Source organism: Pseudophryne corroboree, chromosome 4 (genome assembly GCF_028390025.1).
Source record: "Pseudophryne corroboree isolate aPseCor3 chromosome 4, aPseCor3.hap2, whole genome shotgun sequence".
Lineage (NCBI taxonomy): Eukaryota > Metazoa > Chordata > Amphibia > Anura > Myobatrachidae > Pseudophryne > Pseudophryne corroboree.
Window position 1 is genome coordinate 389077007 of NC_086447.1, and position 72089 is coordinate 389149095.

The following is a 72089-nucleotide window of genomic DNA, read 5'->3' on the forward strand; positions in this document are numbered from 1 at the left end:
GATTTTAATTAGAATAATGAGAGTGTTAGGGAGGAGCTAGCAGACATTTTGTGTGAGGCAAGGGTTTCATCTGCCTCTTTCTCTCCGGATTTTTCCCTGAGAAGGTCGTGCTGCTCCTGTGAGTAACAACTTGTTTCTTATATTAGCAGTTCTTTGCTTTAATTTTCTATATTTCTTTATTTCTTCCTTTCTATCCTCTGTCTCTCCTTATTCCTTGCTATCTTTCCATTCCACCTTTTCATTTCTCTACTTGAGCTATATTGCCCAGGGGTTTGTTTAAACTGATACAATGGCTGCTTGCCCACTCAAACAGGCAGCCCCCCTGCCTGCTACCTTGGGAACGCGACAGCTTCAGCGGAGCCTCCCACTCGACGCCGCCATCCGTCCTACTGCCTGGCGGTAGTCTTGTCTCCCCATGTGCAGTCACGAGGGGCTGCTGTGGAGGGTGCGCTCGCAGGTGTTGCCCCCGGCGGTCTCGTGGCAGCTGCCACCAGGGGACCTGCGACGTGCTCTGGAGGTCAGCGGCGGGGTCCCATCTCTTATCGCTAGTGTTCCCTCTGCCTCCGGATCATCCCCTGCGGGGGTGCGCAACTGGGACCAGGATGTTTTATCCCTTGGAGGTACTGCTGTGCCAGCCTCCAGGTGTTTGGTCCCCACTGTTATGACCCACAGGAGATCCACAAGGGGACAGATGATGTTATCCCCTGGAGGTAATGATGTGCCAGCCTCCAGGGGATTAGTCCCCACTAATGTTAACCCTGGGGGGTCTTCACTGGGTCATAGGGCATGAGCGGTGGCTGTGGCGCGTACACCCTTTTTGTCACGCGGCGCCCGGGCTTGGATGCGGCGTGGCAGGAGGTGTGTTGCAGCTGATCCAGGACAGGGGGTGACCACTGCTTCTCATGCAGCTCAGTCTCCTGCAGCAGGCGCTCTGGCATCAGCGGCCACTCCGGGTCAGCCTGATGGGGGCACTCCATTTCCAGTTCTTCGGTTGTTAGCCCACCTGGTCTTGCGCTGCTTATGTCTTAATGGCGACAGTGGGATAGGTTTCGCGTATTGGCTGCGGCGCTTAAAGGTGATGTTTGCCCTTCTCATTGTTGGCAGGTTATATGGCAGGGATAACTGCTTTGGCAAGCCAGTCAGTGGTCCCAGCCACACTGGTGAAATATCGGGCAGCTTCAGTAGGTGGGAGGCATTTATTGCACGCAGGCGTAACAAAGGTAAGCCTTCTTTTCATTTACTGTTGGACTTTATCTGGCGTCTGTATGTTGCTAGGAAGTCGCGCACTGTTGTCAGGCAGATGCTTGCAGGAATCTCCTTTTTTCTGCGTTTGCATGGTAGACATGATTTCACTAAAAAGTTTTTTAGTGAGTCATTTTCTGCGGGGCTGGGCGCATGATGCTCCAGTCTCAGGGGATCGCAGGTGTCCTATATCGGTTACAATGATGGGTAGTTTATTGGACATATTACTGTCCATTTGCGGATCTCACCGTGAGGTGTTGCTTTTCTGTCTCGCGCTTGCGATGGCTTTTTAAAGAGCCTTTCAGATCGGCGAGTTGGTGGCGCTCTCCAGGTCAGCAGTCTCACCGTTCCTGAAGTCCCAAGTGCTGCTGGTGGACACATTCATATGCAAACTAAGGCGGTCTAAGACAGATCAGCTGGGGCACGGGCATTGGGTTGCCTTACCTGCCTGACATAACACCAGCATCTGTCCTGTAACATTGGCCCATGCGTACTGTGGCTCGAGGCCTCATGGTGGCGGAGCGCGGTCATGCACCTCGATGGGTCCCTGTTGACAGTTTATCAATTCCAGTGGGTATTAAGGAAGTGCCTCCTTTCGTTGGGATTGTCAACATCTATGTATGGCATGCATTCCTTTCGCATTGGGACTGCGACAACAGCTGCGTCATTGGGTTTCTCAGAGGATGAGATAAAATTGCTTGGTCGCTGGAAATCCAATGCCTATAAAGGTTATGTCAGATAATGTTTTTTTTTGTCCTGTTTCAGGCTGGCCTTTTCCTTTGGTTTGGCTAATGTAAATTTTTATGCATTCGTATTTTTCTTGTTTTGAGTTTTGTTCCTTTTTCAGATTCCTTGCGGTGCAACGGGAGGGTGGGCCGGCGAGTCGGGGTGGAGGTGCTTGCGCTTAAGCCGCATGGAATTTTTGGTGTCATCTGTGAGGGTAGCCTTGGCTCCGTCTTGTTTCCCCGTCTTCTTGTTTTTCCTCGACCTGTAGCCCTTTTTGCCCACTTGTCACCGTTTGGATTTTGCCCTGCTTTTTTCCTGAGAACTCAGGGGGTGCTATTGGCTCATGCCTTCCGTGGCAGGTTTTCCAGGTTTTCACTTCAGGACAGGTCATTCCCCTTCCCTCCCCTCCCCTGGCCCGCCCTTCTCATACGTTGTCGGTTAGTTTGGTTGTGCTTGAGTTACATTATTAACCTATTGTATTCGTTTATGTTCAGGAGTGTCACTCGACATGCGCCCTATATGGATCTTGGGCAAATCATTTGTTTATTGGGTGGCTAGGTCACCTCTGTCCAGGGACTCAGCTTATGTTACCATTTTACAATGGGTTAGATGGTTAGGTCGTAGGGGGATGAGATGGGAGAAACGTCTTCCTGCCTTGACCTTGCACGTTAAATTCCATGGCCCCCCGGGAGTGTTGGTCATTCACCTAGGGGGTAACGACATAGGATCCCTGCCCTCGCTTGGCGCATGATTTGGAACAGGTCATGACGTGGTGGCCTTGGTGTCGGATTGTTTGGTCCTCAATCATTCCGCACCAGATTTGGCATAGTCCTCTGCCTGGTGTCGTATTGGGAAAGGTTATTGCTTTTGTTGGCAGGAGAGTTTTGGATCTTGGTGGCGTAGTGGTCTCCCACCAGCATATTCGTTTTAGGGACGCCCATTTATTTAGACCAGATGGCGTACTTGTTTATTTTTGGAAAGCATTTTTAGAGTACTCGATAGCTTGGTTTGAGTTGGTTAGCACTTAATCAGGTTGTTTTGCAGTAGTGGGTTTTAGAGTATGGTGGCGGCACCGGCACCTGCTGGGCCGGTGTGTGGCGGAAAAGAATGGCAGTTACAGTGGCTATTGCGCTGCTGTTTGGAGGTGTGTTCTTTGCCAAATACATTGTATACTCTGGCCCTCCTTACTGGGGGTCATTGGGCTTGGTTGTCTGGCCGGCCCTATTATGGTGTATTGGGGAGAGAGTTGGAGACTCAGCATTTATTGGCGTTGACCGATTTTAATGGCATTTCAGTGGCCATTATTTCTAGATAAGTTGTTAGTTCATATTTAGTTGGTAAGGTTATCATGCAGTGACATCATGCAATCCGGCATCGGCCGATAGAAAGTTTATGAAGAGCAAGTGCAAATAAGCATAAGCGATCGTAAACTTCAAGGCTGTAGGATTGTATGAGCCTTGCACAGCATGGTTAGGTTATTAAACAGTTAATAGGTTTGGGGGGCAGGATTTAAATTAGAATAATGGGAGTGTTAGGGAGGAGCTAGTGGACATTTTATGTGAGGCAGGAGTTTCATCTGCCTCTTTCTCTCTGGATTTTTCCACCCTCCCTCCCCGAGTCACCTTTTTTCCCCACCCGTTTCTTCTTTTTCTTTGCCGGTTGGGGTTTGTCAACCTATATAGGTGGCGGGAAAGAACGGCAGTTACAGTGGCTATTGCGCTGCTGTTTGGAGGTGCGCTCTCTGCTCAATACATTGTATACTCTGGCCCTCCTTACCGAGGGCCAGTCATTGGGCTTGGCTGTCTGGCCGGTCCTATTATGGTGTATTGGGGAGAGAGTTGGAGACTCAGCATTTATTGGCATAGCCAAAGAGATAAATAAAGTCATGCCGTGGACATGCGTAGCGGCAATAAGTCGGAATGTCACTGATGAGCTGGCCGTTCTTTCTTATTGCCACCATACTTAGTTTTAGTATTATAAATTTGACAGGTTGACCGATTTTAATGGCATTTCAGTGGTCTGTGTCGTTATTTCTTGATAAGTTAATTTAGTTCATATTTGGTTGGTTAGGTTTCGTGAAATGATGTAATGCAGTCCGGTATCGGTCGATATAAAGTTTATGGCTATGCTAATTTGGAGCTCAGTGCTATTTAGTTATAAGTAGTGTTCCTTCATTTCAGAACTGGTCCTGTGCATTTTGACCACCTTTGACTATTCATGACGAATCATCTGCCTGACGAATTTGATTTTGATAATGCTCTGTTCAGCTCTGACAATCCTAGCAGTGATTTATACTGATTTATCCCCTGTGCAATAGTTTACTAGTCCTGACTTGTGGATCAACCCTTTCGTAACCTGACATCGGCATGTCCCACCTCAAGGCACAGAACTTAGAACTGTGAGCTCACCGGCACTGAAGTCCAAACCTCCTTGTGCAAATCATGTTAGCATTGAGCAGGAGAAACCTGTAATGGCATATTATGAAAAAGATTTTGACTGGAGTGATCCAAGTTTTTTCCTCTCAGCTTCCCAGAAATTAGATAGTGCCCTCAATTCGTAATATACCAAATATGCTGTATGTTCCCTGATTTCATAATATGACACAAAATAGTGCCCCCAATTCAGACTATGCTTTAGAGTTGTGATTCTAATTCAAAATATGACACACATCTGAGGCCCCAATTCCTAACATTTCACATATTTGTGCTTCAATTCATAATATGCCACAAAGTAGTGCCCAAATTGATAATACATTATGTCTCAGAGCAGTGCCACAAATGGGTTGAGTATGTGTGACCGGCGGTCACCATACCGATGCTGGGATCCCGGCTTAGAGATGCCAGACAGGGAGGGCAAGCACAATGAAGTCCCTTGGGGGCTCGCTGCGCTCGCCACGCTGAGGGCGAGTCACAGGTTCTATTCCCACTCTATGGGTGTCGTGGACACCCACAAGTGGGAATAGTCTCTGTTAGTCGGCATGCCGACTATCATGATTGTTAAGGGGTGGGATCCCGGCATCGGTATTGTGACCGGTTACACAACTACATCCCCTCTGCAACAACTTGGTGTGAGGCACACACATGTATTTATATTTGTTTTGAATATTTCATGAATTGGGGACACTGCTATTAAGCATATTTTGAACTGGGATACACTGATGCGTGGCATATGATGTGTGGCATAGACGTATAACAAATTACGAGTTCAGGGCACTTTTCTCAGTCATATTATGATTTGTGGGGGCATGACGATAATCCCGATAGTTGGCATGCCGACTAACAGGGGCTGTTCCCACTCGTGGGTGTCCACGACATCCATAAAGTGGGAATAGAACTTGTGGAGAGCTTAGCAAGCCCGCAAGGGGCTTCGTTGTGCCTGCCCACCCTGCCGGGTATCGCAAAACAGGGATCCTGGCGTCGGTATAGTGACCGGCAGTCTCCTGACCACTAGTCACATATACCCAACCCTTGCAGAGTGCAGTGAGAGGCTGTGGAGTCATACGGGCTTCTGACCACAGAGGCAAGATTCTGGAATGGTGTGGGGAAATGGAGGTCAATGCTGGAAGAAGGCCAAGCCCAACCTTCTAGTCTTTGCCTTGATTATAGGAGGTTGTCTTGCATACATCTTCTGCAGTCCACACTCAAATGGCTCTCTTCTTGAGCACACAAGACACGCAGGGGGCTTTCCGCAATGTGCACCCTGATAGAACAATAGTGCTAGATTGTAACTAGAGGCGGGCTGCATCTGACCCGTGGGTTGTAATTTGGACACCCCTGATTTGGATAATCCCCAAAATCAGACAATATTGGCACAGTACACTGGCCATCGATTCAGCTGATTATTTGTCTACTCGGAACCTCATTGACAGGATGGAAAATCAAGAGGCTAAACAGGACGAGGTTCTGTATGGTCTTTTGAGTCACCTGCAAACTTTTCCAAACACCTTGTGGATTAATCCACTTCAGCTGTTCCAGCACAGGTACCAACAGTTATTGCAGCCCCATCACAACTTTTGATTCCTACTCTACCTAATATAATATAATATGCTGACCCTAAGTCTTAAAAGTATTTTCTTAATGTTTGTGTGACACGGTTTGAACTGTAACCTGGGATTTTTTCTTCAGACAAGCAGTGGTGTGTCTATAATGGGTGCGTTGCACATTGACCCCTGGATCCAATGCAGCCATGTTCTTCAATACTTACCTCTCAGTGGTCCTATGATGGTAGTGGCAGCGCTACACAAATCGGCGGGAAAATCATGTGGCAGACATTTTCTCTTCCATTTGTGCATGTGCAGTAGAAAAATCTGCAGGCCAGTGAGTAGGGGGCTCGGATGGAGACTGCACATAGCAACCCTCCTCTCTTAATATGTCCCTGCTGATTAGACAATGGTAGCTCATATGGGTGTGGATCATAGGATCGGCAGTAACCAGGTCGACAGTCATTAGGTCGACCACTATTGGTCCACAGTGACAAGGTTGACACCTGGAATAGATCGACACAGTCATTAGGTCGACATGGAATAGGTCGACATGGAAAAAGGTCGACGTGAGTTTTTTAATATATTTTTGGTGTCGTCTTCTATGTAAAGTTACCAGGAACCCCAATTAGTGCACCGTGCTTCCTTGCATGGCTCACTTCACTTGCCATGCTTCGGGCAAGGTTGTTATTACTAATTGAACTCCACGTGGATTGTAAAGTATGAAAAGGTTCAAAAAATGAAAACAAATTGTGAAAAACTCATGCTGACCTTTTCATGTGTCGACCTTGCCATGTCAACCTAGTGACCATGTCGACCTAATGACCATGTCAACCTAATGCATGTTGACAAATAGTGGTCGACCTAATGAGTGTCGATCTATGTGCTGTCGACCTAAAGACCGGATACCGCTCACATAGGGACATATTTATTAACATTTTTGTTTACTAAAATAATATTTTCACACGTTACCTAGAGGGAGTGGAATGACAGAAGCACAGCGACAAGTATGGGTTCAATCCATGATTCCATGCACAGAGGTCAACAATGTCATAAAAGAGTTTACTACTGTCATGTATAATACAAGTGAACACAAAGAAGCTTCATACACCAGGCAGACAAGAGACTGCTTAGACACCAGGAAAATCTTGACATTTCTATTGGATTGAAGCTCATTCACCACTGATGAACCTTTGCGCAGTTTGACATCAGGAGTCGTTGCTCATGGTAATGTCAACGTTGACAAAGCAAAAGAAGATGGCAATCTAATTCTCCAGTCCATGCATGGTCAGAACATTTGGAACTATTGATTCAACCGAAACTTACAGGCTGTTACAATGGGATCGAAGAATATTACAGCAGGTCAAGATGTCGTCAATATTGACTCACAATTGCAATTCCAAAGACTTGCTTTTATTTCTGAACAACAGGACATAGATAAGAGGGGTATATTCAAGTATGAACTTTGTAGCTATCCAGCATCTTTGTCTGCCGATTCAGTCTTCCCAAGAAAAGCAAATAAATCGGCTCTGGTCAATGCCATGTGGGTCAAGGTGGAAAAATGTCAGATAGCTGTAGCAGAAACACCACTTTCTGATCCACTCTATGTACTCGATGGAGGTGCTTTACTTCATAGATTATCATGGTCGGTTGGTATGCAGTTCTCAGACATCTGTAATAGCTATACAAACTACGTTCTTACAAGGTATGGTAAATCGGTTGTGATTGTGTTTGATGGATATTTGGATGGTCCTTCCATTAAGGACGCCACTCACATTAGAAGTGAAGGTAAAAGCTCCCCTAACGTTTTATTTTCTATGGACATGAAACTGACAATGAAGAAGGATATTTTTCTCTCAAACAAAATGAATAAGCAGCGTTTTTTGATGATGCTTAGTGAAAGCTTTGAAAGTGTTGGATGTCAGACAATACCTGCATGTGGAGATGCAGACCTTCTGATCACCCAAAGAGCAGTTGGTGCGTCTGAACAAAGAGATGTTGTTGTCATTGCAGACGAAACTGATGTCCTGATACTCCTGTGTTTCTATGTCAAAATGGAGAATAAAAAAGTAATATTCAAACCAGAACCAAAGCGTGGTGCAACCAACATCCGACAATGGAACATTCAAACTACAAAGTCGTCATTGGGATTAAATGTCAGCAACGGCTTGCTTTTTATTCACTCCATTTTGGGGTGTGACACCACGTCACAGTTGTTTGGGATTGGCAAGGGCAAAGGTCTAACGAAGATCATGAAAAATACATCACTTATGGAGTATGCCGAAGTATTCAACAATGCAAAAAGTCTGAAAGAAGACATAATTACTGTCGGGGAAAATGATATTGGTGCCATGTATGGAGGAAAGACATCTGATACCTTGGATGAACTACATCCAAGATCTATACAGATGTTTCAGTACAAAAGTGGCTAACAATAATATGGTTTAAGCTGTTCAAGTACAGTCACTTCCACCAACTTCAACTTCTGCTAAATTCCATAACTTACGGGTCTACTACCAAGTTCAGGATTGGAAAGGTAATACATCTCTTCTACCTGAGGATTGGGGTTGGCAATTACAGGGTGGTCAACTCCTACCAGTACTCACTGACCTTCAACCAGCACCACCAGTTCTGCTCGATATCATAAGATGTAAATGCAAGACAGATTGTAGTACTTCAAGGTGCTCATGCAGAAAACATGGTTTGGAATGTTCATCTGCTTGCAGTGGATGTCACAGTATACTCTGCAGTAACTCCAATATAGAGACGTATACAACGATGGTGTTTCTGATGGAGAGTGATATATGTTGGAAATTACAGTGTTTCAATTGTGTTAGTAGTTTTTTCAAAGAGTGTACAGTAATGTAAACAATTTTGTACAAGTTTAACAAAGTTTTTTCAAACACTTATACCGTATCATTATAATGTTCATAACTTGACTACCTTTATTATTAACATTTTGTAATAGATGGAACATGATAGAAACAAAATGAAATTAAGTCTTTATAAGATTCCTGGTTCAAAAAACTTTCTAATTGGTATATATTTGAAGTTAATCAGAGCAATAAATGCATTTTAAGGATTTTGAGAGTAAATCCAAGATTGCGGCCAATATGGCGTCTTTCCCATACTTAGATTTTTCTACTTTTGATATGTTGTTGGGGACATTGGGGGTCATTCCGAGTTGATCGTAGCTGTGCCAAATTTAGCACAGCTACGATCAGGAACTCAGACATGCGGGGGGACTCGGCTAGTCCAACCCGCATGTCAGTGCCCCCCCCGCCCCCCGCAGAAATGCAAAAGCATCGCTCAGCGGTAATGCTTTTGCATTTGAGGAGTAACTCCCGGCCAGCGCAGCTCCTGCGTCTGGCTGGGAGAACCTCTTCGCTGCTCGGGTCGCAGTGGCTGCGTGTGATGTCACGCAGCCGCCGCGGCCTGCCCCCCTAACGGTCCGGCCACACGTGCGTTGGCCGGACCGCGCCCCCTAAACGGCGGCTTAACGCCACCGTCCAGCCCCCTCCTGCCCAGCGACCGCTTCTGCCTGTCAATCAGGCAGAGGCGATCGCTAGGCAACAACGGCCTTTGGCCATCTGACATGCACCGGTGCACTGCGGCGCCGGTGCATACATAGTTCCGACCCGATCACTGCGCTGTGATAAACTGCAGCGAGCGATCGGGTTGGAATGACCCCCATTATCCCAAGTCTAAAAAACCTTACTTTATTTCTTTTACAATTAGTTGGATGTTTTCAACTAAAATGACTAGACTACCAGGTAAGTGTTATAGTGATGGGATGCAATAGATACTTTTTCTTTTACCTGTAGGTTAGGTTTCCTTGTTCTTTACCACTAGTTAGAAGCAGAAGTCTATTCATAGAAACCTACTGCTACTTTCTAAGCTTTCCCTAAACTCAAATTGCAATCTTTGACACTAAAGTATACAACAGTGAATAATAAATGTATTTTATTATACAGGATGATTCAAAAGTTGCAGTACACCCTTTTGTTTCAAAAACTGTGCAGGAAATGGAAAAACTGAATACTCCAGTAAGGTATGGATAAGGTGGGCTATCTTTTAGGGTATGTACCGAACATGGGCACCATCTTGAAATCGTCCATCTTGAATCTAAATCAGTTTTTTCAAATGGAAAGGGGGTCGTGTAACATGTCAGACAACATCAGAATTTGCTGAAATGTTTATTGCTGCAAACAGATTTGAAATAGCAGTTATGGATCAAAACTTACAACTCTTTTTTGTTGCAGGTAACTGAAGATGGCTTTGCCAAAAGAGGAGAGAATTGAGGTCATTGTGATGTCTGGAAAACTTTCCGTGTCATAGCTGCAGATTTTAACAACTGGCACCTAGAAAGACCTCCAATTTCACGTAGCTGGATCTTGAATGGATGCCATCGATGGGCATGAAGGATTCGTAAGATCGATGACTGGCTGATTTCACATTCTGCTGACAAACATTGTGTGCTGCGTTGTGGGCTCTTCATGAAGGATGCCAAAACCATTGTTGAGGTTGTCTCGTCAGTAACACTTTTTGGACGACCACTCCGTGACTTGTCAGCCACAGTCCTAGTTTCTCAGAATTTGGAAATTAGGCACATGACAGTGTTATGTCCTGTCCGGTGATGTTTGGCAGTGTTTGGGGTGGCAGTTGGTGTGGCTTTCCTATTTGAATTTTGGACTGTGCTGCAGCCACACCTCTGTAATTGCCACTTGCAAGGAAGTCCAGGAACAGAGCATTTTGTACCTAATGGAATGGGTCATGTTGGCGGGTATGTGTGCTGCTTTGTAACTGTGAAGTGACGTGAAGTGCTTTGTTGCTATACCTCTCCTGATGATCCTGTCAGGATTTCTCACTGCTTAGTAGTGCCTATGAAGAGCAGGCAAGTCTCCTGAATTTTCAGGTCCCCCCTGTCCAGCTGTCCACTTAGTGAGTAAAGTGGGCGGTCCGGGCAGTCGATGAATTGCATCATCATAGCCACGCCCCCTGCAGTATAATGCCGGTAATATCGGCATTACAGTGCGGGACATGGCTTAAATGACGGGATGCGATAACCACACCCCCATTCCGCCTCCGCCCTGGCCCCTCTGCTCATCATAGCTCTGCCCCAGCCCCCTGCTAAGCCGACCTGGTGCTCTCTCATGGAGAGAGCAGCCAGGATGTCACTAAGTTGGCAGTACTATGATGTGCCCAGTGCTGCCCAGTGCTTTGCATTACTATGGTGTGCCCAGTACTATAGTGTGCCTGCCCATTGCTGCATGGTACTATGGTGTTCCCAGCGCTATACAAGTATTATGGTGTGGCCAGTGCTGCACACTACTATGGTGTGCCCAGGGCTCAGTTGGAACTGTTATTTACATAGTGCCTTCACATATCATTTAGCAGTGTGTTACAAGGAATATCACATCAGTACCTGTTTCAGTGGTACTTACAGTATATGGGGGGACATTTACTAAGCAGTGATAGGAGCGGAGAAGTGAGCCAGTGGAGAAATTGCCCCATCAACCAATCAACAGCTCTGTATCATTTTATATTATGCAAATTATAGATGTTTTTTCAGTGCTGATTGGTTGCCATGGGCAACTTCTCCACTGGCTCACTTCTTCGCTCTTATCACTGCTTAGTAAATGTCCCCCATAGTCTCTAGTTTACAGATGCACATATACACTCTATGTAAATTTAGTCAGAAGCCAATTACTACCAGTATGTCTTGTAATACAAGAGCACCCAGTGGAAACACAAACATGGGGAGAGTATGCAAAATCCACACATAAAGCATATTTCTCATACGTCCTAGAGGATGCTGGGGACGACATCGAGACCATGGGGTATAGACGGGAACCGCAGGAGACATGGGCACTCTTAAGACTTTTCATTGGGTGTGAACTGGCTCCTCCCTCTATGCCCCTCCTCTAGACCTCAGTTTTAGAAATGTGCCCAGGCAGACCGGATGCACTCTGAGGAGCTCTACTGAGTTTCTCTGAAAAGACTTATGTTAGGTTTTTTATTTTCAGGGAGAACTGCTGGCAACAGTCTCCCTGCTTCGTGGGACAGAGGGGGCAGAAGTAGGAACCAACTTCCTAAAGAGTTTCATGGCTCTGCTTCTGGCTGACAGGACACCATTAGCTCCTGAAGGGAACTGAACGCTAGCTGTGCCTAGATGCTCACTCCCACAGCACGCCGTCACTCCCCTCACAGAGCCAGAAGCCAGAAGACAGGTGAGTGTTAGAAGACAGATCTTCAATCAAGAAAGTGATGGCTAAAGGTACCGTGTGGCTGGCGGGAGCGCAGCGCACCATGTTGCCCACACATACACAGGCACTGCAGGGTGCGGGGAAGGGGGGGGTGCCCTGGGCAGCATGAAACCTATGGAAACTGGCATAAATAAGGTGCATAAGTTGATGAGGCACAGTCCTACCCCCACCAGTATAAAAAATTACCTCATAAAGGCTGAGGAGAAACACACCACTGAAGAGTGGAGCTTCCTCCTCAGTCAGCCAGCACACTGCTCAGCGCCATTTTCTCTCTCTTCTCAGGCTGCAGAGACAACGCTGGTCCTCCTCCACTACTGAACAAGTATCAGGGTGCAAAACAAGGGGGACCACAGTGAATTTGGTGCTATGTAATTGTGTGATTAGCATTATAAAAGCGCTGCATGTCAGTGGGCATTTTGTGTTCACAGACATTGTGTTACTGGTGCTGGGTTGAGAACTGGCAAATCCCATCTGTGTCCCTCTGACAGATTTTACTGTGGGTCTGTACCCTATAAGTCCCGGAGTGTCTGTCGTGTGGTTAAGCACGTGTGTGACATGTCTGTGGCAGGGAACTCTGTGGAGACATGTTAGGGACACAGAGGTGTAATATGACACCAAGAGCCTGACTGGGTGAAAGGTTACATGATAGTGTGAATCATATCAGTAAGAGGTTGGACTTAATCTCATACAGAAAATGAAAATAATCTATTGAAGATGTGATTTTTAATAGTTCTGTCTTTCATCCACAGGGACCTTTCTGGGTCACATACAAATTTGCACAAGTAGTACAAACTGATACCGACACGGACTCTGATTCCTGTGTCGACACTAGTGATTCCAGGGGAATAGGTCCTAAGTTAGCAAAAAAGCATTCAAAACATGTTTTAGCTATAAAGGAGGTGTTAGAAGTTACGAAGCCCCCTCTTTTACCACAAGGAGAGGGTTTACTTTAGTAAAGAAGTGATGTAATATTCCCTCCACCTCAGGAACAGTCTCTTGGAGGGAGTCTGATTTAACCTGAAAAGAAATTTCAGATTCCCAAAAGGAATTCAGGGAGCTTACCTTTTTCCAAAAAAGGTGGTAGTCACCCCGCATTTTAGACAGGGCCCTGTCATAAAAGAGAAAAGGTGTTTCTCCTTGCGCCTGGAATGGCTTCACTTAAGGAGCCGACAGACCGCAAGTGAGTGAGGTGATCTATTGATGTGGCCAATGGGACACTACTCAGGCCTACCATTGTCTGTGAGTGGGTGAGTAGTGCTATTGAAAAGTGGTCAGAAAACTTGTCATTAGACATTGACACAATAGATGGAGATGAGATACTCCTAACATTAGGTCATATGCGTACGTACTAGAAACCATGCAATATATTGGTTTCTTGGGATCAAGAACCGCTACCATGGTAGTATCGGCTCGGAGGGCGTTGTGGATTCGCCAGTGGAATGCTGATGCAGATTCCAAAAGAAATATGGAGGCTCTCCCGTATAAAGGTGAGGCCTTGTTTGGTGATGGGCTGGATGCGTTAGTCTCGGCGGCTACCGCAGGTAAGTCGCCATTCTTGCCTTATGCTCCTACACCGGCAAAAAAGACACATCACTCTCACATGCAGTCCTTTCAGCCCAACAAATACAAAAAGGCCAAAGGTTCCCCCTTCTTTGCAGGTAGGGGAAGGGGAAAAGGAAAGAAATCCACAGCGTCTCCCGAATTGCAGGTGCAGAAGTCCACCCCTGCTTTTGCCAAATCTGCAAGCATAACGCTGGGGCTCCCTTGCGGGAGTCCGCTCGGGTGGAAGCACGTCTGACACTTTTCAGCCAAATCTGGATTCAATCTGGCCTGGACCAATGGGTCTTGCAAATAGTGTCCCATGGGTACAAACTAGAGTTTCAAGACGTCCCCCCATGCCGATTTTTCAAATCGACCTTGCCAGCTCTCTTCCGGGAAGAGAGGCCGTAACAACGGCAATTCAAAAATTATGTCAGGATCAGGTCATTGTCCTGGTACCCTTGGCACAGCAAGGAGAAGGTTTTTATTCAAGCCTCTTCATAGTTCCGAAGCCTGACGGCTCGGTCAGACCCATTTTAAACCTGAAAAATCTGAATCTCTATCTGAAAAGGTTCAAGTTCAAGATGGAATCCCTGAGGGTAGTGATTTCCAATCTGGAGGAGGGGGACTTCATGGTGTCAGTAGACATAAAGGATGCTTACTTGCATGTTCCCATTTATCCTCCTCACCAAGCTTATCTGAGATTCGCAGTACAGGATTGCCATTACCAGTTCCAGACGTTGCCATGTAGACTCTCCACGGCACCGAGGGTATTCACCAAGGTGATGGCGAAGATGATGGTCCTCCTTCATTAAAGAGGAGTCAATATAATTCCTTATCTGGACGATCTCCTGATAAAAGCGAGATCCAGGGAACAGTTGGTGCAGAACATCGCACTCTCCCTGTCAATACTCCAACAACACGGTTGGATCATGAATTTTCCAAAGTCACAGTTGGAACCGACGACAAGATTGTCCTTTTTAGGGATGATTCTGGACACAGAAGTACGGAGAGTATTTCTTCCAGTGGAAAAGGCTCTGGAAATCCAGAAAATGGTCAAACAAATATTGAAACCAACAAGCCTGTCGATCCATCAATGCATTCGGTTGTTGGGGAAGATGGTAGCGGCCTACGAGGCCATACAGTTTGGACGATTTCATGCCAGAGTATTCCAGTGGGCCTGTTGGACAAGTGGTCCGGATCCCACCTACACATGCACCGGAATTATCCTGTCCTCCAAAGCCAGGATTTCGCTCCTGTGGTGGCTACACAGTTCTCACCTACTAGAGGGAAGCAGGTTTGGGATTCACGACTGGGTCCTAATAACCACGAATGCAAGTCTCCGAGCCTGGGGAGCTGTCACACAGGGGGAAAGTTTCCAAGGAAAATGATCAAGTCAGGAAGCCTGCCTTCACATCAACGTTCTGGAATTAAGAGCCATTTACAACGACCTTCTACAAGCGGTACATCTTCTTCAAGATCATCCCGTACAGATCCAGGCGGGCAATGTAACAGCAGTCCAGCAGTCGCGTACATAAACAGGCAGGGCGGAACGAAAAGCAGAGCGGCAATGGCAGAGGCGACAAAGATCCTCCGCTGGGCAGAAAAATATCTACAAGCTCTGTCGGCAATATTCATTCCGGGAGTAGACAACTGGGAAGCAGACTTCCTCAGCAGACACGATCTCCATCCAGGAGAGTGGGGCCTCCACCAAGAAGTCTTCGCAGAGGTGACAAGTCTTTGGGGAGTTCCTCAAGTAGACATGATAGCGTCTTGACTCAACAAGAAGCTTCAGAGATACTGTTCCAGGTCTAGAGACCCTCAAGCAGTAGCAGTGGATGCGCTAGTGACCCAGTGGGTTTTCCCGTCAGTGTATGTCTTCCCTTCACTTCAGCTGATCCCAAAGGTACTCAGGATCATAATAAGAACAAGGGTTCGAGCAATCTTCATTGCCCCAGACTGGCCAAGGAGGGCTTGGTACCCAGATCTTCAGCAGTTGCTAATAGAGGATCCTCGGCCTCTTCCTCCTTGCGAGGACCTGCTGCAGCAGGGGCTGTGCGTGTACCAAGAATTACCGCGGCTACGTTTGACCGCATGGCTGTTGAGCGCCGTATCCTAGCCGGGAAGGGTATTCCCAAGGAAGTCATCCCCACCCTTATTCAGGCCAGAAAGGGAGTAACGTCAAAACATTCCAACGTATTTGGAGAAAATATGTGTCTTGGTATGAATCCAAGAAAGCTCCTACGGAAGAGTTTCACTTAGGGCGTTTCCTAAATTTTTTGCAGGATGGTGTGGAGGCGGGCCTCCGATTGGGATCAATCAAGGTTCAGATTTCGGCCTTGTCAGTGTTTTTCCAAAAACAATTGGCCTCTCTTCCAGAGGTTCAGACCTTCGTGAAAGGGGTTCTGCACATCCAGCCTCCATTCGTGCCTTCAGTGGCACCATGGGACCTTAACGTGGTATTGCAGTTTCTTCAATCGGATTGGTTTGAGCCTCTACAAAAGATAGAGTTGAAGTTTCTCACTTGGAAAGTGGTGATGCTTTTGGCTTTGGCATCTGCAAGACGGGTGTCTGAATTGGGGGCCTTGTCTCACAAGAGCCCTTACCTGATCTTCCATGAAGATAGGGCATAGTTGAGGACTCGACAACATTTTCTTCCGAAGGTGGTTTCATCTTTCCACATAAACCAACCTATTGTAGTGCCAGTAGTTACTGACACATTCACTGATTCAAAATCTCTTGATGTGGAAAGAGCTTTGAAAATCTATGTTGCTAGAACGGCTCATATACGGAAAACAGAGGCTCTGTTTGTCCTGTATGCTCACAATAAGATTGGGTGTCCTGCTTCCAAGCAGACTGTTGCACGTTGGATCAGAAATACGATTCAGCAAGCTCATAATACGGCTGGATTGCCGCTACCGACGTCGGTAAAGGCCCACTCCACTAGGAAGGTGGGCTCATCCTGGGCGGCTGCCCGGGGGGTCTTGGCATTACAACTTTGCTGAGCAGCTACTTGATCAGGGTCAAACACATTTGCTAAGTGCTACAAGTTTGACACCTTGGCCGATGAGGACCTAAAGTTTGGTTAATCGGTGCTGTAGGGTCATCCGCACTCTCCCGCCCGTACTGGAGCTTTGGTCTTGATGTTGCCCCCAGCATCCTCTAGGACGTATGAGAAAACAGGATTTTGATACCTACCGGTAAATCCTTTTCTCCTAGTCCGTAGAGCAGAGGTTCTCAAACTCGGTCCTCGGGGGCACACACAGTGCATGTTTTGCAGGTCTCCTCACAGAATCGCAAGTGAAATAATTAGCTCCACCTGTGGACCTTTTAAAATGTGTCAGTGAGTAATTAATACACCTGTGCACCTGCTGGGTTACCTGCAAAACATGCACCGTGTGTACCCCCGAGGACCGAGTTTGAGAACCTCTGCCGTAGAGGATGCTGGACGCCCGTTCCAGTGCGTACTTTACCTGCAGTTTAGTTATTAGAGTTACACAAGTTGTGTTATCTTAGTTTTCAGCATGTTGCTGTAATTGGTTCATGCCTGTTGGCGTGTGTTATGTTGAATTCCATGTGTGCGGCATGGTTGAGGGTGTGAGTTGGTATGTATCTCACCACTAGTATTAAAGTAAGTCCTTTCCTCAAAATGTCCATCTCCCTGGGCACAGTTCCTATAACTGAGGTCTGAAGGAGGGGCATAGAGGGAGGATCCAGTTCACACCAAATGAAAAGTCTTAAGAGTGCCCATATCTCCTGCGGAACCCGTCTATACCCCATGGTCTTGATGTCGTCCCCAGCATCCTCTACGGACTAGGAGAAAAGGATTTACCGGTAGGTATCAAAATCCTGTTATTTAATCCATAGCATCATCTTGCTAAAATACCTATTTTTCAAATTAAATATGTGGGTTATTTCTCGGGGGTGGGGGTGGGGGGGGGGGGGAAACGCTTTATTTGTGTGTAATATCTGCAATTTTAAATATCCCCAGGGTGAATTGGAGATCACAATATCCCCCATTTTGATCACAGTAGCAGCCACAATAGGTTCCAAATAAAGGAGAGTTAAGGTTCAGTAAGGAATTGTTCATATAGATCAGCGGGTGTGATACAGGAGGCCAGCGCTCGGGATGCCCGCGGCCACATGATCAACACCGACTTCCCGATGATTATAGTGCAGACAGGGGATGAGCTTTACACTATTAGTGGCGCTTTCAATTTCAACAGTTATACGTACTTGATATAAAGCACTGTTACATAATGATGACAACTGCGTCACAATCACTGGACCTCTGTATAGAAGATTCCGTCACCTTGGATACAACAGTGTTCAAAGTTGCAAAATGGAATGGTAACATGAATGTCAGTGACTGACACAGAGAAACCCATCTCCAAATCAACAGAGCTACAAATCCAATCGAGACTGTACATTCAGATGCATATGGGCTGACGGAAGTAAAGTTTGTAACTGGATACAGATATTTGTGACGTTTATAGACAACTTCACAATGATGACACATATGTGAGAGAAATCTGAATTTGTGAAAAATATTGCAGAACACAAGAGCCTTGTAGAAAATCAACAAGTCAAGACTCAGGACTCTGAGATCTGACAATGGTGGATAATATTATAACAGAAAGGTGGAACAATTATTAAGAAAATATGGGATAGAGCCTCAAATGACCATTGCCTATGCTCCTGAGCAAAATGTTGTAAGTGAATGAACAAACCATGAAAAGAGCATGCTAAAGGACTTAGGTGGTCATTCCGAGTTGATCGCTCGCTAGAAGTTTTTAGCAGCCGTGCAAACGCTATGCCGCCTCCCACTGGGAGTGTATTTTAGCTTTGCAGAAGTGCGAACGAAAGGATCGCAGAGCAGCTACAAAATAATTTTGTGCAGTTTCAGAGTAGCTTCAGACCTACTCAGCGCTTGCGATCACTTCAGACTGTTCAGCTCCAGTTTTGACATCACAAACACGCCCTGCATTCGCCCAGCCATGCCTGCGTTTCCCCTGGCACGCCTGCATTTTTCTGAACACTTTCTGAAAATGGTCAGTTGATACCCAGAAACGCCCTCTTCCTGTCAATCACTCTGCGGCCAGCAGTGCGACTGAAAAGCTTCGCTAGACCTTGTGTGAAACGACATCGTTCTTTGTAATAGTACGACGCACGTGCACATTGCGCCGCATACGCATGCGCAGAAGTGCCGATTTTTTGCCTCATCGCTGCACAGCGAACGAATGCAGCTAGCGATCAACTCGGAATGACCCCTTTAAAACAGTTTTGAGCTTAAGCCATGTCCACAGCAGTTTATCTCAAGAAACATCCATTGGTCAAAGAGAAAACCAAGTGTAAAGCATCTCAAAGTTTTTGGAAGTATTGCTTATGTCCATATACCAAAAAAATTAGATGCAAGCTGGATTCAAAATAATAAATGCCTCCCACGATGCAAATAAATGTCTCCCACGAAACACATGCATACTTGCCTACCTGACCCTCTCCATGAGGGAGAAAATGCTCTGTTCCTGGACTTTCCTGGTAATGTATGATTGCCATCACCTGTGATGAAACACCTTTCTTAGCTATTAACTAGCTCACCACAGGTGATGGCAATCATACATTACCAGGAAAGTCCAGGAACAGAGCATTTTCTCCCTCATGGAGAGGGTCAAGTAGGCAAGTATGAACACATGTCCTAATAATACCCAGCATGGCGGCAAACAATAAAGATTAGTACAATAAAATCCAGCCATTACATCATCCCCACAATGCATTGCAATACTTAAACTAGGGAACCATGTTAAGTATTGCAAAGCATTGTGGGAGTGTCATCACAGTCGAACTCTTTGAATTAAACTTTATTGTTGACCCAGATGCTGGCAGGCCATAAAGCAGCTTAATAAGTGTTTTTATGTATAGACTCTCTGTATGTATGTATCGGATTACACTGTGGCTGGGTGGTCTAGATTTCTGCAGATGAAGTCTTATTGACTGTGTGGCAAGGTATGCGGTTGCTAGGCAACCAGAACTCAACCCATCGTTACATTATGGGTAGAGTACGTCTTTTAAATACATCATTATTATGCACACACAAGGGGATCCGGTCTGAAGATCGACACTGTCTAGGTCGACAATGTTTAGGTCGACCTCTATAGGTCGACAGGGTTGGAAGGTCGACAGGGTTTCTAGGTCGACAGGTCAAAAGGTTTCATACTTAACGATCCACATTGCCTACGATTGGAACGTAAATCTGTGCCGAGCGAGGCGAGGCACCTCACTCGCCATGAGAGGGGACACGGTGCACTAATTGTCGGTTCCCGGTCACTCTACGAAGAAAACGACACCAACCCCCCCCAAAAAAAACGCATGTCGACCTTTTGACCTGTCGACCTAGCACATGTCGAACTAGGAACCCTGTCGACCTTCCAACCCTGTCGACCTAGTGACTGTCGACTTAAAGTGGTTGACCTAAACATTGTCGACCTAGACAGTGTCGATCTAATGATCCACACCTCACACAAGATGTCAGGTAAACAAGTATGCTGAACAGCAACAGTTTAGTAAACCATTTGCTGTTTTTATTATTTGGGAGTTTCTAAATAGAAGTTTTTACATGGTTGAGTCACATTATTATGACCACCAGCTAAAAGCCAGAGAAACCGCCATGTGCAGCACGGTAAGCAGCTAGACGATCGTCTGTTGTTTTAGACACACGTCTGGTAGCCCCCAGGTTCATTTTGATATAGCGTGTCGGTCGGTCCTTATTCATCTTCGTATAGTTTACACGTCGGTTATTCCCAATGGTGCCATTTGTCCAGTCATGATACACCTACCACAGCAGCATGCGAACAGTTCACAAATTGCACTTTTTCAGAAATACTGCCATCCTTGGCCCAAAAGCCGATAATTATCCTTGTTTACAATTCGGATAAATAGCACCTTTTACCCATTACAGCAACGAGTGATATATGTGAAGGCGGACCTGTCGCACACCTTATATACCCACCAAGCCAGACCTGTACACGTGACGTACTTCAAGGGCTACGTGCTGCCAACATCAAATGTAGGAGGTGGTCATAATTATGTGACTCGACCGTGTATGATATTTGTATGTTATCCTTATCATTAGGTGACACTCTTCTTGCAAAAACAAAGATGTTGTAGTTGGTTGAAAATAGTGCTATTTTTGGGGTTACGGTATCTTGTCCACTGGTCCATTTCCACTACTTGTAGGCGGTGTCGGCAGTGTCGGCTGTATCTTCAGAGCAGGAGTGCCAGCGGTATCCTCAGTGCTGGAGTGCCGGCAGTTTGGGGGTGTCGAAAGTGCAGCCGATGGTGTCATCAGTGTGGTGGGAGCCACCATCTTGCTCCATTAAAGTCTATGCGAATGCGCTGATTTGCTAAGAGTCATGACAGATGGCTCTCTCAGCCAATCAGCTGTCAGCCCATTGATTTCAAAGGGACTTTTGAAATAGTCACCCGAAGCAAACCAGCGAGATCCGACAGTGAGATTTTGAGGTTTTGCTTTGAATAGGGAACCGAGGCAGCTGGGCAGATCCAAGCCCTGCCTAACTCGGATTGCTTTGGATCCCTAAAGTTTGGGGAGGTTTGGATTTCTTAATATCCAAACCGCTCATCTCTATTCCAGACACGTGGGGAATCGTAGAATCTTGTCAGTATTATACTATTGTGTTTGATTTTTCATTCATTTGCATACAATACTGGACAACACTGTGGAAAGTAGCTAAGAAGTGGAAATATACAGGGAGGTACACACGGAGAGATCCGTGCTTAAAATCTAAGCAATCTTGCTAGATTGCTTAGATTTTAAGCACGGATCTGCCGTGTGTATGCCCCCCAGCGATAGCGATGCGCGGCCCCGCACATCGCTATCGCCGATGCTAGATTGAGCTGCATGCAGGCTCAATCTAGCGGGTCGCTCACTTCACCGTTGTGTGAAGTGAGCGGCCCCCCGTCGGCTCTCCCCCTCGCTCAGCACATCGCGCTGTGCTGAGCGGGGTGAGAGATGTGTGCTGAGCGGTCTGTGTTAAGATCGCTCAGCACACATCTCTCCCGTGAGTACCCCCCTTACCACCCACACAAGGACTCTATGGGCGTGATGTACTAAAGGTAAAAATGCGGTAAAACCTCCATACGCATTTTCATATGTACTAAGACCCGGCCGCCGGGTTTTTGCTGCTGAGGCTATCTCCCTCTTTTTATGGAGATACCCTATAGAAGCCTATGGGCTTTTTTTCGCACCCGCCGACCCCCCTCACCTGTGTCCAGGCAGCCACCAGTGCCGCTCCACGATCCTCCAGATCCTTCTCCCCCGCATCACAGCCATTTCTGCTTCCGGCTGCAGGGGGGGAGGAGGAGGAGCCCGGGGACTCCCAGCACACAGAGACCCCCCACACACCTTCTGACAGGTATTGCGGGGAGCCTCTGTCACTGTATTGCGATGTTAATCGCATATGTTAGTACATATGCGATTAGCATCGCTGCGGTGTGCGGCAATGTATTTTAATACATCCCGCCCATTATACGCTGAAACAAATCATGGTGCATGCATGATACAATTTTTACTGACTTGTAAAACAGATTGGTTAGCTGCAGGCATATTGGCACTGCCTCCACCTATGAATCAAGTTGTAAGCCTCCAACGGATTAGTCACCTTGCAATGTCATTTTGACCACTTTTCTGGCACAATCACATGGGATGCTACTGCAGCCAGATGGGCTTTCTCTGACACTCTAATTTCCTAAACAACCAAGCCATCCTCCTCTATCCACCATTATTTAAAATGGAAATCAGTTCTACACAAGTGCAAAACTGATTTCCTATCCCCAGGCTGTATTGATGATAGTTTCTGACCACAAACATAAAACAAAGGGCCCGATTCAGACCTGATCGCTGCTGTGCGGGCGATCAGCCATTAACTGCGCATGCGTATGCACAGCAATGCACACGCGCATCGGCAAACAACAACAGGCATCACCGGTAAGCGACAGGCTGGTGCGAAAATTCTAAACGCAAAGCCATTTGCATGCTGATTGACAGGAGGAGGCCATTTGTGGGTGGTAACTGACCGTTTTCTGGTAGTATCAGGGAAAACACAGGCGTGCCCAATCATTTTCAGGGAGGGTGTGTGACGTCAGCTCCGGACTCAATCAGCCCGTTCTGATCACACTGAAGGAGTAAGTCCTGGGCTGCAGGTAGAGGGGAAGAAGGAGTTGGGCATGGTCCACTGGCCGGGATCTGGAGAGAGCAGGGTAGAGAGGAAGGGAGCAGATAAAGGAGAAGACGGGGGCAGGCCTAGTCACCAGGTCGGTAGAAAGCAGGGTAGAGGGGAAGAAGGGGGTGGACTCTGGGAATGATGGAGGCGTGCCTCTGGTCTTATGGACAGGAAGGAGAAGTGCAGAGGGGATGTAGGAGACTGGCTGAGGGACTTGACGGAGGCTTGCCTGGTCCTGCAGTATCTGTCCCTTAAGAGGAGATGCCCCCCTTCTCTCTTCTGAAGTCCCAATCGGATGGCCACCTCCGTGGTTACTGGCCTGCAGTGACTGACCAGCGTACTGACTCATTATTAGTACAGCTAATATTGCCGGCTGTGGGACCTTTCACTGCAATGCACCGGCTGCACCTGTGGTAGTTCCGCCACTGCTATGGGCACTGGAGATGTTTAATGATCCTGGAGATCAGTGGGGGGAGGCAGTTAATGTTCATTCAGATATAGATGTAGCCATGCTCATCTTACTGCAATGCTGCAACACGGCTTTCTGCATGGTGTGCCAGGCTGTGACTATTCGCAGCCGGTGATCCTAAAGGAATTAATGAAGCGATGGCCGGCTACGAATAGTTGCAGCCCAGCACGCCATGCCTACATTTGTATACAGGTTGAGTATCCCATATCCAAATATTCCGAAATACGGAATTTTTTGAGTGAGAATGAAATAATGAAACCTTTGTTTTCTGATGGCTCAATGTACACAAACTTTGTTTAATACACAAAGGTATTAAAAATATTGTATTAAATGACCTTCAGGCTCTGTGTATAAGGTGTAAATGAAACATACCGTATATACTCGAGTATAAGCCGACTTTTTCAGCACTTTTTTTTTGTGCTGAAGAAGCCACCTCGGCTTATACGCGAGTCAGTGCACTGACAGGGAGTGCAGTGTGAAGGAGGGACACGGAGCGCACAGCGCGCGGCTCTCCTGTGTCCCTCCTGCATCTCCGGCGGCAGCGGCGGGTCTATTAAATGAAGTACCCCGTTCGTGACCTCTGATCACGAACCAGCACTTCCTTTAATAGACCCTCCGCGGCCGCCGGAGATGCAGGAGGGACACAGGAGAGGCGCGCGCTGTGCGCTCCGTGTCCCTCCTTCAGAAGACAGCGCGGGATCGACGGAGGGGTAAGTAACAGCACTGGGGGAGCATATTTGGCACTTGGGGAGGGGGCATATCTGGCAGCAGCATGAGGGGCATATCTGGCAGCAGCTTGAGGGCATATCTGGCAGCATGAGGGCATAACTTGCACATCTGGCACTGTGGGGCATATTTGGCAGCATGAGGGCATATCTGGCACATCAGGAACTGTGGGGCATATCTGGCAGTATGAGGGCATATCTGGCACTGTGGGGGCATATCTGGCAGTATGAGGGCATATCTGGCACTGTGGGGGCATATCTGGCAGTATGAGGGCATATCTGGCACTGTGGGGGCATATCTGGCAGTATGAGGGCATATCTGGCACTGTGGGGGCATATGGCAGTATGAGGGCATATCTGGCACTGTGGGGGCATATCTGGCAGTATGAGGGCATATCTGGCACTCAGGGCTGTGTACGGCTAGAGCTGCATTTCCCACCCTAGGCTTATATTCGAGTCAATAAGTTTTCCCAGGTTTTTGTGGTAAAATTAGGTGCCTCGGCTTATATTCGGGTCGACTTATACTCGAGTATATACGGTAAATGAATTGTGTGAATGTACAAACACTTTGTTTAATACACAAAGTTATTAAAAATATTGGCTAAAATGACCTTCAGGCTGTGTGTATAAGGTGTACATGAAACATAAATGAATTGTGTGAATGTACACACACTTTGTTTAATACACAAAGTTATTAAAAATATTGGCTAAAATGACCTTCAGGCTGTGTGTATAAGGGGTATATGAAACATAAATGCATTCTGTGCTTAGACTTGGGTCCCATCACCATGATATCTCATTATGGTATGCAGTTATTCCAAAATACGGAATAATCCGGTATCCAAAATACTCCTGGTCCCAAGCATTTTGGATAAGGGATACTCAACCTGTATTACCATTAGAGTGAAAGTGTTGGGTACTATTACCATGGCAGTTAATGGCCACTGGGGGAAGGTGGGATGAGGTGATGCTTAATTGGCTACATATAAGTCTGGGGCTGTGTGTGTGGTGTTCCAGATCTCTTACCACTGTGAGGTTGGAGAAGAAAAATGCCACCGGGAGTTTACTGTCTTGGGGAAAAGAGGGGGTGCAATGTTATAATGAGGCATAAAATATTTAAATATGATTATTTTTAAAAGAAGTTTTTAATGTAAATAAAAATGTTTTAAAAATTAAAATTTCTGAGCTATTTTTGAAAAAAATTAATTAAGGATGCATTACTGAATGTTAAGTACAGTTAGGGGCTCCCGTTTTTGGAGGTTTTACTGCATTCCACATATGTATGTACAATGTTCCAGAAAGTAAAACTTTACGAAGCTTGACCCTGCTAGGAAACGCCATCTATAGATGGTGTTATCTAATATCCTATGTGCTTAGGATCTCTCCCCGTGTCCCTTGCACCTTATGTGTAGGGCAGAACATGCGCACAACTCCCATGTCATAATTCTGGTAATCCTATCTTTGCAATGGACAGCTCTTATCGGAAGAGCTGTCCTTTGTGATTTTAACCACATTTGTACATGCATACTGGCATTATTAAAGTCACTATGCATAAAGTAAAGGGCGGGATGTATCGCATCCAAAATACGATGCTTGATACATCCCACCAGAAATTTGTAGCCAAATTATGTTACATACTGTACACCTAAGAAACATATCCAGAATACACTAGAAAAGAGCGGGTTCAGTTCTCAGAGAACCGAACAGTACTGAACTTCACACTCTGAGCTTGGTTCCTAGTCAAGCTCGGGTTTTCCCGCCTGACTCGGAAACCCGAACAAGGAAAAACGTCATCATCCCGCTGTCAGATTCTCGCGGGATTTGGATTCCATATAAGGAGCCACGTGTCGCGCCCATTTTCAGTCCAGTCTCGGAGAGTGTAGTGAGAGGACGTGTCTCCATCCTCAGTGTCTGTGTGGGGCCGGAAAGTGGGGTGGCGAGTCTAGTGCTGTGTTGTGCTGCTCAGTCCAGTCCAGTGTAGTCAGTATCTTATGCTGCATCAGTCCAGCCAGTCACAGTGTTGGTGTCCTCTGCTGCAATATGTAGAGATGAGCGGGTTCGGTTTCTCTGAATCCGAACCCGCCAGAACTTCATGTTTTTTTTCACGGGTCCGAGCGACTCGGATCTTCCCGCCTTGCTCGGTTAACCCGAGCGCGCCCGAACGTCATCATGACGCTGTCGGATTCTCGCGAGGCTCGGATTCTATCGCGAGACTCGGATTCTATATAAGGAGCCGCGCGTCGCCGCCATTTTCACACGTGCATTGAGATTGATAGGGAGAGGACGTGGCTGGCGTCCTCTCCGTTTAGAATTAGAATAGATTAGAGAGACACTTGATTTACTAATTTTGGGGAGCATTAGGAGTACTCAGTAGTGTACAGTGCAGAGTTTTGCTGATAGTGACCAGTGACCACCACTTTTATTTATAATCCGTTCTCTGCCTGAAAAAAGCGATACACAGCACACAGTGACTCAGTCACATACCATATCTGTGTGCACTGCTCAGGCTCAGGCCAGTGTGCTGCATCATCTATATATATTATATATCTGTCTGACTGCTCAGCTCACACAGCTTATAATTGTGGGGGAGACTGGGGAGCACTACTGCAGTGCCAGTTATAGGTTATAGCAGGAGCCAGGAGTACATAATATTATATTAAAATTAAACAGTGCACACTTTTGCTGCAGGAGTGCCACTGCCAGTGTGACTAGTGACCAGTGACCTGACCACCAGTATATAATATTAGTAGTATACTATCTCTTTATCAACCAGTCTATATTAGCAGCAGACACAGTACAGTGCGGTAGTTCACGGCTGTGGCTACCTCTGTGTCGGCACTCGGCAGCCCGTCCATAATTGTATATACCACCTAACCGTGGTTTTTTTTTCTTTCTTTATACATACATACTAGTTACGAGTATACTATCTCTTTATCAACCAGTCTATATATTAGCAGCAGACACAGTACAGTGCGGTAGTTCACGGCTGTGGCTACCTCTGTGTCGGCACTCGGCAGCCCGTCCATAATTGTATATACCAGTGACCTAACCGTGGTTTTTTTTTCTTTCTTTATACATACATACTAGTTACGAGTATACTATCTCTTTATCAACCAGTCTATATATTAGCAGCAGACACAGTACAGTGCGGTAGTTCACGGCTGTGGCTACCTCTGTGTCGGCACTCGGCAGCCCGTCCATAATTGTATATACCACCTAACCGTGGTTTTTTTTTCTTTCTTTATACATACATACTAGTTACGAGTATACTATCTCTTTATCAACCAGTCTATATATTAGCAGCAGACACAGTACAGTGCGGTAGTTCACGGCTGTGGCTACCTCTGTGTCGGCACTCGGCAGCCCGTCCATAATTGTATATACCAGTGACCTAACCGTGGTTTTTTTTTCTTTCTTTATACATACATACTAGTTACGAGTATACTATCTCTTTATCAACCAGTCTATATATTAGCAGCAGACACAGTACAGTGCGGTAGTTCACGGCTGTGGCTACCTCTGTGTCGGCACTCGGCAGCCCGTCCATAATTGTATATACCAGTGACCTAACCGTGGTTTTTTTTTCTTTCTTTATACATACATACTAGTTACGAGTATACTATCTCTTTATCAACCAGTCTATATATTAGCAGCAGACACAGTACAGTGCGGTAGTTCACGGCTGTGGCTACCTCTGTGTCGGCACTCGGCAGCCCGTCCATAATTGTATATACCACCTAACCGTGGTTTTTTTTTCTTTCTTTATACATACATACTAGTTACGAGTATACTATCTCTTTATCAACCAGTCTATATATTAGCAGCAGACACAGTACAGTGCGGTAGTTCACGGCTGTGGCTACCTCTGTGTTGGCACTCGGCAGCCCGTCCATAATTGTATATACCAGTGACCTAACCGTGGGTTTTTTTTCTTTCTTTATACATACATACTAGTTACGAGTATACTATCTCTTTATCAACCAGTCTATATATTAGCAGCAGACACAGTACAGTGCGGTAGTTCACGGCTGTGGCTACCTCTGTGTCGGCACTCGGCAGCCCGTCCATAATTGTATATACCACCTAACCGTGGTTTTTTTTTCTTTCTTTATACATACATACTAGTTACGAGTATACTATCTCTTTATCAACCAGTCTATATATTAGCAGCAGACACAGTACAGTGCGGTAGTTCACGGCTGTGGCTACCTCTGTGTCGGCACTCGGCAGCCCGTCCATAATTGTATATACCAGTGACCTAACCGTGGTTTTTTTTTCTTTCTTTATACATACATACTAGTTACGAGTATACTATCTCTTTATCAACCAGTCTATATATTAGCAGCAGACACAGTACAGTGCGGTAGTTCACGGCTGTGGCTACCTCTGTGTCGGCACTCGGCAGCCCGTCCATAATTGTATATACCACCTAACCGTGGTTTTTTTTTCTTTCTTTATACATACATACTAGTTACGAGTATACTATCTCTTTATCAACCAGTCTATATATTAGCAGCAGACACAGTACAGTGCGGTAGTTCACGGCTGTGGCTACCTCTGTGTCGGCACTCGGCAGCCCGTCCATAATTGTATATACCAGTGACCTAACCGTGGTTTTTTTTTCTTTCTTTATACATACATACTAGTTACGAGTATACTATCTCTTTATCAACCAGTCTATATATTAGCAGCAGACACAGTACAGTGCGGTAGTTCACGGCTGTGGCTACCTCTGTGTCGGCACTCGGCAGCCCGTCCATAATTGTATATACCACCTAACCGTGGTTTTTTTTTCTTTCTTTATACATACATACTAGTTACGAGTATACTATCTCTTTATCAACCAGTCTATATATTAGCAGCAGACACAGTACAGTGCGGTAGTTCACGGCTGTGGCTACCTCTGTGTCGGCACTCGGCAGCCCGTCCATAATTGTATATACCAGTGACCTAACCGTGGTTTTTTTTTCTTTCTTTATACATACATACTAGTTACGAGTATACTATCTCTTTATCAACCAGTCTATATATTAGCAGCAGACACAGTACAGTGCGGTAGTTCACGGCTGTGGCTACCTCTGTGTCGGCACTCGGCAGCCCGTCCATAATTGTATATACCACCTAACCGTGGTTTTTTTTTCTTTCTTTATACATACATACTAGTTACGAGTATACTATCTCTTTATCAACCAGTCTATATATTAGCAGCAGACACAGTACAGTGCGGTAGTTCACGGCTGTGGCTACCTCTGTGTCGGCACTCGGCAGCCCGTCCATAATTGTATATACCACCTAACCGTGGTTTTTTTTTCTTTCTTTATACATACATACTAGTTACGAGTATATTATCTCTTTATCAACCAGTCTATATATTAGCAGCAGACACAGTACAGTGCGGTAGTTCACGGCTGTGGCTACCTCTGTGTCGGCACTCGGCAGCCCGTCCATAATTGTATACTAGTATCCAATCCATCCATCTCCATTGTTTACCTGAGGTGCCTTTTAGTTGTGCCTATTAAAATATGGAGAACAAAAATGTTGAGGTTCCAAAATTAGGGAAAGATCAAGATCCACTTCCACCTCGTGCTGAAGCTGCTGCCACTAGTCATGGCCGAGACGATGAAATGCCAGCAACGTCGTCTGCCAAGGCCGATGCCCAATGGCATAGTACAGAGCATGTCAAAACCAAAACACCAAATATCAGTAAAAAAAGGACTCCAAAACCTAAAATAAAATTGTCGGAGGAGAAGCGTAAACTTGCCAATATGCCATTTACCACACGGAGTGGCAAGGAACGGCTGAGGCCCTGGCCTATGTTCATGGCTAGTGGTTCAGCTTCACATGAGGATGGAAGCACTCAGCCTCTTGCTAGAAAACTGAAAAGACTCAAGCTGGCAAAAGCACCGCAAAGAACTGTGCGTTCTTTGAAATCCCAAATCCACAAGGAGAGTCCAATTGTGTCGGTTGCAATGCCTGACCTTCCCAACACTGGACGTGAAGAGCATGCGCCTTCCACCATTTGCACGCCCCCTGCAAGTGCTGGAAGGAGCACCCGCAGTCCAGTTCCTGATAGTCAGATTGAAGATGTCAGTGTTGAAGTACACCAGGATGAGGAGGATATGGGTGTTGCTGGCGCTGGGGAGGAAATTGACCAGGAGGATTCTGATGGTGAGGTGGTTTGTTTAAGTCAGGCACCCGGGGAGACACCTGTTGTCCGTGGGAGGAATATGGCCGTTGACATGCCAGGTGAAAATACCAAAAAAATCAGCTCTTCGGTGTGGAGGTATTTCACCAGAAATGCGGACAACAGGTGTCAAGCCGTGTGTTCCCTTTGTCAAGCTGTAATAAGTAGGGGTAAGGACGTTAACCACCTCGGAACATCCTCCCTTATACGTCACCTGCAGCGCATTCATAATAAGTCAGTGACAAGTTCAAAAACTTTGGGTGACAGCGGAAGCAGTCCACTGACCAGTAAATCCCTTCCTCTTGTAACCAAGCTCACGCAAACCACCCCACCAACTCCCTCAGTGTCAATTTCCTCCTTCCCCAGGAATGCCAATAGTCCTGCAGGCCATGTCACTGGCAAGTCTGACGAGTCCTCTCCTGCCTGGGATTCCTCCGATGCATCCTTGCGTGTAACGCCTACTGCTGCTGGCGCTGCTGTTGTTGCCGCTGGGAGTCGATGGTCATCCCAGAGGGGAAGTCGTAAGCCCACTTGTACTACTTCCAGTAAGCAATTGACTGTTCAACAGTCCTTTGCGAGGAAGATGAAATATCACAGCAGTCATCCTACTGCAAAGCGGATAACTGAGTCCTTGACAACTATGTTGGTGTTAGACGTGCGTCCGGTATCCGCCGTTAGTTCACAGGGAACTAGACAATTTATTGAGGCAGTGTGCCCCCGTTACCAAATACCATCTAGGTTCCACTTCTCTAGGCAGGCGATACCGAGAATGTACACGGACGTCAGAAAAAGACTCACCAGTCTCCTAAAAAATGCAGTTGTACCCAATGTCCACTTAACCACGGACATGTGGACAAGTGGAGCAGGGCAGGGTCAGGACTATATGACTGTGACAGCCCACTGGGTAGATGTATGGACTCCCGCCGCAAGAACAGCAGCGGCGGCACCAGTAGCAGCATCTCGCAAACGCCAACTCTTTCCTAGGCAGGCTACGCTTTGTATCACCGCTTTCCAGAATACGCACACAGCTGAAAACCTCTTACGGCAACTGAGGAAGATCATCGCGGAATGGCTTACCCCAATTGGACTCTCCTGTGGATTTGTGGCATCGGACAACGCCAGCAATATTGTGTGTGCATTAAATATGGGCAAATTCCAGCACGTCCCATGTTTTGCACATACCTTGAATTTGGTGGTGCAGAATTTTTTAAAAAACGACAGGGGCGTGCAAGAGATGCTGTCGGTGGCCAGAAAAATTGCGGGACACTTTCGGCGTACAGGCACCACGTACAGAAGACTGGAGCACCACCAAAAACTACTGAACCTGCCCTGCCATCATCTGAAGCAAGAAGTGGTAACGAGGTGGAATTCAACCCTCTATATGCTTCAGAGGTTGGAGGAGCAGCAAAAGGCCATTCAAGCCTATACAATTGAGCACGATATAGGAGATGGAATGCACCTGTCTCAAGTGCAGTGGAGAATGATTTCAACGTTGTGCAAGGTTCTGATGCCCTTTGAACTTGCCACACGTGAAGTCAGTTCAGACACTGCCAGCCTGAGTCAGGTCATTCCCCTCATCAGGCTTTTGCAGAAGAAGCTGGAGGCATTGAAGAAGGAGCTAAAAGGGAGCGATTCCGCTAGGCATGTGGGACTTGTGGATGCAGCCCTTAATTCGCTTAACAAGGATTCACGGGTGGTCAATCTGTTGAAATCAGAGCACTACATTTTGGCCACCGTGCTCGATCCTAGATTTAAAGCCTACCTTGGATCTCTCTTTCCGGCAGACACAGGTCTGCTGGGGTTGAAAGACCTGCTGGTGACAAAATTGTCAAGTCAAGCGGAACGCGACCTGTCAACATCTCCTCCTTCACATTCTCCCGCAACTGGGGGTGCGAGGAAAAGGCTCAGAATTCCGAGCCCACCCGCTGGCGGTGATGCAGGGCAGTCTGGAGCGACTGCTGATGCTGACATCTGGTCCGGACTGAAGGACCTGACAACGATTACGGACATGTCGTCTACTGTCACTGCATATGATTCTCTCAACATTGATAGAATGGTGGAGGATTATATGAGTGACCGCATCCAAGTAGGCACGTCACACAGTCCGTACTTATACTGGCAGGAAAAAGAGGCAATTTGGAGGCCCTTGCACAAACTGGCTTTATTCTACCTAAGTTGCCCTCCCACAAGTGTGTACTCCGAAAGAGTGTTTAGTGCCGCCGCTCACCTTGTCAGCAATCGGCGTACGAGGTTACATCCAGAAAATGTGGAGAAGATGATGTTCATTAAAATGAATTATAATCAATTCCTCCGCGGAGACATTGACCAGCAGCAATTGCCTCCACAAAGTACACAGGGAGCTGAGATGGTGGATTCCAGTGGGGACGAATTGATAATCTGTGAGGAGGGGGATGTACACGGTGATATATCGGAGGGTGAAGATGAGGTGGACATCTTGCCTCTGTAGAGCCAGTTTGTGCAAGGAGAGATTAATTGCTTCTTTTTTGGGGGGGGTCCAAACCAACCCGTCATATCAGTCACAGTCGTGTGGCAGACCCTGTCACTGAAATGATGGGTTGGTTAAAGTGTGCATGTCCTGTTTTATTTATACAACATAAGGGTGGGTGGGAGGGCCCAAGGACAATTCCATCTTGCACCTCTTTTTTCTTTTCTTTTTCTTTGCATCATGTGCTGATTGGGGAGGGTTTTTTTGGAAGGGACATCCTGCGTGACACTGCAGTGCCACTCCTAGATGGGCCCGGTGTTTGTGACGGCCACTAGGGTCGCTAATCTTACTCACACAGTCAGCTACCTCATTGCGCCTCTTTTTTTCTTTGCGTCATGTGCTGTTTGGGGAGGGTTTTTTGGAAGGGACATCCTGCGTGACACTGCAGTGCCACTCCTAGATGGGCCCGGTGTTTGTGTCGGCCACTAGGGTCGCTAATCTTACTCACACAGCTACCTCATTGCGCCTCTTTTTTTCTTTGCGTCATGTGCTGTTTGGGGAGGGTTTTTTGGAAGGGCCATCCTGCGTGACACTGCAGTGCCACTCCTAGATGGGCCCGGTGTTTGTGTCGGCCACTAGGGTCGCTAATCTTACTCACACAGCTACCTCATTGCGCCTCTTTTTTTCTTTGCGTCATGTGCTGTTTGGGGAGGGTTTTTTGGAAGGGACATCCTGCGTGACACTGCAGTGCCACTCCTAGATGGGCCCGGTGTTTGTGTCGGCCACTAGGGTCGCTTATCTTACTCACACAGCGACCTCGGTGCAAATTTTAGGACTAAAAATAATATTGTGAGGTGTGAGGTATTCAGAATAGACTGAAAATGAGTGTAAATTATGGTTTTTGAGGTTAATAATACTTTGGGATCAAAATGACCCCCAAATTCTATGATTTAAGCTGTTTTTTAGTGTTTTTGGAAAAAAACACCCGAATCCAAAACACACCCGAATCCGACAAAAAAAATTCGGTGAGGTTTTGCCAAAACGCGTTCGAACCCAAAACACGGCCGCGGAACCGAACCCAAAACCAAAACACAAAACCCGAAAAATTTCAGGCGCTCATCTCTAGCAATATGTCCCCAGTACTGCTGGCTGCTGTATAAGTCCCTTACATTTTTGCTGTGTTGTCTTGCATCAGACCAGGGGTAGTGTCTTGTGCAGCAGTCACAGTGGTGGTGTCCTCTGCTGCCATATATCCAGTGTAGCTGTATAAGTCCCTTTCAGTGGTGCTGTGTTGTCCTGCAATAGACCAGGGGGAGTGTCTTGTGCAGCAGCAGTCCAGTGACCAGTCACAGTGGTGGTGTCCTCTGCTGCCATATATCCAGTGTTACTGCCGTATAATTCCCGTGATACTAGCGTATAATTCCCGTGATATTGCTGTATAATTCCCGTGATACTGGTGTATAATTGCTGTGACATTGCCATATAATTCTTGGAATACTGGCAAATAATTCCTGTGACATTGCCGTATAATTCTCGGAATACTGGCATATAATTCCTATGATATTGCCGTATAATTCCTGTAATATTGCCGTGTAATTCTCGGAATACTGGCGTATAATTTCTGTGATACTGCCATATAATTCCCGTGATACTGGCGTATAATTCCTGTGACATTGACGTATAATTCCTGTAATACTGCCATATAATTCCCGTGATACTGGCGTATAATTCCTGTGATACTGGCGTATAATTCCTGTGATATTGCCGTATAATTCTCGGAATACTGTGTATAATTCCTGTGATACTGCCATATAATTCCCGTGATACTGGAGTATAATTCCTGTGACATTGCCGTATAATTCTCGGAATACTGGCGTATAATTCCCGTGATACTGGTGTATAATTCCTGTGATATTGCCATATAATTCTCAGAATACTGGCGTATAATTCCTGTGATACTGCAATATAAGTCCCGTGATACTGGCGTATAATTCCTGTGACATTGCCGTATAATTCCTGTGATATTGCCATATAAATCTCGGAATACTGGCGTGTAATTCCTGCGACATTGCCGTATAATTCTCGGAATACTGGCGTATAATTCCTGTGATATTGCCATATAATTTCCGTTATACTTGCGTATGATTACTGTGACATTGCCATATAATTCCTGTGATATTGCCATATAAATCTCGGAATACTGTTGTATAATTCCTGAGACATTGCCGTATAATTCTCGGAATACCGGCGTATAATTCCTGTGATACTGCCATATAATACCCGTGATACTGCCATATAATTCATGTGACATTGCCGTGTAATTCCCATGATATTGCCATATAATTCTCGGAATACTGTCGTATAATTCCTGTGACATTGCCGTATAATTCCTGTGATATTGCCATATAATTCACGTGATACTGGCGTATAATTCCTGTGACATTGCCGTATAATTCTCAGAATAATGGCATATAATTCCTGTGACATTGCCGTATAATTCCTGGGAAATTGCCATATAATTCTCGGAATACTGGCATATAATTACTGTGACATTGCCGTATAATTCTCGGAATACTGGCGTATAACTCCTGTGATACTGCCATATAATTCCCATGATACTGGCGTATAATTCCTGTGATATTGCTATATAATTCTCAGAATACTGGAGTATAATTCCTGTGACATTGTCGTATAATTCCACTGATATATCCATATAATTCTCGGAATACTGGAGTATAATTCCTGTGATACTGCCAAATAATTCCCGTGATACTGGAATATAATTCCTGTGACATTGCCATTTAATTCTTGGAATACTGACATATAATTCCTGTGATACTGGCGTATAATGCCTGTGACATTGCCATATAATTCTCGGAATACTGGCGTATAACTCCTGTGGTACTGCCATATAATTCCTGTGATACCGGCATATAATTCCTGTGACATGGCTCTATAATTCTCAGAATACTGGCGTATAATTCCTGTGATACTGCCATATAATTCCTGTGATACTGGCATATAATTCCTGTGACATTGCCATATAATTCTTGGAATACTGCCATATAATTCCAGGTTTCCTGCCATATAATTCCATATAAATCCATATAATTCCATATAAATCCAGTCCAGTGTTGCTGCCATATAAATTCAGTGGTGCTGTCCTGTGCTGTATATTATTAATGCCAAATAAAGGGGTTATTAATATTTAATCCAAATAATTTTTACAGGGTTTGCCCTGTGAGGTGTAGGGGTACGCTCTCTTGTGCCGCATATTGTGTTATATAACTCCAGAAAAATAATGGAGAACAAACATTTGGAGGATAAAATAGGGAAAGATCAAGAACCACTTCCTCCTAGTGCTGAAGCTGCTGCCACTAGCCATGACATAGATGATGAAATGCCATCAACGTCGTCTGCCAAAGCCGATGCCCATTGTGATAGTAGAGGGCATGTAAAATCCAAAAAGCCAAAAATCAGTAAAAAGACCCTAAAAAAGAAATTTAAATGGTCTGAGGAGAAACATAAACTTGCCAATATGCCATTTACGACATGGAGTGGCGGGTGGTCTTCTGTATGCCGAATGTCGGGATCCCGGCGCACAGTATACCGGCGCCGGAATCCCGACACCCGGCATACCGACAACTATTCTCCCTCATGGGGGTCCACGACCCCCCTGGAGGGAGAATAAAATAGTGTATGCGCCACCGTGCCCGCAGCGTGGCGAGCGCAGCGAGCCCGCAAGGGGCTCCTTTGCGCTCACCACGCTGTCGGTATGCCGGCGGTCGGGCTCCTGGCGCCGGTATGCTGGGCGCCGGGTGCCCGAGCGCCGGAATACCGTACGACACCCGGAGTGGCAAGGAATGGCTAAGGCCCTGGCCTATGTTCAGGGCTGTTTCTAGCCAATTTGGCTCCAAGTGCGAGATTTAAAAATGCGCCTTCCCATGACATAAAAAAATGTGCCCCCCACACACCTAGATTAAAAAAAAAACTTGCGCGCGCACCCGGCAAGAGGGCATGGCCTCATCTAAATGGGTGTGGCCTAATTTAAATGGGCATGGCCTTGTCTGAAAAGACTACCTCACAATCCAGTTTTTGACCCTGCTCCAACAGATCACGACCACCACAGGAAAAAAAAATTCTACCATATTAAGCCCCACACAGTAATGTCCCCTGCACCATATTATGCCACACACCGCAATGCCCTTGATACATTAAATCCCCACACTACGGCAGGCAATAGTCCCCATTTCACACATTACGGCAGGTGTCCCCATTTTACACATTGAGAGAGAGAAAGAGAATACTTACAGAGGTGATTACCGCTCTGCGGCCCGCCTCACCAGTCGCTCCTCGCGCCGGCCTTTCCCTCTTCCTAACTTGGATCCCCCTCTGTACTCCGCTCGGGGGGGGGGGGAGTTTCGCAGAGTGACGGGGTTGCGTCATTCCGTGAAACTCCGCCCCCCGAGCGGGTTACTCGGGGAGAAATAGGAGGGGGAAGCAGAGAGCCACAGTTAGTGCCGCGGCGGGCGCCCAGTGCGGTTGCACTGCTCGCCTGCCCCAAGAAACGGCCATGCCTATGTTCATGACTAGCGGTTCAGCTTCACATGACGATGGAAGCCCTCATCCTCCCGCTAGAAAAATTAAAAGAGTTAAGCTGGAAAGAGCACAGAAAAGAACTGTGCGTTCTGAGATAGTATCACAAATCCCCAAGGAGAGTCCAAGTGTGTCGGCGGTTGCGATGCCTGACCTTCCCAACACTGGACGGGAAGAGGTGGCGCCTTCCACCATTTGCACGCCCCCTGCAAGTGCTGAAAGGAGCACCCACAATCCAGTTCCTGATATTCAAATTGAAGATGTCACTGTTAAAGTACACCAGGATGAGGATATGGGTGTTGCTGGCGCTGAGGAGGAAGTTGACAATGAGGATTCTGATGGTGATGTGGTTTGTTTAAGTCAGGCACCGGGGGAGACACCTGTTGTCCGTGGGATGAATAAGCCCATTGTGATGCCTGGGCAAACTACCAAAAAGCCACGTCTTCGGTGTGGAATTATTTCTCCACAAATCCGGACAACAGGTGTCAAGCCATCTGTTGCCTCTGTCAATCGGTAAAAAGTAGGGGTAAGGAAGTTAACCACCTAGGAACATCCTCCCTTATACGTCACCTGCTGCGCATTCATCAGAAGTCAGTGTGAAGTTGTGAAACTTTGGGTAGGAGTGTAAGCAGTCCACTGACACCTAAATCCCTTCTTCCTCTTGTACCCAAGCTCCTGCAAGCCACACCACCAACTCTCTCAATGTCAACTTCCTCCTCAGTCAGGAACGTCAGTAGTCCTGCAGGCCATGTCACTGTCACGACTGAGGATTCCTCTCCTAACCGGGATTCCTCCACAGGATCCTTGAGTGGTACGCCTGCTGTTGCTGCTGCCGCTGCTGTTGTTTCTGCTGGGAGTCAATCGTCATCCCAGAGGGGAAGTCGGAAGACCACTTGTACTACTTCCACTAAGCAATTGACTGTCCAACAGTCCTTTGTGAGGAAGATGAAATATGACAGCAGTCATCCTTTTGCAAAGCGGATAACTGAGGCCTTGACAGCTATGTTGGTGTTAGAGGTGCGTCCGGTATCCGCCATTAGTTCAGTGGGACTTAGAGAATTGTTTGAGGTACTATGTCCCCGGTATCAAATCCAATCTAGGTTACACTTCTCTAGGCAGGCGATACCGAGAATGTACACAGACGTCCTACAAAATGCGGTTGTATCCAGTGTCCACTCAATCACGGACATGTGGACAAGTGGAACAGGGCAGACTAAGGACTATATCAGACCACAGGGTAGATGTATGGCCTCCCGCAGCAACAACAATAGCAGCGGTACCAGTAGCAGCATCTCTCAAATGCCAACTCGTTCTTAAGCAGGCTATGCTATGTATCACCGCATTCCGTAAGAGGCAAATAGCTGACAACCTCTTACGGAAACTGAGGAACATTATTGCAGGATGGCTTACCCCAATTGGACTCTCCTGGGGATTTGTGATATCAGACAATGCCACCAATATTGTGTGTGCATTACATCTGGGCAAATTCCAGCATGTCCCATGTTTTGCACATACAATTAATTTGGTGGTGCATAATTTTTTTTTAAAATGACAGGGGTGTGCAGGAGATGCTGTCGGTGGCCCAATAAATTGCGGGCCACTTTCGGCATTCAGCCACCGCGTGCCGAAGACTGGAGCGCCATCAAACACACCTGAACCTGCCCTGCCATCAACTGAAACAAGAGGCGGTAACGAGGTGGAATTCATCACTCTATATGCTTCAGAGGATGGAGGAGCAGCAAAAGGCCATTCAAGCCTATACATCCACCTACGATATAGGCAAAGGAGGGGTAATACACCTTACTCAAGCGCAGTGGAGAATGATTTCCGTCTTGTGCAAGGTTTTCCAACCCTTCGAACTTGCCACACGTGAAGTCAGTTCAGACACTGCCAACTTGAGTCAGGTCATTCCCCTCATCAGGCTTTTGCAGAAGCAGCTGGAGAAATTGAAGGAGGAGCTAAGATGGAGCGATTCTGCAAAGTACGTGAGACTTGTGGATGGAGCCCTTCATTTGCTTTGCCAGGATTCAAGGGTAGTCAATATGTTGAAATCAGAGCACTACATTTTGGCCACCGTGCTCGATCCTAGATTTAAAGCCTATGTTGTATCTCTCTTTCCAACAGACACAAGTGTGCAGAGGTGCAAAGACCTGCTGGTTAGTAAATTGTCAACTCAAGCGGAATGTGACCCGTCAACAGCTCCTCATTCAATTTCTCCTCCCACTGGGGCTGCAAGGAAAAGGATAAGATTTCCTAGCCCACCCGCTGGCGGTGATGCAGGGCAGTTAGGAGCGAAATCTGACATCTGGTCCAGACTGAAGGACCTACCAGCGATTACTGACATGTTTATTGTCACTGCATATGATTCTGTCACCATTAAAAGAATGGTGGAGGATTATATGAGTGACAGCATCCAAGTAGGCATATCAGACAATCCGTATGTATACTGGCAGGAAAAAGTGGCAATTTGGAGGCCCTTGCACAAACTGGCTTTCTTTTACCTAAGTTGCCCCCCCCTCCAGTGTGTACTCCGAAAGAGTGTTTAGTGCAGCCGGTAACCTTGTTATCGATCGGCGTAGGAGGTTACAAGATGATGTTCATCAAAATGAATTATAAATTCCTCCGGGAAGACCTTTACCAGCAATTGCCTCCAGAAAGTACACAGGGACCTGTGATGGTGGATTCCAGTGGGGACAAATTAATACTCTGTGAGGAGGAGGATGTACACAGTGAAAAGATTGAGGAATTGGAGGATGAGGATGAGGTCGACATCTTGCCACTGTAGAGCCAGTTTGTGCAAGGAGAGATTGATTGCTTTTTTTTTTGGTGGGGGCCCAAACAAACCAGTCATTTCAGCCACAGTTGTGTTGCAGATTCTTTCGCTGAAATGATTGGTTTGTTAAAGTGTGCATGTCCTGTTTATACAACATAAGGGTGGCGGGGAGGGCCCAAGGACAATACCATCTTGCACCTCTTTTTATTCTTTGCATCATGTGCTGTTTGGGGACTAATTTTTTTGTGCCATCCTGTCTGTAACTGCAGTGCCACTCCTAGATGGACCAGGTGTTTGTGCCGCACGCTTGTGTCGCTTAGCTTAGTCATCCAGCTACCTCATTGCACCTCTTTTTATTCTTTGCATCATGTGCTGTTTAGGGCCTATTTTTTAAATCTGCCATCCTGTCTGCCACTGCAGTGCCACTCCTAGATGGGCCAGTTGTTTGTGTTGTCCACTTGTGTCACTTAGCTCAGTTATCCTGCAACCTCGGTGCAACCTTTTGGCCTAAAATCAATATTGTGAGGTGTGAGGTGTTCAGAATAGACTGGAAATGAGTGGAAATGATAGTTATTGAGGTTAATAATACCGTAGGAGCAAAATTATCCCCAAATTCTGTGATTTTAGCTGTTTTTATGTTTTTTTCAAAAATCATCCAGATCCAAAACCAAAACACAAAAGGGTGGTTTTGGCAAAACCAAGCCAAAACCAAAACACGAAAGTTGAATTAGAACCAAAACACAAAAAGTGCCAGCCGCACATTTCTAGAATACACACATATCTCACACTAGAAAATGCAAAAACACGAACACCATATACGGAACTCAAGATCAATTTGGGTTTGGAGAGCGGACTAAAATAGGCGCAATGCAGCCAAGGTGCTAAAAGGCCTAGATAAATGTCACCACATTTAAAACAAGAAATACAATATGCAAAATTTTAAGCCCTTCTTTACACACTCGGCGCAACATACAAAAATACGTCCCTTATTTTCTTTCTTTCTTTTGGATGTCAAACTTCCTCCTCGTATTTCTTCTAGTGAAATAGGTCTCAGCTCCGTATGTTCCGGAAAAATAAAAAACAAAAACACCACCAATGTGCAGTTTCTTCTTATTTACAAATAGTTTCTATATACAATGTCTCTATAGTGAGATGAAAACTTCTGCGTACCAAGATTCTTATGAACAAATATCACTATGTTGCTTAAAAGTAGGTTTTATCCTCTTATTTCTTTTAAGCTCGTGTTAACTTGACCACATAATGTGACAACTTGAAAAAAATATTTATGTGAGGGATAGTCCAATTGGGAACGTACCCAAAAACTCACAATTAAGTGCAGACTGTAAACACATCTAGGTATCTTTGGGGTGTAATACACTGCGTACCCGAACTCACAATGTATAGCGTGGGTTGACTCCTATAAAGGTATCTTTCGGAGACAGTGATTCAGTGTCCCTTTCTCCACTCCGAAATCTCATGTGTTCAGTGTAAATATATAAAAAAAGGAAAAAATGCAATTTTCGTGCAGTATGTTTTGATAGATTAGTGCTCAGAGGATAAGTCCTTCACCACTTTCCTTTATATGAAGGATTCCCCGTAGAGTGTGAAGAAGAAAGAGACATAGCTGACAATAAATAGTGGGAGTCGACTGGGATGCGTACCCCAACACTCACACAGAAAATGCTGATTGAAAACACATCTAGGTATCTTTAAGTCAATTTATATGGCGTACCCGAACTCACACTATGAATTGTGTGGAGATTCTCATAAAGGTATCTTTGAAAGCCCGGTTGTTTTCATCCAATGAATCTTCAACCAAATATAGTCGCTCAGGAAAGGGAAGAAAATAAAATGGGAAAGAAAATGTGTAGTAGGTTTTTAAAAGAAGAAGAGCGTGATATTATCGCTCAAACTAATGCGTACCCCACTCACACTAAACGGAAGTGATATACACACATCAGGGTTTCTTTAGGTGTTTCTTATGTTGAATTAATACATTCAAACTGGAAATAAGTGCCCAAAGGAGAAGCTGGTCATAGGGGAATGCGTACCAACACTCACAGGAACAGTGAAAGGATCAAACGTATCAAGGTATCTTTAACATGTGTAGTTTCCACATATATCTCGTACCCCAACTCACACTCTGCAGTGAATTACTGCTCCTATCAAGGTATCTTTTCCAAATGGTCAGTAGAATAACCCCTTCTCCAGTTTATATCATCCAAAAGCAGTATGTATCCACCATTTGTTCCATAAAAACCGACAATTTATTTGAACAACATGATTTAAAAAGTCCACAGTCAAAAAACAACTGTCCCAATGAAAAACAAAGATCTTGATAAAGGTCACATGACCGAAACGCGTTGATACTGCCTCAGGAGTGTGAGTAGCCAACATCTATTTTATCCGGAAAACCTTTTTATTTTATTTTATGTGTTTGTTTTTCATTGGGACAGTTGTTTTTTGACTGTGGACTTTTTAAATCATGTTGTTCAAATAAATTGTCGGTTTTTATGGAACAAATGGTGGATACATACTGCTTTTGGATGATATAAACTGGAGAAGGGGTTATTCTACTGACCATTTGGAAAAGATACCTTGATAGGAGCAGCAATTCACTGCAGAGTGTGAGTTGGGGTACGAGATATATGTGGAAACTACACATGTTAAAGATACCTTGATACGTTTGATCCTTTCACTGTTCCTGTGAGTGTTGGTACGCATTCCCCTATGACCAGCTTCTCCTTTGGGCACTTATTTCCAGTTTGAATGTATTAATTCAACATAAGAAACACCTAAAGAAACCCTGATGTGTGTATATCACTTCCGTTTAGTGTGAGTGGGGTACGCATTAGTTTGAGCGATAATATCACGCTCTTCTTCTTTTAAAAACCTACTACACATTTTCTTTCCCATTTTATTTTCTTCCCTTTCCTGAGCGACTATATTTGGTTGAAGATTCATTGGATGAAAACAACCGGGCTTTCAAAGATACCTTTATGAGAATCTCCACACAATTCATAGTGTGAGTTCGGGTACGCCATATAAATTGACTTAAAGATACCTAGATGTGTTTTCAATCAGCATTTTCTGTGTGAGTGTTGGGGTACGCATCCCAGTCGACTCCCACTATTTATTGTCAGCTATGTCTCTTTCTTCTTCACACTCTACGGGGAATCCTTCATATAAAGGAAAGTGGTGAAGGACTTATCCTCTGAGCACTAATCTATCAAAACATACTGCACGAAAATTGCATTTTTTCCTTTTTTTATATATTTACACTGAACACATGAGATTTCGGAGTGGAGAAAGGGACACTGAATCACTGTCTCCGAAAGATACCTTTATAGGAGTCATCCCACGCTATACATTGTGAGTTCGGGTACGCAGTGTATTACACCCCAAAGATACCTAGATGTGTTTACAGTCTGCACTTAATGTGTGAGTTTTTGGGTACGTTCCCAATTGGACTATCCCTCACATAAATATTTTTTTCAAGTTGTCACATTATGTGGTCAAGTTAACACGAGCTTAAAAGAAATAAGAGGATAAAACCTACTTTTAAGCAACATAGTGATATTTGTTCATAAGAATCTTGGTACGCAGAAGTTTTCATCTCACTATAGAGACATTGTATATAGAGACTATTTGTAAATAAGAAGAAACTGCACATTGGTGGTGTTTTTGTTTTTTATTTTTCCGGAACATACGGAGCTGAGACCTATTTCACTAGAAGAAATACGAGGAGGAAGTTTGACATCCAAAAGAAAGAAAGAAAATAAGGGACGTATTTTTGTATGTTGCGCCGAGTGTGTAAAGAAGGGCTTAAAATTTTGCATACCATATACGGAACTACCATTGGTGCAGCAGGTGCATTTCCCAGACCAGCAATTAGTTATCCCCTGCCCCCCCCCCCATTTTGAGCAATGTCAGATGAATGGCTCAGTGCGGAAAGCAGGGTGGTCCCCACTGAGGGACCTGTACCTTACCTTTGGTAGGCAGGGCTGACTTTGTGTGTGCCGTAGTGATAGAGGAGTTCTGCCACCTAGCAGCGCTGATGATCACAGCTACATACTACCTCTAATTATCAGACTGCTGTACATTTTTCTGATTCATTGCTGTCTGAATTAAAGGCAGCTCACACCCGGTGAAATCTGTCAATCTATAACTGAGGGGCAGATTTATTAAGCCTGGTGAAGTGATAAAGTGGAAGGTGATAACGCACCAGCCAATCAGCTCCTAACTTCCATGTTACAGGCTGGGTTTGAAAAAAGGAGATTTATGGTAGACTTACCATGGTTAAATCTCTTTCTGCGAGGTACACTGGGTTCCACAGAGAATACATCAGGATGTAGAGATGGATCTTGATCCAGAGGCACCAACAGGCTAAAGCTTTAGACTGTCTCAGAATGCATTGCGGGGCCTCCTCTATAACCCTGCCTCCAGGCACTGTGAGCTCAGTTTTGTTAACCAGTCCAATGCAGAAGCAGGTAAAAGAGAAGGCAGATGTTAGTCACATAGAACCACGTTCTAACGACAGGAGAAGGGTCTAGCGGCTAATGTCATATAAACCCAAAGGAGCTAAGTGCGTCAGGGTGGGCACCCTGTGGAACCCATTGTACTTCACAGAAAGAGATTTAACCATGGTTTGCCTACCATAAATCTCCTTTTCTGCAGCGGGATACACTGTGTTCCACAGGGAATACACCAGGGATGTCCTAAAGCAGTTCCTCAAGGGAGGGGATGTGCCTTAGCGGGTATGAGAATCCAGCATCCAAAGGAAGCATCCTGGGAGGCGGAAGTATCAAAGGCAAAGAACCCAATGAACGTGTTCACTGAGGACCATGTAGCCGCCTTGTACAAATGTTCTGCGGGTTCGCCACAGCGGGCCGCCCAAGAGGGTCCAACAGACCAAGTTGAATGGGCTTTAATAGCAGCAGGAGCTAGAGGTCCAGCCTGTGAATAAGCTTGTGCAATCACCAGGTACGGTTGTGAAAATCAAAAAGTACAAAAAGGGAATCTGACCTCCTGATAGAGGCAGTCCTTTCCACATACCGTACGGAGAGCGCATACCACATCCAAAGACCACTTTTTGGAGGACAAACCAGAAGAAATGAAGGCTGGAAACCACAATCTCTTGGTTAAGGTGAAAAAGATAACACCACCTTAGGTAAATAACCAGGGTTAGTTCAAAGACTGCCCGGTCATGGTGAAATATCAGAAAGGGTGGATGACAGGACAAAATGTCTAGGTCTGACACCCTCCCAGCAGAGGCAATAGCCATTAGGAACAGGACCTTGACCGTGAGCCATTTAAGGTCCACTGACTCAAGAGGCTCAAATGGAGACTCTTGCAGGGTATTCAGAACAACAGACCGATCCCATGGAGCCACAGGAGGGACATAGGGAGGCTAAATCCATAAAACACCCCGAGTGAAAGTATGAATGTCAGGAATAGATGCAATTTTTCTCTGAAACCAAACTGACAAGGCAGAGATATGAACCTTGAGGGTGGCCAGACGAAGGCCTAAGTCTAGGCCTTGTTGCAAAAAAGCCAGAAGTCTGGAGTTACTGAATTTGTAAGCATCGTAATTCTTAGCAGCACACCAGGTGAAGTAAGAATTCTAGACACTAATAAATCTGCACAGATGCCGGTTTGCGGTCCTTCAGCATAGTTTGGATGACTGCCTCAGAGAATCCTTTGGCCCTCAGGAGTAAAGCTTCAAGAGCCACGCCGTCAAAGCCAGTCTGGCCAGGTCTGGATAAACACAAGGGACCTGAACCAGGAGGTCTGGGCATTGAGGAAGTAGAAGAGGACGCTCTATCGATAGACCCTGCAGGTCTGAGAACCAATGCCATCTGGGCCATGCTGGAGCGATTAGAAGTAGTAATCCTCCTTCCTGTTTGAACTTCCTTATTACCCTGGGCAGGAGTGACACTGGAGCGTACACGTAGGGCAGCCGAAAGTCCCATGGAATTGCCGTTGCGTACACCAACACTGCTTGAGGATCCCTGGTTCTTGATCCGAAGACCGGAACTTTGTGATACTGTCGAGACGCCATCAGGTCTACATCTGGTAGGCCCCACTTGTTCACTGGGAGTTGGAAGACTTCCTGATGAAGACTCCACCCTCCGGTGTGCACGTCCTGACGACTGAGGAAATCACCTTCCAAGTTGAGGACTCCCGGAATGAACACTGCCGATATTGCCGGCAGAAGGCGTTCTGCCCAACAAAGGATTTTTGACACTTCCATCATAGCCATGCAGCTTTGAGTGCCGGCTTGATGGTTTATGTACGCCACCGTGATGGCGTTGTCTGACCGTACTTGAACAGGCCTGTTCTGTTTCAGAGGCAGGGTGAGAGACAAAGTATTGAACACTTCCCACAATTCCAGAATGTTTATCAGGAGGAGTGATTCATCCATGGTCCACCGACCCTGGAAAGAGTTTTTCCCCAACACCACGCCCCAACCCTTCAGACTGGCGTCCGTAGTCAGTAGGACCCAGTTAGGTATCCAGAATGGACAGCCTCTGCTCAACTGCTTGTCCTGTAGCCACCAGGTCAGCGACAGGCGAACCTCTGAAGTCAAGGAGATCATGCGAGACCATATCCGATGAGGCAGCCCATCCCACTAGGATTAACCTCTGTAGAGGGCTGGAATGGAAATGAGCGTACTGTACCATGTCGAAAGCCGACACCATGAGGCCTAGTACTTGCATTGCCAAATGTACCAACACTCTTGGGCGAGAGAGGAAGTATCAAGGTGCACCATGCTCCGAGTAGGGACCAGTGAGGACTTCTTCCAGTTGATGAGCCACCCATGGTCTTGTAGGATGTTGACCATCAGTTGTAGATGACTGAGGAGGACATCATGGGAGTTTGCCAGAATCAGCAAATTGTCTAGGTACGGCATGAACCTGACTCCCTGGCGACGGAGATGAGCAGTCATCACAGCCATAACCTTGGTGAAGATCCGAGGGACCTTGGCCAGTCCAAACGGCAGAGCCTGGAATTGATAGTAAAGTTTGCCTATAGCAAACCGCAGACATTGCTGATGCAATATGGTAATAGGCATATGTAGGTAAGCATCTTGTATAACCAGGTATACCATATAGTCTACGGGTCCATGGCCAGTACAATTGAGCGCATTGTTTCCATACGGAACTTGGACACTCTCACAAACTTGTTCAGTGATTTGTGGTTGAGAATAAGCCGGAAAGACCCATCAAGTTTCGGGACTAGAAACAGGGTCGAGTAGTATCCTCTGCCTCTCTGAGAAAGAGGTAATGGCACTACCACTCCTGTATCCCGGAGGGAACACACAACCATCAGTAGAGCTTGCGCCTTTAACAGATCTGAAGGGATAACCAATGTGCAGAACTGGCAAGGGGGACGTCTCTGGGAAGAGAGTGCGTACCCGTGAGAGACAACTTCTCGCACCCATGTGTCTGAAGTGGTCATTAACCAGACCTGGATGAATCGTAGAAGTCGGCCCCCCACCCTGGGATCCCCCGGGGGAAGTCCTGTTCCATCATGCAGCAGGCTTGTCATGAGAAGCAGGCTGACAAGCATCCCAGGAATGTTAGGCCTTGGGCTTAGTGGTTGTTGGGAGCATGAGACAATTCGGGTATGCCTGACCTTTGCTTTCCCTTAAGGCCGAAAGCAGGGAAAAGTGGTACCTTTTGCCTTCTGCAGAAGGAGTAGCATTTGGGAGAAAGGCAATCAAAGGGGTAAATTTACTAAGGTGGGAGATTTTTAGAACTGGTGATGTTGCCCATAGCAACCAATCAGATTGTATCTATTATCTTCTAGAAGCAGCTAGACAAATGTTAAGTAGAATCTGACTGGTTGCTATGGGCAACATCACCAGTTCTAAAAAAACTCCCATCTTAGTAAATTTACCCCAAAGTAGCTGCCAATTCAGACTCAATTTTTAATTAGGTCTACCCCAAATAAGATGTCCCCTGTAAAAGGGGAATATCTCCAAGGACTTTTGGAGTCCAGGTCCACCATCCATGACCTCAACCACAGAATACGGCGAGCCAGGACAGACGTATTTGACGCCTTGGCAGCCAACACACCCGCCTCTGGGGATGCCTCCTGGTGTAGAAAAAGGTGGCAGTGGTATTGTGAGACAGGGAATGTCTAGCATTTTCAGATATATCCTCGGGCAGCTCTTCCTCTAATGCCTGATCCAGTCATCAATCTATTTTGCAGCCCCAAGAGGACGCAATCGTGGTCTATGTACAACATCCGTAAGGGAGTAATAGACTGCAGGCATCCCTCCACACTCTTACCTGTTGGTTCCTACAGTGAGGGGACAGTGGTGAGAGGCAGAGTGGACGACACCCGATGGGTGACACATGAGTTCACTAGCAGGGAAGGATATCGAGCTAATGCCTGTTGTAGACAGGGGGAATGTCTTCCCTGGATTAGACCAGGGGTCTTGTCTGATGTACACTTAATGGTCAGATTGTGGTAACAGAGTTTTAATTACCCTCTGACGTGTGAACATATCAGTTTGCTGAACCACAGTAGGGGAATCCTCTTATCATCAATGATTTGTAGGATTTTTTACCCAGTAACCACAAGGGCATTGGTATCATTTAGCAATGGAAAATCCTTGTCAGGAACACCTAATATATGGACTGACAGGACAGCTTGATCTCCCTCTCTTCAGATAAAATATCAGAGAATCTATTGAATAGGGAGAAGGAAGCAGCCCGCTTAGATGACACAGAGACACGATAGTGACCTGGAATAGGGTTTTGTCTGACCAAGGAATGCTACAATCCGTGAGGCAAAATTTTCCCGCCCAAAGTGAAGTAACCATGGGGACATCAGTGACTGTAATGTTACAGGTTGTCCCATAGGGGCCATAAAGCGTTCAACTAGAGAACCCAGTAGGTTTCAGAACGCAGCCCAGGTTTGCTCCTGATTGATTACAGGAGCTGCGGACTGACTGGGAGATGTATGATACATAGCACACAGACCATCACACAAAACTTCCCCCTCAGGTAAATCCGTTGCGCATGCTCTGCAGGATGCAGGAGCGTCCCTAGATTTACTGCCCTACATGTTAAACATTATACACAAATGCAAAAGAGAGCGGTTTAGTACGATGAAGCCACACAGAGTACAATACCTGCGAATAAATCCAGTAGTATGTGACTGAGTACACAGTAGAATACACATAATAGGTAAATACTGTGATGCACTATATATGGACCCAGACGCACCTAGTCCCCTAGGGTACAGTATACAGTGATAGATATATCTGGAATATACCGCAGTGAAATCACATAGCAGATACAGGCCCGCTTGCAATGCAGATAATTATTTTCATGACAATAAAATTGCATTGGATTATTATATGAACACATCGACATGTAGAATACCTAAGTGTTTGAAAAACCACGGCACTGATGTACAGGCGGGTTTACAGAGGAGACCTTGCCTTGCAGTCCCGTAGACCAGTCGCATATATTTTAGAAAATGGTGCCCAGTGTCTCAGTCAGGGACTGAGGGAGAGTGTGAGGCAGCTCCAGGGCGGGAACACCAGCAGTAGATGGCGCCCGGAGCTGGGGGAGGGGCTATAGGTCAAGCGCCTTTTCCCCTATGCTGGTCGTCACCACCGGGTACTATGGATCCTTATTAAAGTGGATATTTTACTATCCGACCTGTGCTCCCATGCACTGGTGGATATAGTGGAGTCCCTGCTCTGTCACAGTGTCAACGCCAGCGTCGCGGTTCATCTCCTTAAACCGCGACCAGTACGCGATTTAATGGTGAGTCCCGGCTGGGGGATCCTCTTACCTCCTCCCTTAGTAGCAGCCACGTGATCCAGGAGAGCATCTGCAGTGGTGTGCCTAGGAACCGGAGCGCTATCGCCGCAAGTACCCGGGAACAGAGCCAGCGGGAGTATGCGACACCGCTGGGCAGGTGAGGGAGCCGCAGCACAGTATGTCACACTGACATATGAAGTGCTGCAGCCCTTAAAGTCTTCTAAAAAGCTTTTTCAGGGCTGCCTAGTGCAGCCTCCTTGTTAAGTGACCTGCTTCATACAGGCACCAATTCTAAAACTGAGCTTACAGTGCCTGGAGGCGGGGTTATAGAGGAGGCCCGCAATGCATTCTGGGACAGTCTAAAGCTTTAGCCTGTTGGTGCCTCTGGATCAAGATCCATCTCTACACCCCGATGTGTTCCCTGTGGAACACAGTGTACCCCGCTGCAGAAATGACAGTTAAGAGCTGACTGGCTGGTTCATTATCACCATCCACTTTACACTTCCCCAGACTTAATAAATCTGCTCCTCAGTGCCAAACTGTAAGTGATAGAGCAGAGGCCACTTTGTTCCTGCTCCCACCAAGGTATATGCCCCTGTTCTCCACACCACACAGGATGTGGTGCTTGTATCCCTGGCACTCACTCTCTCTCTCCCTGTCAGCCTCTGCCTCCCCCTACCTTCCGTTGTCAATCTCTGTCTCCCCCTGTCTTATGCTGCCACCCTCTGCCTCTGCCTGTCACCCACTTCTGTTTGACATATTGTTACTTGGGTTGGGGTGGAAGAGGGGAGCCCAAATTATATTTTTGCACGTAGGCCCACCACTCACAAGTTCCTTCACTATCGCACACATTACCTCCCACATTGATTACTGCAATATTCTCCTTACTGGTTTTCCACTAAACAGACTTTTATCCCTACAATCTATATAAGCCACCCATATGTTTTATTTATTACACAAACTAGAACCAATAAACCTAGAAATAATGACACAGACAACTGTATAAATTGGAAAAAATGGAGGTCACAGCCAGATTTATTAAATTCGAATCAGAATTGAAAATATTATTCACCGGTGGCGAAAAAGCAGTGTCAACTCGGCCATGGCTTAAAACTTTAATCTTTAAACAAATGGGGCGGAGTTCCCGCCCCTTGCGCAATCCGTCCTGGGTAGAACCATCTCCCCTTAATTAGCACAGTGCTGGTCCCTCCATAAGATGGTGACCTGGTCCTCCCCTGAGGTAGTGACCGACTCGCCTTTTCGCAAAGGGGAAATGCTAGCCAAGCTCTGCTGCGCTAAAGTAAGCCGCCGAATAGCACTGCTTTCCGCCATCTTTGGAGGCTCTAGACTACGAAAACCGCCACCACAACCTTAAACCTCAAACCCCCTTTAAACACCTGAATAAGTCTGTGACAAATAACTCCAAACCACTCTCAGATAAATGCACTCCATCCAACCTATATAAATATTCCTTCTCTTAACGCAAATCTAGGTGTTTAACAACTTTTCCACCTAAACTAATGACATATCTGGAGGTTGCGGCATTGAGTTTCCTTCTTTCTTTATCTAATGCCGCTCCCCCTTGGGTGCCCCTCCAAAATCTATGCGGTACCACTTCTGACCATACCACCTTAACCAAAGGCCAATGCTCTGAAAATCCTTTTTTATGGCGTTAATAAGTTCTATACCTTTACATGTACCCATATCATTGCCTCCTAAATGTATCACCGAACAATCAGGGGCACCCCATTTTTCTTTGAAGTTCCAGAGCACACTTAATAGGTTGTTCCATCTCATTCCCCTTAAACCTATCCACCTCACTTCAAAAGGGAACGACTTGGACATCCTGTGCCTACTGGCCCAATAAACATATGAGTGACCCACAATCCACACCCGGCTTGATAATGTCAAACAAAAACCTGTAGAAAAAAACAACAAAACAAAGGAAATTTTATTCAATATTACTATAATATTTAAGGAAACTGCTAAAGAGAAACAGGGAAGGATAAAAACTTAGTTGTTTAGGCGGCCCAGATGGAGGTGAGCAACGCAAAACCTCAAAAATGTTGTGAGGAAAAAGGTGAAAAGAACTCCAATCCCCCCTTTAACGGCGGGTGGCTTATGGCCATGGGATTCCCAAACAACAAACTCGCAGGATGCCTACCACTAATGCAATTTATCGCTCCTAATATATCCCTTATAAACATCCGACTTCCAGCGCCCTAACCTTTTAATATCCTCGCTGGAAGAACCTGTAATGCTGCGCAAGTCGCTGCACCTATCCTAAAAGAATGGGTCCCATAACTCTCCAGCGGAAGGTCCAAAGCTATCAAACACATATTGAAAACGCTTGTGAATTGAAATTTGGATAACGGATTAAGATCCTTATGAACCAACCATTGCTCCCCCCCTTTTGGACGAATCCGACCATAAGCCTCTGCTAATCTTACTGGGCAAATGCTCGGCTCCGTATGCATAAGAACAGAAATCCATTAACCTCTCCCTACTTGATCCTTTTTGGAACGGTGTATTTTAATAAGCAGCTTATTATCCTTCAAAACTACATTATTTAACAATATGCCTGAATCCACTGAACTTTTGCTTTTTGCCACTAACTCACCTAATCTGAAAGTGCCGAAAAAATTCCCCTAATGCAATACCAGAAACCGCGATAATTAACTCTTTCAATAACTCAGTGTCGATTGGTCTACGTGCGTCACTTATACCTGCTTTCTCCTTAGCCCAACCCCTCAAAGCCTTTGATAAAATAAAAGATTTAGTTGGGTCTAATGACCCTTCCAAAAGCAAAAAATATGAAATTCCTGCCAAAGCACCTGACATAGCCGCTTTAGAACGACCCCTCTCATGCCATAACCATACAAATTCTAACATAGCATCGTGGATACTCTTACCCCTATCTCCACAATTCAAATACGCCTGCCAATCATACCAAGCTGCAGAATACGATCTCAAAGTTCCCGGGGGCCAATGCCTTCAATGCTAAAGCTTTCATACCGGTTTGATGATCTGCCATACAAATTCAGAACATGACAAACCTTCCACTTTAGCTGCTGGAGCTAATGTTCTAAATCTATCCCATTGAAAATGAGAGAAATCATCCGCTATCTCGTTCTCAACCCCAGGGACATGCCTAGCATTCAAATCTATATTTAACTGTAAACACATAAAGGTTAAATGGCGCAACAACCTCAAAGCGTGCAAACATGAAGATTTTTGATTATTAATCACTTGAACCACTCCTAAATTATCACACCAGAATAAAATCCTCTGATTCCTAAGCCTCAAACCCCATATCTCCACTGCAACAATTATCGGAAAAAGCTCAAGCAAAAGCATACTATCAGTAAGCTTCCTTGTGCGCCATTCCTCCGGCCAAACTTCGGCGCACCATTCCCCTTCAAAATAAGCGCTAAAACCTAACGACCTTGGTGCATCTGTGAAAAACTGCAGCTCACGATTACTCATTTCCTCGTGCAACCAAATGCGTACCCCATTAAATTCCCTCAAAAATTTTAACCAAATCTTACAATCTTCTTTCAAATCCAATGAAATCCGAATAAAATGGTTGCGACTTCTTAATCCCTGCTGTGGCTCTCTCTAACCTACGACTAAAAATCCTACCCATCGGAATGACCCTGCACAAAAAATTCAATAACCCCAGTAGTGACTGTACTTGCTTCAACGTCATCTTTTTTGCGGCAATAAAATTTTCTAACAAGATCCTTAAATTATTCACTTTCTCCGATGGAAATCTACAAAGGCCTCAGTATAAATTTCTATGCCCAGATAAGACAAACGGGTTACAGGCCCCTCCATTTTATCCTTATCTATCGGTACACCCATAACCGAAAAAAGCGCTTGAACTGAGAAAAGTAATTCCTGGCATACTGAGCTAACCGCAGGACTGCCAACAAGAAGTCATCCAAATAATGGGCGACTCCCAACTGACCGGTGCCTGCCTGCACACACCACTGCAGGAATGAACTAAAACATTCAAAATAAGAACACGAAACTGAACAGCCCATAGGCAAACACCTATCTATGTAAAATTGACCATCCAGCTTGAAACCCATATACTTAAACGAATCAGGGTGCAGCGGTAATAGTCTAAAGGCTGATTCTATATCTAGTTTTGCTAACAATGCTCCCGAACCAAAACCTTTTACCATAGCCACAGCTTCTTCAAAAGACTGATATTTTACGCTACACAATGAGGGGTCAAGAGCCTCGTTTATTGAGCCACCCTCCGGGTAGGAAAGGTGCTAAATTATCCTAAATTTTCCCGACTCTTTCTTTGAAACTACCCCCAATGGTGAAACGCAAAATTCAGCTAGAGGTGGACTTTCAAAAAGGGCCACACATACGCCCTTGTCACAACTGAGGGTTTAGGCTGACGGGAGGAAGCCTCAGTTGTAGGGGCTGGAATGAAGTTAAACTTAGATGGTTTAATCAGACCCCTGGACATGTAAGTGTGGAAGGAAACCCGAAGGTGTGACAATGACAAGCAGGTTAAAAGTCAAATGAAAGTTTATTAAACAGACTCCGTATAATCACAACAGCGTTCACAGTCAGTATTAGCAGTGGCAGATAATACAGTTCCTGGATCACTAAACCATAAAAGGTATAACAGAGCACTGGTAGGTTGCAGAACGGATGTTATAGTCCTTGGGTAGAATAACCTTACCAGGCCAGGCTGTAGTAGTGGAGACAACCGAGGAACACGCCAGTAGGTGTATGAGATGATGCTGGTAACTGGAATGCACTGTAGGAGTCACTGGACGGAACCAGCCAGATGGTGGAGACACGGAGTTAAAACTGAAAGATGCTAGGGTGCGTGGAAACAGATGAAATGAAGAGTGGTTACCGGTGGTAGTGGATACTGCTGGCAAGTAGAAATCCGCTGGGAGAACACCGGCTCTTTAAGGAGGCTGAATTCTGTTGGAAGCAGGTTGCTGGAAACAGATGGGTTAATAGCTGAAAGCTTGGAAGCTGGAAGCAAACGAAGTAATAGCTGAAAGCTGGATCAGTCACAGAGGATTGCAGAGTCAGGCTGCACCGCAGGATGGAAAGCAGGTGCGGGTCTCTTTGTGGATGCTGGAGACAGGAGCTGGAACCTGGAGAAACAAACCACAGGAGAGAGAGACTGGAACAAGGTATGACATTCAAAGCACTGACATCTATCTGGCCCAGATACAGGATACTTATACCTGCTGCTATGCAGGCATTGGCTGGGCAATTATGCAGATTCCAGAGACGGTGGATTGGAGGAATTGGAGCATGTGATCAAATCCAACATGGCTGCGCCCATGCTGGAACATGGAGGGAAAACTGGTTTGAAATGAAATGTGCAAACACAATGACAATGGCGGCGCCGGCCGCGGAGGACAGGAGACGCCAGACGACAGCTACATGCTGAGACACCTGGAGGGCAGCAGAGGCCGCGGCAGGCATGATACATGATTCTGAGAACCTGCAGCAATAACACAGTAACGGTGGCGGAGGCCGCGGAGGACGGGAGACGCCATGTTGGATTCAAACATGGCGCCGCTGTGGTAGTGTCTCAGAATGACAGGAGGGATGTGCAGAGTGTTGACACAGATGAGATCCGAATTTGGAACGCTGGGCCAGTCTCAGAAGACACCTAAACGGCAGGTAATGGCATCCAGATACCCGGATCGTGACAGCACCCCCCCCTTTAGGAGTGGCCCCAGGACACTTCTTAGGCTTTAAAGGAAACTTTGAGTGGAAATTTCGGACCAAGGCAGGAGCATGGACGTCTGAGGCATTGGTCCAAGAGCGTTCTTCAGGACCATATCCCTTCCAGTCAATGAGATACTGTAACTGACCGTAATGGAAACGTGAGTCCAAAATCTTGGCCACCTCGTACTCGACTCCCCGTTGAGTCTGAACTTTGGGAGCTGGAGGAAGTGCGGAATGAAACCAATTCAGGATCAGCGGTTTCAACAAGGAAACATGAAATGTCCTGGGTATTTTCAAGAAGGGTGGTAACTGTAATCTGTAGGCAACAGGATTGATGACTTGTTCAATCTTGAAGGGACCGATGTAGCGAGGTGCAAATTTCATGCTGGGAACTCTCAACCTCAAATTCTTTGTGGACAACCACACACGATCACCCACCTTGAGAGCAGGAACCGCTCTACGCTTCCTATCGACAAACTTCTTATACCTGGATGAGGCTTTAAGCAGGGCTGCGCGGACGTTCTTCCAGTTATTTGAAAACTGACGCAAGGTGACATCCACTGCTGGAACAGAAGTTGCGGGAAGCGGTTGAAATTCTGGGACTTTAGGGTGGAATCCATAATTAATGAAGAATGGTGTAGAAGAAGATGAGGAATGGTATTGATTGTTGTGGCTGAACTCGGCCCAAGGAAGGAGTTGAACCCAGTCATCTTGAGAGGAAGACACATATATACGGAGGAAGGCCTCCAAGTCCTGATTCACCCTCTCGGTTTGACCATTGGTCTGAGGATGGTAAGCCGTGGAAAACTTTAACTTGACTTGGAGGGCTTGACACAAACTTCGCCAAAATTTGGCTACAAATTGTACTCCACGATCCGAGATGATCTCTTCAGGAAGACTGTGAAGTCGGAAGATCTCTTGTATAAATACTTGAGCCAACTTGGAAGCTGACGGAAGACCGGTGAGAGGGATGAAATGTGCCATCTTGGTGAACCGGTCAACTACCACCCAGATGGTATTAAACTTGTTGCAGATAGGTAGATCGGAAACAAAGTCCATCGACAAATGGGTCCATGGTCGACGGGGAACAGATAATGGAACCAGTTGCCCCGCAGGCGACTGGCGGGAGACTTTGTGTTGGGCACACTTTGGGCAGGAGGCAATAAATTCCATAACGTCCTTCTTCAGAGTTGGCCACCAGTAGGACCTAGAAATAAATTCAAGGGTTTTCTGAATGCCTGTATGTCCAGCAAAACGGGAAGCATGGGCCCAATGCATGAGCTTCTTCCTTAGAACTGGCTTAACAAAACTTTTCCCTGGTGGAGGCGTAGAGTCCATCCCTACCGTGGAGAATGCCAACGGATTAATAATAGGATGCTTGTCTGCAGACTCGGACTTATTTTCTTGCTCCCATGAGCGGGAAAGGGCATCGGCCTTACGATTCTGAGAACCCGGACAGAACTGGAGTTTAAAGTCAAACCTAGAGAAGAAAAGTGCCCATCTGGCCTGACGAGGATTCAGACATTGTGCGCCTTTGAGATATAAAAGATTTTTGTGGTCGGTAAGTATGGTGATTGAGTGGGAAGCTCCCTCCAACAGGTATCTCCACTCCTCCAGAGCGAGCTTGATGGCCAGCAACTCCTGATCGCCAATGGCATAGTTGCGCTCAGCTGGGGAGAACTTCCGGGAGAAGAAACTGCAAGGATGTAGATGTCCATCTTTGGCCCTCTGGGATAACACTGCTCCTACTCCAACGGAGGAGGCATCTACCTCTAAGATAAAAGGAGAGTCAGTGTCGGGCTGTTTCAGAACTGGTGCAGAGATGAACCGTTGCTTCAGAAGGTGAAAGGCCTGCGTAGCTTCCTCGGACCACTTGGACGGATTAGCACCTTTCTTGGTTAATGCAGTGATAGGCGCCACAATGGTGGAAAAGTCTCGTATAAATTTTCTATAATAATTGGCGAACCCTAAGAACCTCTGGACCCCTTTGAGGGTTAAGGGTATAGGCCAATTCTGGATTGCTTGGAGTTTCTCAGGATCCATCTCTAGTCCGGAACCGGACACAATGTAACCTAGAAACGGAATGGTTTTAACTTCAAACACACACTTCTCCAATTTACAATAGAGGTGATTGACACGGAGACGGGAAAGAACCTCTTTTACCCAGAAACGATGATCTTCGAGATTATTAGCAAAGATGAGGATGTCATCTAGATAAACCACGACATGGCGGTACAAGATGTCCCTGAAGATCTCATTCACGAAGTGCTGGAAGACTGCTGGAGCGTTGCTCAATCCGAAGGGCATGACGAGGTACTCATAATGTCCGTCACGGGTGTTAAAGGCGGTCTTCCACTCGTCACCCTCACGGATTCGGATGAGATTGTAGGCACCCCTCAAGTCCAGCTTTGTAAAAATGGTTGCACCACTAACTCTATCAAAGAGCTCGGTAATCAGGGGTAAAGGGTATCGGTTCTTGACGGTAATGTCGTTCAGACCTCTGTAGTCGATGCACGGACGCAGACCACCGTCTTTCTTCTTAACAAAGAAGAAGCCTGCGCCGGCTGGAGAAGAAGATGGTCGGATGAAACCCTTCGCCAGGTTCTCTTTGATGTACTCTTCCATGGAGTGTGTCTCAGGCAGAGACAACGGATAAGTTCGGCCTCGCGGTGGAACCTTCCCTGGAATGAGGTCGATTGGGCAGTCCCATTCTCTATGAGGAGGAAAGATATCAGCAGAGGCTTTACTGAACACGTCCGTGAAGTCTTGATATGGAGGAGGCGGAACATCAGATGACCTGGGGAAGGAAGAACAAACAGGAAGAACTTTGGCTAAACAAGTCTCAGCACAGGAGGGACCCCATGCCAGTATTTGCGTAGTCGTCCAGTCAATCGATGGGTTGTGGAGACGGAGCCATGGAAGGCCTAAAACCACTGGATGTGTGGCTCTTGGAATCACTAGAAAAGAAATATACTCAGAATGAAGAACTCCCACTCTCAGACGAACTGGAAGAGTCCTTAAGGAAATGACTGCGTCAAAAATCTTGCTGCCATCCACGGCAGTCAAAGAGATGGACGAGGACAGTCTCTCGGTGGGTAGGGACCACCGTTTAACATAAGTTTCGGTTATGAAATTCCCAGCTGCTCCGGAATCAAGGAGGGCAATGACGTTCCTGTAACGTTGAGCAATTTGGAGCGACACTGGGAGGTTACAATCATGAGGAGATGGAGAGGAGATCATTACTCCTAGCCGGCCCTCTCCTTGGCGAGCTAGGATCTGGAGTCCCGAACGTTTGGGACAGGCGTTGATAGTGTGCGACGGAGCTGCACAATAGAGACATAGAGACTCAGAGAGGCGTCTTCGGCGCTCAGCGGGAGATAGACGGGAACGACCAATTTGCATAGGCTCATCCTTGGATGGAGATGGTTGACGAGGAGGAGGAGCAGAAGATTTAGGAACGGATGATCTTCCTCGCTCGGTTGCTCTCTCTCTGAACCGTAGATCAACCTTCGTGCATAGTGAAATTAGCTCATCCAACTTAGAAGGCAAGTCTCTGGTAGCTAACTCGTCTTTAATGCGTTCTGACAAGCCATGCCAGAATGCAGCATACAGGGCCTCGTCGTTCCAGGCCAGTTCAGATGCCAGGATTTTGAACTGTATAAGATACTGTCCCACAGTACGTGTTCCCTGGCGTAGACGGAGAATCTCAGATGAAGCAGAGGAAACCCGGCCCGGCTCGTCGAAGATGCGCCTGAATGATGCTACAAAGTCAGTATAGGAGGACAGCAGGGGATCAGACTTCTCCCATAACGGTGATGCCCAATCAAGGGCTGAGCCACTGAGGAGAGAAATAATATAAGCAACTTTGGTACGGTCACTGGGGAAGTTGCCAGATTGAAGCTCAAAATGGATTTCGCATTGGTTGAGAAATCCCGTGCAGAACCTTGGAGATCCGTCATATTTTGCTGGCGTTGGAAGATGGAGACGTGGTATGGAAATGGGCAAGGTGGGTGGGGTTACAGCTGGAGTCACTGTGGTGGACGCACCAGACGTGCCAGGTCCACGGAGGGTCATCTGAATCCCATCCAGCCGAGTAGAGAGATCCTGGAGACAGCGGATGATGTGACCTTGTGCTGCCTCCTGATGTTCGAGTCTGGCTGCCAGTTCTTGCATAGGTCTAGCCGCTTGATCCTGCTCTCCGGCTGGATTCATATGGTCAGTGCTTACTGTCACAACTGAGGGTTTAGGCTGACGGGAGGAAGCCTCAGTTGTAGGGGCTGGAATGAAGTTAAACTTAGATGGTTTAATCAGACCCCTGGACATGTAAGTGTGGAAGGAAACCCGAAGGTGTGACTATGACAAGCAGGTTAAAAGTCAAATGAAAGTTTATTAAACAGACTCCGTATAATCACAACAGCGTTCACAGTCAGTATTAGCAGTGGCAGATAATACAGTTCCTGGATCACTAAACCATAAAAGGTATAACAGAGCACTGGTAGGTTGCAGAACGGATGTTATAGTCCTTGGGTAGAATAACCTTACCAGGCCAGGCTGTAGTAGTGGAGACAACCGAGGAACACGCCAGTAGGTGTATAAGATGATGCTGGTAACTGGAATGCACTGTAGGAGTCACTGGACGGAACCAGCCAGATGGTGGAGACACGGAGTTAAAACTGAAAGATGCTAGGGTGCGTGGAAACAGATGAAATGAAGAGTGGTTACCGGTGGTAGTGGATACTGCTGGTAAGTAGAAATCCGCTGGGAGAACACCGGCTCTTTAAGGAGGTTGAATTCTGTTGGAAGCAGGTTGCTGGAAACAGATGGGTTAATAGCTGTAAGCTTGGAAGCTGGAAGCAAACGAAGTAATAGCTGAAAGCTGGATCAGTCACAGAGGATTGCAGAGTCAGGCTGCACCGCAGGATGGAAAGCAGGTGCGGGTCTCTTTGTGGATGCTGGAGACAGGAGCTGGAACCTGGAGAAACAAACCACAGGAGAGAGAGACTGGAACAAGGTATGACATTCAAAGCACTGACATCTATCTGGCCCAGATACAGGATACTTATACCTGCTGCTATGCAGGCATTGGCTGGGCAATTATGCAGATTCCAGAGACGGTGGATTGGAGGAATTGGAGCATGTGATCAAATCCAACATGGCTGCGCCCATGCTGGAACCTGGAGGGAAAACTGGTTTGAAATGAAATGTGCAAACACAATGACAATGGCGGCGCCGGCCGCGGAGGACAGGAGACGCCAGACGACAGCTACATGCTGAGACACCTGGAGGGCAGCAGAGGCCGCGGCAGGCATGATACATGATTCTGAGAACCTGCAGCAATAACACAGTAACGGCGGCGGAGGCCGCGGAGGACGGGAGATGCCATGTTGGATTCAAACATGGCGCCGCTGTGGTAGTGTCTCAGAATGACAGGAGGGATGTGCAGAGTGTTGACACAGATGAGATCCGGATTTGGAACGCTGGGCCAGTCTCAGAAGACACCTAAACGGCAGGTAATGGCGTCCAGATACCCGGATCGTGACAGCCCTAAATCAACTACCGCTGCAATCTTCGCTCTTACTACCTCTGGAAAATCTCTAGCTGACTTTAGGTTTCTTCTGGCCAAAACTATAAGCGGCGTAACTACAGGTAAATTGAAACCGAATTTAAAACCTTGTAATAAAAATGCCGCCTCCTCCCTAGGAGGATAGCGGCCTAACCACCGTTCCAAAACTTCTAAATTCACTGGTGACTCAGCTTTATCTAGGAACGGTTCTCTGCTCACCCCTACCCGCTGATTGAACTGTGGGTCTGTTGCAGTCTTCCGCCAGGTGATTTCCTCCACACAGCATGTAGACGTGTCTATATCGACCCGATGTTCCCCTATTACATTGCGCGTTATTAAACGCGTAACATTTTCCTCCTCCCGCCGTGTTAAAACCTGGTCTGACCTGAAAGGGCTGCCTTCTACCCGTCTGTTCCGCTGAAAGTCTATTGCTTTGAGTCACTTCTAACCATGCTTCCACATCTTTAAAACCCAAACGTAATTATTATTTTTTTTTGACCATGTTGGTTTTTCCTGAATAACTCATCATACTGCCTCCAAACATTGTGCCTCGCCGTAAGATACATATTATGTACCAGGTGAAAATACTTCAGAATATTCATAAATTCTGACGGACGAGACTCTATATAGCAAGCCGCAAATATATACATCTGTCACAACTGAGGGCCTGAGCTGACGGGAGGCAGCCTCAGTTGTAGGGGCTGAGATGTACCGGAACCTGGGAGGTTGTATCAGACCCCTGGACATGTAAGTAACATAAATAATAACTGCCCGAAGGCGTGACCACGACAACTTGGATAAAAGTCAATGATGTTTATTATGACAACTCCGCAACACAGCAGCAGTAAAAGAAAACGTAAAAGTCAGCAAAGAATAAATACAGTTCCTGGGTACTACAGGATGGCAGGAGCCACAGGGCACTGGTAGTGTGAGATAGTTCTTATGATCTTCTAGATGGAAAGTCCTTACCAGGCCCGACTGTAGCAATGGAGATAACCCAGGATTGTGCCAGCTGGTGTTCCAGGAAAAGCTGGGTTGCTGAAGATAAAACAGCTGCTGTGGATACTGGCTGGAACCAGACTGTTGTTAGCACGGAGTGGATACTGGCTGGAACCAGTTAAATAATAAATGAACTTGGGAGCGATGAAATATGAACTGAAATGTAGAACTTGAGAGCTGAGAAATAATAATACCGGTGGAGAGTGGTAAAGTGTAGAAAGGACACCGGCCCTTTAAGGGAAGCTGTACTCTGCTGGAAGCTGAGCTGGAAGCAGGTAATGTTGTAGCTGGAAACAGATGAATCCACAATGGATTGGAGAGTCAGGCTACACCGCAGGTGGAATGCTGGTGCGGGTCTCTATGGTGGAAGTCTTGAGACTGGAGCTGGAACCTGGAAGACAATCACAGGAGAGAGACAAACAGGAACTAGGTTTGACAACCAAAGCACTGACGCCTTCCTTGCTCAGGCACAGTGTATTTATACCTGCAGCAAGGAAGGGATTGGCTAGGCAATTATACAGATTATCAATACTGAGAACAGATTGGTGGAAATGATCAGCTGACAGAATCCAAGATGGCTGCGCCCATGCAGACACTTGGAGGGAAGTTTGGTTTGTAATCCATGTGGTAATGAAAACAGTAATGGCGGCGCCGACCACCGGAGACAGGAGGCGCCAGGCTGACAGATGCACATCCAACCACGCGGACACAGCGGAGGCCGCGGCTGACGTAATCGCCACTCAGACACTCTGCATGCAGAAGTTCAGGGACGGCGGCGGAGGCCGCGGGAGACGCCATGCCAGGTGTAATATGACGTTTACTGTGACAGCGTCCCAGAGTGACAAGAGAGGATACAGGAATGTACACATCAGGATAACAGATGGGATCCGGTCCTGGAGCGCTGAGCCAGCCTTAGGAGGCATCTGATGGGTAAGAAATGGCGTCCAGATACCCGGATCGTGACAGCACCACCCCCTTTAGGAGTGGCCCCAGGACACTTCTTTGGCTTTTGAGGAAACTTGGAATGGAATCTCCGGACCAAGGCAGGAGCATGGACATCAGAAGCATTGGTCCATGAACGTTCCTCAGGACCATAACCCTTCCAGTCAATAAGATATTGTAGTTGACCGTAACGGTGACGTGAGTCCAGGATCTTGGCCACTTCATACTCAACGCCTCGTTGAGTTTGGACTTTCGGAGTTGGAGGAAGTGAGGAATGGAACCGATTCAAGATCAGCGGTTTCAACAGGGAAACATGGAATGTCCTGGGTATTTTTAAGAAGGGAGGCAACTGGAGTCTGTAAGCAACAGGATTGATGACTTGTTCAATCTTGAAAGGACCGATATAGCGAGGTGCAAACTTCATACTGGGAACTCTTAACCTCAAATTCTTCGTGGATAACCATACCCGATCACCCACCTTGAGAGCAGGAACTGCTCGACGCTTCTTATCCGCAAACTTCTTGTACCTGAACGATGCCTTGAGCAGAGCTGATCGTACGCTCTTCCAGATATTGGCAAACTGATGCAAGGTGATATCCACTGCGGGAACAGAAGTTGCTGGAAGCGGTTGGAACTCAGGGACTTTAGGGTGGAATCCAAAGTTAGTGAAGAATGGTGTTGAAGCAGATGAAGAATGATACTGGTTGTTATGACAGAACTCGGCCCAGGGAAGTAATTGAACCCAGTCATCTTGAGAGGAGGACACATAGATGCGGAGGAAGGCCTCCAAGTCCTGATTCACCCTCTCGGTTTGACCATTGGTCTGAGGATGGTAAGCCGTGGAAAACTTTAGCTTGACTTGGAGGAATTGAACTCCTCGATCAGAGATAATTTCTTCAGGAAGACCGTGGAGTCGGAAGATCTCTTGTATGAATACTTGAGCCAACTTGGAAGCTGACGGAAGACCGGTGAGAGGAATGAAGTGTGCCATCTTGGTGAACCGGTCAACTACCACCCAGATGGTATTGAACTTGTTGCACATGGGTAAGTCTGTAATGAAATCCATCGACAAGTGGGTCCATGGTCGACGGGGAACGGATAGTGGAACCAGTTGCCCCGCAGGCGACTGGCGGGATACTTTATGTTGGGCACACTTCGGGCAAGATGCAATAAACTCCAAGACGTCCTTTTTCAGAGTTGGCCACCAATAGGACCTAGAGATAAACTCCAGGGTTTTTTGGATACCTGTATGTCCGGCAAAACGGGAAGCATGGGCCCAATGCATGAGCTTCTTCCTTAGCATCGGCTTCACAAAACTTTTCCCTGATGGGGGCGTAGAGTCCATCCCTACCGTGGAGAATGCCAACGGATTTATAATAGGATGCTTGTCTGAAGACTCTGACTCATTTTCTTGCTCCCATGAGCGGGAAAGGGCATCGGCCTTGCGATTCTGAGAGCCCGGACAGAACTGGAGTTTAAAGTCGAACCTGGAAAAGAAAAGTGCCCATCTGGCCTGACGAGGGTTGAGACATTGTGCGCCCTTCAGGTATAAAAGGTTCTTGTGGTCTGTAAGTATGGTGATTGAATGAGAAGCTCCCTCCAACAGATACCTCCACTCTTCTAGAGCGAGCTTGATGGCTAGCAACTCCTGGTCGCCAATGGCATAGTTGCGCTCAGCTGGGGAGAACTTCCGGGAGAAGAAACTGCAAGGGTGTAAATGGCCATCTTTAGCCCTCTGAGATAACACCGCTCCTACTCCAACGGAGGAGGCATCCACCTCTAAGATGAAAGGAGAGTCGATGTCAGGCTGTTTCAGAACAGGCGCAGAGATGAACCTTTGTTTTAAAAGATGAAATGCTTGCATGGCTTCTTCAGACCACTTGGACGGGTTAGCACTCTTCTTAGTGAAAGCAGTAATAGGCGCCACAATGGTGGAAAAGTCTCGTATAAACTTTCGGTAATAGTTGGCGAACCCTAAGAACCTCTGGACCCCTTTGAGGGTTAAGGGTACCGGCCAATTTTGGATTGCTTGTAGTTTCTCAGGATCCATCTCTAGTCCGGAACCGGCACAATGTACCCTAGAAACGGAATGGACTTGACTTCAAAGACGCATTTTTCTAATTTGCAATAGAGATGATTGACACGGAGACGGGACAGAACCTCTTTAACCCAAAAACGATGTTCCTCTAAATCGTTGGCAAAAATGAGGATATCGTCTAGATAAACCACGACATGACGGTATAGAATGTCTCTGAAGATCTCATTGACAAAATGCTGGAAGACAGCTGGAGCATTGTTCAATCCGAAGGGCATGACGAGGTACTCATAATGTCCGTCACGGGTGTTAAAGGCGGTCTTCCACTCGTCACCCTCACGGATCCGGATGAGATTGTATGCACCTCGCAAGTCCAGCTTTGTAAAGATGGTAGCTCCGCTAACTCTGTCAAAGAGCTCAGTAATCAGGGGTAAAGGATAACGGTTCTTGATGGTAATGTCGTTCAAACCTCTGTAGTCGATGCACGGCCGCAGACCACCATCTTTCTTTTTTACAAAAAAGAAGCCTGCGCCGGCTGGAGAAGAAGAAGGTCGAATGAACCCCTTTGCTAGGTTCTCTTTAATATATTCCTCCATAGAATGCGTCTCAGGCAGAGACAACGGATAAGTTCGGCCTCGAGGTGGAACCTTCCCTGGAACGAGATCAATCGGACAGTCCCATTCTCTATGAGGAGGAAGGATATCAGCAGAAGCTTTACTGAACACATCCGTGAAATCTTGATATGGAGGAGGTGGAACATCAGACGACCTGGGGGAGGAAGAACAGACAGGCAATACTTTAAACAAACATGTCTCAGCACAGGAGGAACCCCATGCCAGGATTTGCGTAGTCGTCCAATCAATTGTAGGATTGTGAAGACGGAGCCATGGAAGGCCCAGGACCACAGGATGTGTGGCTCTTGGAATCACTAAAAAAGAAATAAGTTCGGAATGAAGAACTCCCACTCTCAGACGAACTGGTAGAGTCCTTAAAGAAATAACTGCATCAAAAATTTTGCTGCCATCCACGGCAGTTAAAGAAATGGACGAAGGAAGTCTCTCAGTGGGTAGGGACCACCGTTTAACATAGGCTTCGGTAATAAAGTTCCCAGCTGCTCCGGAATCAAGGAGGGCAATGACGTTCCGATAACGTTGAGCAACTTGAAGCGAGACTGGGAGATTACAATCTTGAGAAGATGGAGAGGAGATCATTACTCCTAGCCGGCCCTCTCCTTGGCGAGCTAGGATTTGGAGTTTCCCGGACGTTTGGGACAGGCATTAATGGTGTGAGACGGAGCTGCACAATAGAGACAGAGAAACTCGGAGAGACGTCTTCGGCGCTCAGCAGGAGTTAAACGGGAACGGCCAAGTTGCATGGGCTCATCTTTAGATGGTGACAGTTGACGAGGAGGAGGAGCAGAAGATTTTGGAGCAGATGATCTTCCACGCTCAGTTGCTCTCTCTCTGAAACGTAAATCAGCTTTCGTGCAGAGTGAGATTAGCTCATCTAACTTAGAAGGTAAGTCTCTGGTAGCTAACTCATCTTTAATACGCTCAGATAAGCCATGCCAGAATGCAGCATACAGGGCCTCGTCGTTCCATGCCAGTTCGGACGCCAGGATCTGGAACTGTATCAGATATTGTCCTACAGTACGTGACCCCTGGCGTAAACGGAGAATCTCGGATGAAGCTGAGGTTACCCTGCCTGGCTCGTCGAAGATGCGCCTGAATGTTGACACGAAGGCAGTGTAGGAAGATAGCAGGGTGTCAGACCTCTCCCATAACGGTGATGCCCAATCAAGGGCTGAGCCACTGAGAAGAGAAATAATGTAGGCAATTTTTGTACGGTCACTGGGAAAATTGCCAGGTTGTAGCTCAAACTGAATCTCACACTGGTTGAGAAATCCCCTGCAGAATCTTGGAGATCCGTCAAATTTTGCTGGCGTTGGAAGATGAAGACGTGGAGCAGAAATGGGTAAGGTGGGTGGGGTTATAGCTGGAGTCACTGTGGTTGACGCACCAGACGCGCCTGATCCACGGAGAGTTGTCTGAATCCCATCCAGCCGAGTAGAGAGATCCTGGAGACAGCGGATGATGTGGCCCTGTGCAGCCTCCTGATGTTCTAGTCGGGCTGCCAGTTCTTGCATCGGCCTGGCCGCTTGATCCTGGTCTCCGGCTGGATTCATTAGGTCAGTGCTTACTGTCACAACTGAGGGCCTGAGCTGACGGGAGGCAGCCTCAGTTGTAGGGGCTGAGATGTACCGGAACCTGGGAGGTTGTATCAGACCGGGGACATGTAAGTAACATAAATAATAACTGCCCGAAGGCGTGACCACGACAACTTGGATAAAAGTCAATGATGTTTATTATGACAACTCCGCAACACAGCAGCAGTAAAAGAAAACGTAAAAGTCAGCAAAGAATAAATACAGTTCCTGGGTACTACAGGATGGCAGGAGCCACAGGGCACTGGTAGTGTGAGATAGTTCTTATGATCTTCTAGATGGAAAGTCCTTACCAGGCCCGACTGTAGCAATGGAGATAACCCAGGATTGTGCCAGCTGGTGTTCCAGGAAAAGCTGGGTTGCTGAAGATAAAACAGCTGCTGTGGATACTGGCTGGAACCAGACTGTTGTTAGCACGGAGTGGATACTGGCTGGAACCAGTTAAATAATAAATGAACTTGGGAGCGATGAAATATGAACTGAAATGTAGAACTTGAGAGCGGAGAAATAATAATACCGGTGGAGAGTGGTAAAGTGTAGAAAGGACACCGGCCCTTTAAGGGAAGCTGTACTCTGCTGGAAGCTGAGCTGGAAGCAGGTAATGTTGTAGCTGGAAACAGATGAATCCACAATGGATTGGAGAGTCAGGCTACACCGCAGGTGGAATGCTGGTGCGGGTCTCTATGGTGGAAGTCTTGAGACTGGAGCTGGAACCTGGAAGACAATCACAGGAGAGAGACAAACAGGAACTAGGTTTGACAACCAAAGCACTGACGCCTTCCTTGCTCAGGCACAGTGTATTTATACCTGCAGCAAGGAAGGGATTGGCTAGGCAATTATGCAGATTATCAATACTGAGAACAGATTGGTGGAAATGATCAGCTGACAGAATCCAAGATGGCTGCACCCATGCAGACACTTGGAGGGAAGTTTGGTTTGTAATCCATGTGGTAATGAAAACAGTAATGGCGGCGCCGACCACCGGAGACAGGAGGCGCCAGGCTGACAGATGCACATCCAACCACGCGGACACAGCGGAGGCCGCGGCTGACGTAATCGCCACTCAGACACTCTGCATGCAGAAGTTCAGGGACGGCGGCGGAGGCCGCGGGAGACGCCATGCCAGGTGTAATATGGCGTTTACTGTGACAGCGTCCCAGAGTGACAGGAGAGGATACAGGAATGTACACATCAGGATAACAGATGGGATCCGGTCCTGGAGCGCTGAGCCAGCCTTAGGAGGCATCTGATGGGTAAGAAATGGCGTCCAGATACCCGGATCGTGACAACATCCCTGCAAGCCAGTTAGGATAACTCCTTCTTGCTTCTTCAGCAGCCGGCCCCCCAACCTTTGTTGTATCCAACGCTTTTTTAGCATCATGCGTAATTGCAAACATGTCTACAAATCGGCCTTTCTTTATTCTTTCCCTAACCTTAGACCTAACTCCTCTTAGAATTGCTGTATTCGCCCAATGAACGCTATCACCTGTTGCATCAGGAGCCGAGCTACTCGCTACGCTACGCCCCCCCTTTGAACTTTTACGCTTCCCTCTAAGATGCTGAACGAATGTCCGCATAAATTTGCGCGGATTCTCCAGCGAACTAGACGTACCAGATGATTAGTCGGAATGAGAAAAAATCGCGCTAAGCTGAACTTCTGAATTTTTCTCACCAGTTCCAGATGTAGAAGGACCCGCGTCTGCGACTCCTGCGACTTCTTGACCTGCATTGTGCGACGCGCCCGCCGCAGCTTGAAGGGATTGCTGATCAAGTGAAATATCGCCTGCTGCTGACGTGTCCAATGAAGCTGTATGAGATGCTAAAACCTGTGGACTCAATAAAACAGCGTTACTTCCTGCTTGACCGGCCCCTTCTGACCCGCCGGTCACTACCGACGCCGCTCGTACTTGAGATTGCGCACGCGTAATATTCACCTCCGACTGCCGTGGTGATGGAGGTCTGGCCGGTGGAGGAAATTGGGGCAGGGGCGGCAAACCTATCTGATGCGCGCTTATGAATTGATTAGGTGCAGGCTGCAACCAATGCGCATATTGATTGCCTGCCTGCGGGGGGGGGGGGGGGGGGGAATTGCACAAATTGAGGTACTGCATATGGTTGGTAAAACTGACTTAAAGGAGGAACCTGAGTATTAAACCAATTCTGCTGCCCTGTCATAGGCAGATGCATTATATTCTGTTAGGCCCCTTGGCTGAAATATGGGGACCATGAAACCTGCGGGGGCTGAAAACCCCCACCCACCTGCATTTGAAATTGAGAGGAAGGAGGGGGGGGGGGGATTCTAAGCAATCCCCTTGGCATATCTGTACCCACCACTGCAGGCCCTGGAGAATTAAAATTCCCCATTATTCCACTTTCCTGCCTGACATTTATAATCTCTGCTCCTGATATGGGAGAGGATAATGGACTGCCTCTCCCATGGAGCTCTGCTGGAAAATGAATGCCCCCTGCAGCCGTGCTCTCCCCCCCCAGCTCCTGAAGCTGTGGGAGGAGGGCAAATGGCCGCTATGTTGCTTGACACTGCAATGGGGGCGGGACTTTTAGCAGCAGGGGCCGATGCACCTGACCCGCTGCTTGCTAATGATGGTGGCCGGTGGGGTTTGCTCACGGGGCTGGCTGTTGCGCCCAACAGCCAGGCCCGCAGCACCAAAGGAGAGGGAGAGGGAGGCGGGTGCGCGCTCACCACTGCTTCCGGCCGGGCAGAGCGGGCGCTGGGGACCGCCTACCTGGCTCCCCTCACCGCGTACCGCCGCGCTCCCCTCACTGCCGGAGAGGCAGTGGCGGCAGTGAGAGGCTTAGATGCCTCACCCAGACGGCGCGGAGGGGGCGCACTGCGGCGGGGGCGAGGCATAATTAAAACGCTATAAAGATAAATAGCAGATGACAAATTACCTCAGAACGTTCCCCAGTAATTTAACAAACTTGACTAAATTTTATCTATGAAATTAACTCAATAAAAAGCAACTAACCCACAAATTACAATTATTAAAGATGAACAAAGAAAAACTAAGCTATAAAAACAACCAAAGCTATAATAATACTGATAACCCTGCAGAATGATACCAATTACTTTACCACTCCTGGGATCACAAAATGGCAAGAGGAATTAGATTACCTCAGCCCTCACTTAAATAAACTAATATAACCCGCCTACCTAAACCCTTCTCATTGGATAACTTATTTGATTGACAAACGTCAATGACCTATCAACTAATATCAACACAAAAAACAGATCTATCTAGCTTAGTTACATAAACAAACAGGGTGCTTATATTCACTCTATCCTATGCAGTCTTTCATTCCTTTTATTAATTCTATAAGTTTCTTTACTATGAGACGTGTTTTGAGAGAAAGGCTTAATGTAGAAATATGCTTGAGGTATTAAAATAATGATCTTAACATGTAGATGTGCCAGTCTAAGAGAAAAATTAGATTGGATAAATGGTTCCAGCATTGTGGAGCTGCAAAGTTCCCATGTAAAGTCTATTGGAGAAGCGTGCGCAGGCAATTGCATACCTCCCAACTTTGCCGGCATCCAAGGAGGGACATTAGCCGAAACTAGGGGACGTGGCCTACCGGAAAGGGTGTGTGGCCTCACGGCAAGTGCCGTGATCGCAAGCCATGCCCCCATTTTCATCATTATGGGGGCATGCGCACAGCATCTATTCACCGCTGCTCTCCACAGAGCAGCGAGTGACTGGAGGGATCTCCCAACTGCCCCCCCACTCGCGGGACACTGCGACCCGCGGGTGGGACAGCGGGACAGACCATGAAAACGGGACTGTCCTGCCAAAATCGGGACAGTTGGGAGGTATGCATTTGCTCTACCGCTGGATCCAAAATATCCACTTTATTTGTTTACCTTGTAAAGGGGATCATTGCCCTTATCTATATAAGGCGCTCAGGTCAGTGTCAGGCTTGGTATGTGCATGGTGTCCTATGATCAGTCCTAAGGTAAGGAAATATGTTATTGCATATTTACCCTTAACAGAATGTCTTCCCGCAGCAAAAAAAAGCAACAAAAAAAATTTAAGAGCCTTAAAAAAGTTTATATTTGTTGCTTGATACTAGTTTATTCTTTAAAAAAAAAAAATTACCCTCAATTTCTATGGGTTTACACTAGTCTATAGACTTCTTGTATTACTGCTCTGGTCTATCAGTCCCTACACTGGTTGCGTGTGTTAGAGAATTTTATAAAAAAACACTCCTACTGACTGATAGATCTCTTCACTAATCTTAAAATAACTCCCATCTTGACCCTTCCGCTCTGCGTAAGATTTGCATCTTACATCAACAAACATTCCCTACTGTCATTTATGTATACGGACTGTAGACCTTATTCACTAAGGATAGCAAAATTTGCGATACGCAATCTGTCTGATTATCGAACAACTGCATATGTGCAGTGTTTGCATTGCGCATGCGTGAGCAAAAATTGTGACAGAAATTGCATAGAGATTGTGATCGTAAATCAGCCGCTGTTTGACTGACAGGAAGCCCGCATTTCTGGGTGGAAACCTGCCGTTTTCTGGGTGTGCCTGAAAAAATGCAGGCGTGCCCAGATGTTTTTAAGGAGGGCCTCTGACATTAGCAATGACCACTTTCAGCCTCTTGAGTAACA